Source organism: Gigantopelta aegis, unplaced genomic scaffold (assembly GCF_016097555.1).
Source record: "Gigantopelta aegis isolate Gae_Host unplaced genomic scaffold, Gae_host_genome ctg1577_pilon_pilon:::debris, whole genome shotgun sequence".
Taxonomy (NCBI): Eukaryota; Metazoa; Mollusca; class Gastropoda; order Neomphalida; family Peltospiridae; genus Gigantopelta; species Gigantopelta aegis.
The window spans coordinates 35,029-107,117 of record NW_024532768.1 but is presented as its reverse complement, the minus strand read 5'-3'; the positions used below and the strand labels follow the sequence as shown (position 1 = coordinate 107,117).

Below are 72,089 nucleotides of genomic sequence, written 5' to 3'. Positions count from 1 at the left end.
TAAACTTATGTCATGTGTTTGAATCCAGCTTGTTTTATAATAATAATTATTATTATGTATAAGCTGCATAACATATATGCTACCATTGAGATAGTTGATAATTTTATTAATAAATTAATACATGAACAATACAGATGTTTGGAATACTTGAGACAAAAATGAGTAGCTGTGCTAATGAAGTAGAACCATATTTGTCATGCTTTATTAATCAAAACTACATTAAATTATATGTAAGAGAATGCAATAATATAGTCTTGCTAACATCGATGGATGGATGACGGATGTGTATATATATATATATACAGATCTATGGATCAATAACATCAGTCAGAAATGGATTGACAGGTTTGTTTAATGAGGAAATATACAAAATACAAAACCAGTAAGGATTCCTTCAAGGATATCATTGATGACTTTGCAAAATGAAAGCTCATATAAAAAGTAATTCTGATTTTAACTTTGGTCTATATATTACTGTATAATATACATAGACTACATATATTACTGTATAATATACATAGACTACATATATTACTGTATAATATACATAGACTGTAGAATTTAGTTCTCAATATATCTGGATATGTAAACTAATCAATGGATAAATGGATAAGTAAATGGATGGTAGAAACAGACAGAAAAAGGGCTGGACTGATGGGTAGATGGATAGATAGTTAGTTGAACAAGGAGACTCAATTGATTATTAATATTTTTAACTGAGCTGCACTATTGTAATACATCCTACAATATAATTTTTTCAATGTGCCAGTAATCTACAAATAATACCAAGTATCTATCAGTACTGCTTACCTGAATTTGAGCATGGTATTGTAGTAGCTGTAATAAATTGGTAAAAGACTTGTAAATAAAATGACAGGCACTCTCATCTTAGCCGGAGCAAGAATAGATAATTTGATTACCTAATATAAAGCCCAGCCCTCGTCAGTTCAATGAATAACAAAATTTAATTATAATAATAATATAATAATAATAATAATAATTAATAATAATAACAACATCAATTATGTGGCAAATTTCGTGAAGTATTAGTGATATAGCCTAATTCATTGAAAGTAATACTGTGTACTCTCAAATTGTCACCTTTCTCTCCAATCGTATCAGGCAATGAAGTTATATATCCATTTTTATTAGTAGCTACAGTATTTGGAACATTCTCATGACTGTCCTTCTTGATTTTGAGGTAATAATATGTATCCATCTGTGTTATTTAAGAGATGCTGAGTGCCTATAGAATTGGTATAATCATCAGATGGTGTTAGGTTTAAACAGACTGGTTGAGTGCTTATAGACGTATTGTGAACGTTTTCTTGATTCTCTGAAGATATTACATATCCATCTGTATTAAAGCAGACAGGTTGAGTGTTTGTAGAAGTACCAAGTTGAGTGTTTGTAGATGTCTCATAGCTATCTTCTTTGATTCTCAGAAGACATTACATATCCATCAGTATTAAAGCAGACAGGTTGAGTGTTTGTAGAAGTACCAAGTTGAGTGTTTGTAGATGTCTCATAGCTATCTTCTTGATTCTCAGAAGACATTATATATCCATCAGTATTAAAGCAGACAGGTTGAGTGTTTGTAGATGTACCAGGTTGAGTGTTTATAGAAGTACCAGGTTGAGTGTTTGTAGAAGTCTCATGACTATCTTCTTGATTCTCAGAAGACATTACATATCCCTCTGTATTAAAGCAGACATGTTGAGTGCTTATAGAAGTCTCGTGGTTATCTTCTTGATTCTCACAAGAGATTACATATCCATTTGCATTAAAACAGACAGGTTGAGTGTCTGTAGAAGTACCAGGTTGAGTGTTTGTAGAAATCTCATGACTACTATCTTCTTGATTCTCAGAAGACATTACATATCTATTTTGCATTAAAGCAGACAGGTTGAGTGTTTGTAGAAGTCTCTTCATTGTTCTTTGTCAACATTATGTATCCACTTCCATTAAAAGACTGGTCTTGACTTATAGAATTTTATATCACCTTGAATAGGAACTCTATCAATGATAGTGTTGTTAACAGATGAGTCCAATGACAGGAGAGTTGCCTGGGTAACCTCAGCTGTAGTTTTGATAGGACTAGTTGGGGCAACAAAAGGAACACCAGCTACTTGATTGTCTTCTTCATCTACTCTTATATATTCATGTCTGCTAACTGATTCACCATCTCTCAAATTCACTGATATTTGTTCTTTGTCCTCGTCTTCAAATCCACTATCTCGAGTTTTACGTGGTCTTCTTCCCCTCTCTATTTCTTCTACTGCTCCAAAACACTGTCATCACTTGTACTATCAATTCTGTTAGTTCCATCATCTTCTAATTTATCATCAATTGAATAAAATAAGTCGGATTTCTTTGTTTTGCTGTCGTATGGTAGGATGGTGGTACATTTACACTTATGAAGTCCCTACGACCAAAATCACTTGACTATCTAAAATAATGTCTAACCTATTAAGTGAAAATAAGAAAAACTCTTATTGAGAGAGAGTGAGAGAGAGAGAGAGAAGAGAGAGAGAGAGAGAGAGAGAGAGAGAGAGAGAGAGAGAGAGAGAGAGAGAGAGAGAGAGAGAAGAGAGAGAGAGAGAGAGAGGAGAGAGAGAACATACCCCTCAGAAAGTCTGGTTCTTTATTCTTCTTTCCAATCAAAACACAGACAACAGCAATAAAGACAAACAATACCAGACCAGAAGTACAGATGGCAATTAATAACGAGGTTACAAGGAGGATTGTTATCACATCAATTGACTCATCAGTGCTTTTAGTAGTAGGGGCTGAGGTAGATCTGATTGTTATTGTGGTTATTGTGTTTGTCACAGATGTTTGCATAACTGAGAGCACTGTTTGGTTGACAAACATTCTGGAGAGGCATTGACAAGATTTCCAATACTAATGCAAGCAGAGTCAATGCGTATTTCAAATTCATTTAACATGATTTTGTAGTCTGTATTTCCTTGCCACCATGTATAAATAGAGTCTAATAAATTCTGTAGATCACTATTTGTCATTTTTCAATTGAAGTGACAGTTTACTATTAGAAGTGAGATCATAACATGTTAGCTGTGTTTCAGTGAAATGGTTAATATGTAAACCACAGTTACAATCATCAGTGATTTTTTTTGAACAGCAATGTTGTAAAACGAGATGTATTTACTGAATTCTATGAACAAAATAGCAGGTGTAAATGTGATGTATTAAATTTATAATAATTTAAAGTAATGACACTTACTTTCCATTCATGACATGAGACAGATTTTAATAACGTAAATGCAAACTGTATCTCATCATAATCTATGATATAAACAAACAGCATTAAATTTAATGTACAGAATGAATGAATGAATATTGGATTAATGGATGGATTGATGGATTATATTGTATGCATACACATGGATTTATAACATCTGTCCATAACTATTACATTTTATTGGAGTAACAGTAGGTTTAATCACTGTTGTATCATAAAATGATGCTGTTGTTTTTGCTATTATTGTTGTTGTTGTTGCTATTATTGTTGTTGTTGCTGTTGTTGTTGTAGTTGTTGACATTGTTTTCATTTGAGTCACTTGTGTCACCTGATCCAGAATTAATACCAGAGGGTAAAGGAGATGATAAGGAAGGTGTTGGACTGGGTTCTATATAAAGAGAGATATATCCTACATCAAGAGTGCTAAGAACTACATCTCTAAGGGTTGAGTTTCTATTTATTTTCATAATATAACACAAAGCTATAAGAAAGTGCTACTTTCTCTCAACCCTATTACCAAAAGTCTGGGTATTTTAAATTGATTGGTCAACTGAAATTCAATCAATTGTGTCCTTTATTAGAACCTTTCTTGTATCTAGCAGAGAAGGTCTATCTTGATAGAATAGATATACACAAAGCAGGTATGAGATAGTATTCAAATCATTTTTATCACAAAGAATTACCACATCAAGAACATATATAGTCTATTATAAGTGTAAGCAATATCATTACATACCTTCATAATAACAAGTGTTACTCAAAGCTTGTTTAGTTATTAATTCATCGCTATCATCATAACAGGCTAAAGTGTGACAGGATAAAGCCCCAATAGGTTTAGTGAAACCTTCCGTGCCATAAGTCACAGGTGAAAGCAACAACCTTACTTCTCCTGACTGTATAAAGAAATTACCAAATATTATATCAGATTTAAAGTATACACATTTCTGTATTATATGTCATAGCTATCTCCTTTATATAAAGATTGTGTGTTAATTCTATAATTTATTCCCTGAATAAAAATTTTTAAAGATATAGAAGTTTCTTGATTTTACGAATAGCACAGTTTTAAAATTTTTGACATGAAAGTATTAATAATGGTGGGTGTGTCTATTTATCACACCAAGATGGTAATAATAATAAATAATTCATAGTTATATAACAGGTTGGATGACAAGTAGCTCATTAAAATCAGTGCATCTTAAGTACTATAACATATGCTAAATTCACAGCATTATTTCTTGGTAAGAAAACATTAAGTACTATTTTTTGATCTTATTACCAAGAGCCATGTTATTTTCACATGGTGAAGTCATAAAAAGACTTATTACAATGATTGAAGGTATGACCTAGTCAGGAATGGTATAATTGCTTCACATACATGTCTCTACCCATTAAGTCAACTATTAATTGTGTATGCTAATTTTAGTGAATTTAGTGGGTACTATAATAATTGCTGAAATTTGTAGATGCTAAAATTTTTATTTCACAAGTATAATGGGTGTGATGAGAAAATTACTAATTACTAAAATTAATACATGTTCAATACGAATGTTTTAAATCCCTAAAATTAGTAGATGGAATTAATAATATGATTAAGGTAATTCTAATAACTCCAGTGTTTTACTATAAGTTTAGCATTTCCAAATAGTTATAGGACAATTTATCAATTGTAATCTTGTTATCATAAAATGCTTTTTAAAAAAGTCTTGAAAATTATGTTTTCATTTTCATTCATACACATATAAATTAATGCTATTAGTATCACACTTGTCAAAAGTATTATGAAAACCATACCTTAATTCCATTTGATGTATTACATTGGTAATAAATATGTACAGGAGTGTCAACATCATCTTCATTGAAACCTCCACCTGACTTTTGTGGTAGAACAATTAATGACAGCACCACCTTATTGCCTACAGCTAATATTAAGAAAAATATATACTAATAATTATACATACTGTAGTATTAAGCAATCTTATTGGTCAGATGTAGGGAAATATATTTCTCAATTGCTCCTTGGTGTCTGAGTATATTTAGCTTTCCCTAATTTTTTGCTATCCCTGTATAGAATATTCATGTTCATACAAAATATTCTTAGGAAATCTGGTACCCCTAAATTTATCTCTTAAAATTTTATCTTTTGCTTGGATTAATTTCATAAAGGCTAATAAATGTCTAAAATATGAGGCCCCTCAGTATAATAGGATGAGTTAGAGAAGGATGCTCCATATAACAAGGTCATGAAATTATTTATAATTACTACATTGTTAGTTAATCTTCATGTACAAATACATATTACTTTGATGTTCAGATGTTTGTGGCCCATTTTATTGCTATATACAGGTAGTGGTATGCAATTTGATTTCACTAAATAAGTCATCATCAGTCATTAGTATAACATTCTTAATGACTTGAAGCTGAAGCAGTTTTGCAACTGAAATAAGCAAAGAAAAGATAAACTGCTTTCTTTCACAAATATTCTATTAAGTTCTAGGCAAAGAGTATGTATGAGTTTTGTAGTTAATTGATTGACAATGTAACTAATGAGTACATATCATTCGATTGTACTATATTATTACCATAACATCACCTTAAAGGATGTTAACGAAGGCATTATTACAGGAACAAAGGGAACACACAAATGTATGTTGTAGGGAGTACAATTTTGGGAGGGGAGGTCATTTGTTGTTACAGGCTAAACCAGTGTCAATGGGAGCACATTTGTTGCTTTAACAAACATGACTAATAGATATGATGAGATGGTTTAGACTCAAGGCAACAACATGTACACCTGTGCATGTTATTCGTGTGTAGGAATGTCGTCAAATACATAATTTCATAGTAAATCAATTAGTACATATTAACATAGTTTATTAACATCAGTTCAAGTCAAAACAGGCATGATCGCTGATATTTGCAAGTGGGCTTCACTTGAGTTGCCGAGGAAGCTCATTAATGACTACCAGTACATTTAGCACAGTCTAATAACAATACAGTAGGCCACGGATCATAAATGTTAAAAATTAAATCATTACCTTGATCCAGACAATATATTGCCGTTGATGCTGTTAGAAAGGAAGCTCCAACAATGGCTGTTAGTAGGATATAATCATTTCTAGTCTCTTTAGCACAAGAAAACGACGCTTCAACCACTCAGAACTAGTCTACTTTGTGCAGTATACGAAGAATACTTTATATATTGAACACTCCCCCGATCGAAATCGTCATTTGACATTACGCAAATATTTGCACTTTGTATAACTTCTCTGAATTAAGATTATGAAATAAGAAATCTGTCTCTAATAAAAGTCTTGATTTCAAAAACTCCAAAAGTATGGAATCTTCAAAATGATCGCAAATTGCAAATAACCAAGCGATAAATACACTCACACAAAGTATGTAAGAGTGTCTAGTTAAGTTATGCAATTAGAGTTAGCCACAAACCATACTATCCTGTTTTAACCACCACATCAAAGACAAGAAGTCGTTCCTACTGACGTATTGATTTTATCATATCAAATGTATAGTATATATTAAGTAAACCACCATAGACTGTAAATAGTATAGTATTAATACTCTACAAGCTTAGCATGATATGTCACCCTCTAGGAATATAATTACAAAATATGTATGTACTATATAGTATGTACATGTTAATACATAAAAATAATAATAATAATAATAATAATAATAATAATGATAATGATAATGATAATCAAACTAATAATCCATCACTTTTTTTACAGCAGCAAAACATCGATATTTAGTTGGAAGATAAAAAGGTTCAAATATTAAAGGGAAGGGTGTGTCCAACCACAAACCCTTTGAATAGGAGCTTCTAAGTTAAGGAAACATTCCTCCTATAAAAGAAAAGGACATTAACATCAGAGCCATTATATATATAATCTAATGAACACTGACCAAAGAATCCCAATTTAAATTAAAAAAAACTTTAGTGTGTTGTGAATTTGTAGTATTATAAAACTATTGCAACTAAAAATAGTTACTTAACTAGCTAACAGTAAACTAGTAACAATATAACTAAGTTGTATTACTAGCTGTAAATAGTATACAATAACATTATAGCATTGTTGTACATAATAACTTAACAAAGGGTTATCTTCAATAGATTGTTGTGTTACTAATAATTCGGAACTCTAGATATGCTTTAATCATAAACAATTATTACTATATGTTGTTAACAGGGCTCTAGATGCATGTCACATCAAAAGGCTATATTATTTGAATAGATGACATCACACTCTAGTATTATTATTATGACCAGCTGATAGTGTACTACTTATCAATAAAGGAATTTACTTTTGAGGTTTACCATGCAATACAAGCATCAATACATTATGAGAGAGACAATCTGTCCACTCTCAAACGTGAATTGCTTGTGTATTATGAAATTACATTGTTAATAATAGATATGTATGTGGAATACGTATTACTAGCATGCAGATATGTTGCCTGAACTTTTAACCACCTATAGAGACTATACCTGAACTAATTTTCTAGCGTGCAGATATGTTCCTGAGGTGCTGCTAGCTATAGATATGTACTGGACTGTTGCTAGCGTGCAGATATGCACCTGACCTGCTGTTATATGTACCTGAATTGTTGCTATCTATAGACATATACCTGAATTGTTGAGGCTATTTCAGCACCAAAACCTGCAGTTAAGGAGCCTTCATGTGCAATAACAACTCGTCCAGTTTTACAAGACAGACTCTACCAAGAGAAGAATAGAACAAAAACACTAATTATTAATATATAAAGTAATAGGAAAACTACACATACATTTTAGGCTATGCTACCTTGGTAACTGTGTCTATATCCCAAGGTAATATTGTTCGTAAATCTATAAGTTCACAAGAAATATCAAGCTCTTGCTTGGCCATTTTTGTGACCTCACGTAGCCACATGATTTGGCGCCCATAACCTATTAGTGTAACATCTGAACCTATAGTAAAATTAGTGCATAAATAACATGAGCAAATAATCAGCCCTAATTAAGTAATTATGAACAAATATTAGTACAATGTATGACATGTAAAAGTGGATTCCTTACCTGTTTCTATGACTTCAGCAGTAGATAAAGGTATAGTAGTATAATCAATATCTGGCACAGCTTCCACTATTGGTCATAGATACAAAAAGAGGAAAGTAATAATAAAACTATTATTACTAATTGAGATATAGTAATACTTAATAAAGAGAAGGTAGATTTTGAAATCCTTTATTTTTTTACCAAGGGGCCACCTGTGATCTTTGACTGTACATTCCAACAGTGGTTGGTTTGTATGGTCAAAAGAGGGAATTAAATACAACCTTCATCAGTTCTGGTCTGGATATTTGACAGGTGTATGTTAGTAGCTATGATCACTTGTATTACAACATACCAAATGAAAGAGGGGGAATAACTAAACATCAAATAGGGAGAATATATAATGTCCATTAGTATCCACATTATCAAATCATTAGGGAAGATTGCATTCAAAGATGATGTGATGTTTCATATATCATAAGGTATTATCTCACAACTGTATGAAATTACAGTATACTTCATTACAAAGTCAATACTATAACCTGCAGCTCTATAGAGAACTTTTGGTTCAAAGAAGAAGACAGACAGGCTTATCATCTCTAATAGAGGACAATAAAAGACCTTTAGCTTGACAAGGGCCTCGAAGGAATAACCAACCTAGAGGGAAGAGATAAAAAGAGAGAAAAAAGGGGGGGGGGTTACTTAGTGGTATATAGTAGTACATTGCATTCATGAAATAGTGTTAGATGAAAAACAGAACACAATATTTATAATCATATTTGAATTGTTGTAATCATTAAGTGGGGACCTACAACAGAATACAATATGAATTAGAGTTATGATAAATGATAAAATTTACCATTAACAAGGATCATAAATAGACTGTATCTATGGTAAGTATCTCAAAAGACATAGTGGCCTAAGGCAGGTGCAAAGGAAATCATTTCATTAGTAGAAGGGAACTAACTCTAATTTGAGTTTCAACCTTATGAAACCACAGCTAAGGTTCCCACAGGTAACTTTGTAACACCACTGAATGCAATTAAACTACGTTACATATAATACTATGTGTGTGTGTAAGACAATTGTAACAATAACATCAACCTACACCATGCTTACAACATTCTGTGTTTTCTGTATTACAACAAACATTTAATTACAAATATAATCCTGTAGACTAATATATAATGTGTAACTATATATGTTCTCTTTAGTAGTTTCAACATACATCACATGACACTTGTACGTGTCCTTTTTGATGTCAACACATTCTGGTGTGTAATATAACTTGTAGTAATACATGTCAGACAGTCTATGAAGTCAATTAGTAAAAAAACAGTGTGTACATTTACCTTGATCCCTGGTATGTGAGAATAAAACCCCTCCACACTCTGAGAATGATAATGACCACCATGACCTACAGCTCCATAGGAGCACGCACTGTCATGCGACCACAAGAATAATGACTGGCACATCGATATCGGAACTTGGCAGCCCTCATTAACTACTTGATCAAATGCTGGATGGATATAGTCAGCAAATTGTATTTCAGCAATAGCTGTTGAGCCTTGAGTTGCTAATCCTATAGCAAATGCTACAATGCCTTGTTCACTGAGAGAGTTATTAAAGACCCTATCAATACCTGAAAGAGAGAGAGAGAGATGTTAACATTGATCAAGTTAATATACTATATAGAAGCTGTGGTTAGGCAATGTGGTACACTGAAGCATTCAGTTCATAACACAGCATTAGAGACAATAAATTTATTGTCTGATTTGTCTGTGCGGGCATAAATTATATCATAGGACTGCTTTGACACATAAAGATGAGGTGCCAAATGGGCATGCAATGTCAGTTTTAACAAATAATTCAGATCTCTTATTTATAATTTTGAGGATCTATAATTCAGATTTACTATATTTAATTAGGATCTTATCATACTGTATGGCATGTTTGTCCCATTTGGCATCCCATAAGTAAAGAGCTAGGTAGAATAGAGTTCCGAATAATAAATGACAATATGTTGCTTGAAAGATACTGTCAAATTGAAAAATATGCTAGAGAAAAAAATAATTAGAATATTAGAGCATATGATAGGGTTCATATAACATACTACAGAGCTTGGAAGTGAGTAACCTCTGACAAGAAATATGTATACAAATCATTTTAATAATGGGAGAATAAGCATATACTTAATAACCATGAATTCTTTATGTGGGACAGTCATATAACATTACTATTCTCATATGTCACTATAGCAGTGAGTATTTATCCCCCAAAAATACCAGTGAATGAAAACAAGATACAGATATTTAGTCGATTGTAGTACTACGTCATGAGACAGGATCAATTATTACAAAATGTAATAATCCAGGGGAAAGACTATGTCTCTGGTGATACACTTCCAGTAATCTAGACTTAAAATACTACATATACTTAATAACTCACTTTCCTCTTTTCATTATTACTGGTAAGTATTTTAGGAGTTTTTTGGTGCTAGGAATTGGTAACAAATTGCCTTATTACCAATTTTTAGTATGGTCTTGAGAGTTAACACTCTAGTTAACCATGTCAGTGGCACTAAAGCCTGATCAAAATATTTATTATCAGCACCTTAGCTTCAATCAACTCTCAATCTACAACACTACTAATAGTATAATACTCTAACATCAAAACAGTTGTTAATATATTGAGAATATTGACTTACTAGCTTACTTAATACAGCTAACTACTGTAAAATTTTATACCTTCTATTTCAAATATCAATAACCATTTGGTCATTTTACAATTGCTAGTAGTCAAACAGTAATGTCCTTTAATTACATCAAAATATTTACTGAATAAGAAGGTATTACATATAACAGACCTCTTTACTTCACCTATTTTTGAGACCATCTACCCATAGCAAATTTTTAGAGGGACTACACTATATATGATAACTTAAATTCATGAATGAGGTAATTGAATATTATAAGAAAATATTTTTTTTAAAACTAGCAAATACATAGTTAACAAGACCTTGTCACTTACCATATTTGTCTTTCAACCTACAGTACATCTGAACACACCACCAAATGCTACATCCTCGCCAAAAAACAGCTACACAATGAACACAAAAAATAATTTTACATTAATAGACACAATATAGTCATAGTAACAGCAAGAAACATGTCCTCTGTCTTAACATACCAAACACACTACAGACTCTAAACATCTAACATGTTTTATTACTTTAGATACTATAGTCAGTCTCAACAGGCAAGGTCTTTCACTATGGGAGCAATCAGAGAACAAAATATGTCTTTAAAATAATTTATTCATTTTCAAGTCTCAGTCTCACATTAGAGTACCATTTGTTTAAAAGCCTTACAAGCTTCATTGATGTAGTTAACAACCACTTCAAAAACCAAAGCCAAGCACTATTAGTATTGTCAAGCTTCTCTCAACAGAAGCTTACAAACATTTGAGTCACAGTCTGCAGTCCAAATTAAATGGTACATTGGTTATGAGGCTAAATTGTGGTAGAGGGAACAATTTGTGATACTATAGGTGCTCCAATCAAGTTGCTATATATGGTCACAGGGAGTTCATATTTGGACATCATTCATAGTATAACAAATCTTCATAATAGAGGTACGTAATAAAGGCTATGGCTTCTCCAGTTCATATTACATTGAAGTTCCACCACCCATGATAAAAAAGTCATATTTGGACATCATTCATAGTATAACGAAATCTTCATAATAGAGTTACATAATAGAGGATATGGCTTCTCCAGTTCATAGTACATGGAAGTTCCACCACTCATGATAAAAAGTTAACTCATATCTTGGAGGAATTTATGAGTTGGAATGAAAAGGATTTGGCTTGAGAAAATAGATTGAATGCATGCTCTCTATGACGTGAGATAACACATTCTATGAGAGATAGATCTATTGATGTATATAGTGAGCAAAGGAATCTATATTTTTTTGTTTTCTCACTAAGAACCAGCTTGACTCTATCAAAGGTGCATAAAACTAAACTTCCACTCAGAACCTGTAAATTTTCCTAACCCGGAAGGACTACCATGTACTAACATCATACAATTTCTCTACTTCATGTTGTCTTGTCCATGGGTCAACATGTATTTAAGATCACTGAAAAGGTATTCTATTCTAGACTTCCTTTTACCCAATCTTCAGACATTATTAGTTTACATGTAATTATTAAAACCAAATCCAATTAGAAATTTACCATTAAAAATCATTCCTTTTATCATCTCTGAATTGCCTGTCCTTGGCCCTTCCAGACCTATGCCCAAATTGTAAGAGGTTACTCTCTCAGATAGAGCCCTCAAAGGCTAAACATGGAGTTATATATAAATAAATGAACTGTAATAACCTTATCAATTATTGTTAAGATGGCCAAAGGGAATTAACATTGTGCCTATTGATGAGATCTCTGGTTAAATGATTGAAACAACCATGTTGATGAAGGATATAATTGTAAGGGATCTAATTGTCTATTATAGCTGATGACTCCATTGTAATTGTTTGATTGGTTGTTGCTAAGGACTCTGTTATTGAAATTTAATTGATTGTTGCTAAGGACTCTGTATTGATATTTAATTTGTTGTTGCTAAGGACCGTTTGATTTATATTTTATGGTGTAAGTTGTGTTGTTTATATTTATTGTCTTGCTTGGTTTTGTTTATGATCTTTACTATCAGTTCTTCTTTATCAACTACTACTTCTCTAACAATCATATCTATCAATATTATATATAAAATGTAGACCTTTATAGTATGACTCTACCTATCAATGTATTCCTAAAAATATCATGGTCTCTAAGGAAGTAGTTAAATATTTCTATGTATGTTGGGCATATTTTTTAAAACAAATGTAAATTTTCTTCACTCTGGTTCTCAGTAAAAGCTCTTTATAGACTGACTATTACAAACATAAGCAAACACTACGTGACTGGTCTAACCTAACATCAATATCTCTCAGTTTGCTAGATAAATTATTATATAGAAAATATGAAGATTTGATCTCCATACAGGGTTATTAAGGTAATACCATGAATAATTAAAAGTTAATTATTTTGACTACAGACATATAGATCTGTTCTACCATCAAAATAATCATTTAAGACTAGACTAATCTTACAGAATAATTAAAACATAAAATTGTAAAATGAGAATGAAAGTCAGGGATCATCATTTTATGTTACTATTGATGATTCTATATTTGGCTAAAGCTGTGAATGACCAATTGTTAAATGAGACAACATTATCCTCACATGACAGTAATTAACATAACTACATCAGTAAAATACATATTATCTTACTTGATGTAGAATCATCATCCATTGCAATATCTAGTGCACTTCGTATGGCCTCTACTAAATTCATCTCTACAGTGGGTCCTGTAATGAATAAATACTAAAATACTATAATGACAAAAATGACATTAATAATTTTCTCGAGTATGAAGATAATATTTTTCTTACAATTTCACTGCTTTAATCTTTTGAGTTACAATCTGTCATACATCTCTGATTGTACATAAATTAGTTAGAGTGAAATTACATGAGAAAATATAAACCTTGCCAATAAATGTTTAGTAGACACTATCATCAAAGATGGCAGCCATCACATAGACCATAAACAATATATAAAATTTCTTTCTGATGTGACCATTTCTTAATAGATATGTTGCTAGGTAATTCCCAAAAGGAAAGGAGACACATAATTCAATTAAAATGTCAAAAAGTCCAACACTAAACATGTACCTCAGTGATCAGTATCATAATACTGAAGGATTCTCAACTTGAAAACTAATACATGTGAAAACACAAATCACACATTTTGTAGACATTTTGTATTCTACCACATTTTAGTTCCAAGTATACTTGTTATAGAAAATCAAATTTTAAAACACTCTAGCTTATTTCATATATACAGTTGATGAAGACTATTAGACCTGCTAAATTATTAAATTATTTACAATTAATAGGTCAACAAGGACAACAGTCAACTATCTCCTTAATCTTACCGTTCACAGGTGGAGGATCTGGTACATAACTTGAGCGATCACTGGCATATCTAATCAACTGTGGCAATAGACCAAGTCCTCTCAACCATTTGTAGAAGTGAGCCTGCTCAATAGCGCCATCTTTAACAAAATGGGCGGAGATGTAGGCGGGATTACCTCACATACGTATCCATGGTAACAAGCAACTCTGCAAAAACTAAAGGACTATCATTATGTATGACAGAGCTCCTCGTGTTTTGACAGCTACTGCTCCGTCTAACAACGTACAGTCTAGTAGTATAGGACCTGAACATATGAGTCTGAGTCCTCAGCTATTAAAACAAGTAAGCTTACGCAAACTAGCTGAATATAAATTCCATCTTTCTCTCTCCAGCTGGTTATGCTCCCGTCATGTCAATGTCAAAGAGGGAATCATTCTCACGTTAGTGAGCAAGTTGTATAGCTCCTGGACCTGGTCAATATGTACCAGACTTAGACAACTGAGCAAAATCAAAGGAGGAGGTGCACTACAGAATAAGGTACTCCTATATCAGATTATTTGTATGTACTAAGAACAATTTGTTTATGTAATGTTAAGGAAACTTGAAATTATGAAATATTTTCAAGTTTCAAGTTAATTTCAAATTTCAATTATGAAATAAATAATTAGTCTGATCCTTCCTATAATTGGAGCAATAGTACACAAACTCAATCACTTTATTTTGCTTACATACGAGCCTTTTTATCACATTTGGTAAAGTTTGCATTCATTTCCTCAGTATTTTCATTCTCCTTAACAAAACTTTAAAATACAAAAAACATAAAATCCAAACCTTTTAGTATTTTATATCCATTTCTATACTAATATATGTCATTCCAAAATCTCATTTCTAGTCTCTGCGTTTTTCTTCTCCACCCTCATTCACTCCTGGTCCAGCGAGCTTACACACTTCCTTCATCACTTTCTACAAAGACACATGTTCGATCTCAGACCTATTCAGGACCTTCTGGAGGTAGTTGAGTATGTAAAAGGGAAAGGTATTCTGGTAAGGACAAGTTTAAATAAAACATGTATAATAATTATAGATATATATGTTCACACATGTTAGCATATTATATATAATTTAGCCTAAAGATTTGTGTTTAAAAATTAAAAGAGTATATTAATCACCATTAATTATTGTTTTTTACATGGTGTTAGATAAACTTAATTAATGGTAACAATACTTTTTAATGCAGAGTAACAAACGTGTTCATTATGTACGTAAGCAGACAGCTCCCTCCATACCTTTCCCGGGGGACAAAGTCATGGCTATGAGGAAGATGAGTTAGGACACTTAAACCTCAAGACTTTCCCCTACGAGATAAGACAATGGGTCAGCTATTTACAATGTTTTACATGTATGTTAGTGGTGTAACAGTTGTACAAAAATCTCACACCTGTATAATTTAGATAATTGCCGTTAATTAGAGATAATTACAACTACACTAGTACATCTGAGTATTGGGGGTTATGGGATCAATTACAATATAGTATTACTACTACTACTTAAAAGTTACTATTACTATATTAGATCAATTAGTACTATTTACTGTACATGTAAGACCTCTTACTGTTGTGGCTTTACTACAGACTGAAACTATGACAACAAAGAAATACAAAGGAGTTCATTTTTGTAACTTGAAGTCACTAAGGTCCAGTTCAAAGGTTAGTTTTGTGATGATATAAAATCTTGCTAATACACTATATGAAACACAATGTTTTTGTTTATTTCTTATTATAATAATTTTATGTTAACACTCTATTTTTATCAGCAAATATAATTATGTATAATTATTAACTTTAAACCATTTACATGTTATGTATTTGTATCTGTAGGTAGAGAAGGTCCAGGACCAGGCGACTATGATCCTAGACTACAACCACAAGGACCATCAGTTAGTGCTATTTTATTACTATTATTAAAACTTTAATGTTTAAAATTACAGATTGCAGCTCAAAGGTCAACAGCCAAGGTTGTGTAGAGATTAAAATTGGTATTATTAATTAATTATTTGTATATATAGTTACCACGTTATCATGAAATAGTACCACAACTAGAAGAAAAAAAAGGTACTCTACTATTACATGTCAATACTGTATTGATGTATAGTGATATTATTAGTGTCTCTTGCTTGTAGGGTGTACCAGGCCCAGGCAAATATGATGTAGGCTCTCTGTTTCAACATGATCCTTTACTTTTAGAGGATGCAACTGAACCTCCTCCATTTGGTTCATCACAGCAGGTATATTGTCTACTTTATGTCAACTTTGTTTTATACCTTCCATCTCTTAGCGATTTATAATGAATTTAATGCCCCCCCACACCTTCTACTAAATATAATGATCCAAGAACACAATGGAAAGTTTTAAAAAGGTTTCTCATCAACAAATTTGGATATTGTTAATATTTTGTTAATAGAGTAAGTGGATTGACTAGAAGTCCATTTGGACAGACTGCTGCTAGATTCAAAGCTGATAGAAATGCTAGAGAAATTCCAGGTATGTATTATTATATGACAATAACATTATTGGTACTGTATAATGTTGTCTTTTCTCACTACAGGTCCAGGTACATACAATAATAGTGAAGTTACAGCAATGACTAATGAGCTAATGAAGCAGGCAGTGTAAGTTGGTTCTGTTATTGAAAGCAAATGTGATAATATCCTGTGTTTTGTCCCGTGTTTTTTAAGTGTTGTTGGTAAGAAACAAAGTGTATTTGGTACAAGCTCAGTACGTACTGTCCCTATGATTAAAGTTGATGAAACTGAAACCCTGGTCAGGAATACAAACAACAATAGTATTACATAATACTAATATTAGGGTAATACTAATATTGGGTAATATTAGTATTTACTATTAGGTAATGTTACTATTAGGTAATATTACTATAAGGTAATATTAGTATTAGATAATATTTAGTATTAGGTAATATTAGTATCAGCTGATATCAGTATTTAATATTAGGTAATGTTTACTTTTAGATTAGTGTAATGTTACTATTAGGTAAATATTGAGTATTAGGTAATATTAGTATCAATGAGATCAGTATTTAATATTAGGTAATGTTACTATTAGGTAATGTTAAAAGTGCTTATTACTAGAGGTAATATTACTATTAGGTAATATTAGTATTAGATAATATTAGCATTAGAGATAATTAGCATTAGATAATGTAATAGTAGGTAATTTTATAAAAAAAATAGTGTTAATGTCATAGTACTAGTAATGGGACATCTGTGTACTTATATCAGTTATTTATTTGTAATTTCAATTTAATGAGAAAAGTTAAGTTTTTTAATTTGTTAATTTGAAAAAGACCTTATAAAATTTCTATGTTGTTTTGTGTTTTCAATTATAAAATACATAAAGAAGACCCAATGTCTCATCCTAACATAGAACAACAGTCTGTATAATAGTAATATTGTTAATATTACTTAATAAAGTTATGTAATAGTAATTATTAATAGATTACTTAATAAAGAGTTATGTAATAGAACTTTTAAGTAAATAGTTTTAAGTAGTCCATTGTATTGTAAATCATTATTGGTTTATGGATGAATGGATAAATGGATGAAGATGAATTTTAGACTTCTTACAGGTCCAGCTCATTATCAACATTCTGAAGGCCAATCTAAAATGATTCAAAAAAGTTCAATGTTTCAATCAACATCAAAGAGGCTACACTCTCCTCCTCCTATTGTCACCGTAAGTATATCATGAACCATTATGTATGTGTACTTAAATTATCATGAACTATAGAATTCTATAGAATGCATAATTAATGTTTTACAGTATGTTAAAGTCCTTCCTCTTTATGTATGTACAGAGTATTCCTCCACCTGGCTCATATGAAGTCTCTCAGGCATATTCCACATCACCAAGGAAAGATGGAATCAAAGAGGACACTCCTAACTCAGCATTTTTATCATCTAATGCTAGATTGTTCCTCCTCGTGATGTTGTTTTAAATGAAACTGATGTCCTTAATAACCTGGTAATACAATAAGAATCTATACATGAGAAACCATTTAAATAATATATATCAGCTATTGTATGTACAATCTAAAGGATCTTACAAAATCTTATATAGTCAATCATTCAATATATTATTTTATTAGGTCCAGGTGAATATGAACCTGACAAACAGGTGAGAGTGGGTACTGATGGACTGGATTAATTTGCTCTAGAGATATTCGATTTAAACCTACCTTAAAGTCATCATTGGGACCTGGAGATATCAGGTGCAACTTTTACTGATATGTCAACTGAGTAGTCTATACTTTCTCTTATATGTGGTTAACAGTGACTCTTAGAACAAACTATTGCATGTCATATCAAAAGGCTATATTATGTGAAGATTACATCACACTCTAGTATTATTATTAGACCAGCTGCAACTTTTACTGATATGTCACAGAATAGTCTTTACTCTCTCTCTCTTCTCTCATGCATACACACACAGCTAAGTAAAACTCAACGTGATACTTTAATCAAAGGGACTCATAATGTGACGTTAAATAATCCTCTTAAAACTGAAGAAGAAGAAGAACAATAGGCAACAACTGGTTAATGAAGACCTAAACATAAAAGTCAAAACAAGAAAACAAACTATTATATTAAACAGCTTTAGAAACATTAATATTATTTTAATATTATTTATTATTATAGCATAATTATAATAATATTATGATGAGTATATTTTTGAAAAGAGATTAAATTATAACATCAAATAGCCTCAAATTTCTAGTTTTAATAATAAATCCTTAATAGAAATCAACTTGTTAACTGCACTATTCAATCTCAATGATTATGAATTTAGTGTGATATTGGAAATTAACACTTTTTTAAATAGATCTACTTGTAGTCTCAATGGTTGAATCATCTCCTCCTATACATGGAGACACATGTTTCAACTCTTATAACATGTTAGTGACCAATGCATACAAGGTAAGATATCTGTTACACTATAATATTACTATTTAGTATAAGCTTTCATATCATATGATTTCATAACATACCAATATCCATTGGTAATAATTACACTGTGTTAGATACTTATCAATATTGAGGTAATAAATTAATAACTAGTCATACTTTTAACTAGTTCTCATGGATAGTGGAAAGTACATGCTTTCAAACTTTCAATGGTTCATAATTATTAATTTAAGATTATTGGAAATTATTACTTGTTATGCAAATATGAGATTGGTTATTCAGATATTAGAAAATCACAAAACAATGTACTATAATAGCCCATACAAACAGGGTTCCTATGATGTCATGATATTGTTAAATCTTTACTGAGTCATCATGAATCTGTCATAATGATACCATAATCAAACCAGCAGGGAAATATGTCAATCTTCTGACCAAACTCTCTTAAGCGTCACTTTTGTTTGGGTCTAGCTCACAAGATTAGGAAATATGACATGATATTTTATATCTATGACTGAAGTTATTGTTTATTCACCAAAAAGACATGCCCTGTTCTAACCATGCACAAATCTCAAGCATTATCAAACCAGAACTTAATTATACCAGACAAACCCATACAAGCAATGACCCAGTATATCATAGAAATTAATATAGAATATAATAATATGTCTCCACTAAATTATTGTCCTCACTCTCATAGTTTAACCTTTTGTTAAGGCATCTCTGCTTTTGTCTGATACAAGAATCTTTTATAAAATTGCTCGACTTTAATTTCAAGTGTATACTAAATAAATGAGCACTTAACTATAACATAATGTTGTTAGTTGAAATCACATAGGATTGTTATTATGATAGCAAAATCATTATTGTCACTATTAGTTTTCCACTAATAGCAATGATAATTGAGATAATAATATGAAGGTAATTATAATGGACTTCTGTCAACAAAAAGCCGTAGGGGGGGACTTTTAGCAAGTCATCAATAAAAAGTAAATGTAACTAATCAGTAGCTCTGTATTGTTTGTTTTAAAAAGCCAAATATGTTTATAAAGTCAGTTGGTGATTAGTTTCAGCTAACTTATTTTGGGATGACAAAGCTTCGTATGTTATTAATAGTAAATAGTAATATAATAATATTATTAATAGTAGGACTTATGAAGTAATAGGTAATAATAATAGTAATAGTAAAAATAATAATATTACACTAATAGTATTTTTTGACTATGAAGTAATAGTAATAATAATAGTAATAATAAGCTGATGCTCTATCTGATGATTAACACTTCTTATAGATCCAGCTTGTTATCAAACATCACTGTTTCAATCAATGTGGCTACACCCTCAATCTCCTCTTATTGTTACTGTATACAATGAGTAAGAGGAGGAGGAGAGTGTATGTATATATAAACTCAACATCATAGCTTAGCTTTAGAATTCCATAAATGTTTGATTAATGTTCTACAGTATGTTAAATCCTTTTCTGGGAATGGAGAAATGCAAATAGGGCCCTTTATAACCTTAAGATGTCATAAGACTCATTGGGTGTTATATATTCTAGTCCACCAGGAGATATATCATAATGATGTCATAATCACACCATCTGGAAATATGATTATTATATGTCTATGGAAGTATTGCTTAGTTCACCAAAAATCTCGAGACATGCCATAGGTTCTACTGAACCAAACAGATCTCAAGTATTACCAAACCACAATTTGTGGATACCAGACAACCCATACAAGTGAACTACCTATGTTAGTCATAGGAAATTTCTATTACTTCCATTATATAGGATATGTTATTGTCCTCAAGAGCGCAGCTTGTTATTTGAGAACTCAAACATTTAGCTAGTGTTCCAGTGTTATACGACTTTAAAAGTCACATCAAATCTACACATATATCAAACAAGCATAATGATGACTTGTATCTTAGTTGTAATTATTACGGTTGTTGTTATGCCGAGCTGGAGTAAAATTATATAAGACAGTGTAGATATACATACATTATATGTAAATAAATTGCCTTTAAAACTAATAGTTTCTAGAAGTAAATGGCTTCTAAATAAGTAACTGGATCAAGCTGTTTACTCTCAATGGTAGCACTATGCATTAAATTCAGTTTAAGAGGACCCACATAGACATTTTTTAGTACTCGAGTAGTTACTATAGTAACACAAACCAATGTTAAAGAACTGTGATCACTAAAGGTACCACTTTTGCCTTAAATAGAATAAGTACTCCTTACTGACATGCTACAGTCAGATGAGCCTTACAATAACATTAACAACAGATTCAAAGTCACTAGTAGCTCTCTGATGTACTGCTGACCGTTATATAAAATATGAGATAACTCTTTATTAATGTAAGTGTGTGGACTTAATTAGGCGGTTATGTCATTGAGGTTTATAGTGACATAGTTATGGATTGTATCTTATTATCTTTGTGTTTTGAATTGAAATAGAAGGCAAGTAGCTGGGCGTTGTCAATGGTCTGCAGTTTAGACAAGAATTCAAAGAACCACTTGTTACCTCCTTTTGACAAGTGTTTGAACCGCCCAAAATCCTTCCACTAGTTTCCACGCCCGCAAGGTAAGCCTAGAGGATATATAAACAATTGCGCGATTCTATATCTCCAGGCTACTCTGGATATGTGAACGTAAAAATAGCTGAGAAAAGCAATGAACAGGATGAAGAAGACACGCACCGTAACGATTACTGGTTCTGATTGGTGGCTGTTGGTATGCGCATCATGTACAACAACTACAGAAATTGCAGCGGAGCGAACTGACGAGTTTCCTGATCACTGTAAGTTATTTTTGCAATCACTAAGTAAATACTGTGTACATAGTATCAGCAGTTGATGGGAAGATATTTATACTAGAGTTAGACAATGTTTCCAAACTCTCTGGATTTATGAGTTTATCGTAATGCTAACATAACTAAATAATATCATGATAATTATATATTTTTTATTATTGAAACGTTGTATAAGAGAAAATTATTGCATGTTGTCTCATTTTTATCCTGACCTTTGCTTGAGAACATTATGCACAATGTGTCGTTTTTGATTGTCATAGTTGATTATATACCTGACATTTCCTTCAAATGCAATAAAATGTAATGTAAACAGCTATCATTACTTTTCCTGCTTGCATTAATTACCCATTAGAGTAGTCTAGTAGTGATGGTTCATTTCTTTATGCTATTTGACAGGTGCCAATAAACCAACAGAAAATGTTTTGAACTATCTTGTACAATGCATTAACGAGACTACAGTATCTGTGTCATGGGGTCTATAGACGAAAGAGCAGAATATCAAATTAATTCATCTGGAGTATACATGTTATTATGCAGAGATAATAATACTCAGGTAATGTCATTATGTTAAATTCCATATTATGTTCAAATGTTTGTTCAAAGAATTACCAATAGTACGCTTAGAATCTATGAATAGGCATAACAATTGTGATAATAAATTAGGTTATGATTATGAAGCTTTAACAAATAACATTACAAACATAGTAGAAGGTCGTTAAAGTAATATTATTAAGGTAGTACATAGTAAGGTTATTAATACATTATACATATTTGTAGATTTATACTACAGTCTTCAAGTACCAAACCGACGCATTGAATTCCATACATAGTGTTAAGTGATAATCTATTTTCACAAGCTTCTTGTGTCTTCAATGGTGCTTCTTACCCAAAGGAATACGCAAATGTTGGAGATTCATTGAAAAACATCACTTGATGAGGTTGAGTATTGTGCAGGTAAGTATTTATACTTATAAATTAATAACTAGTCGGTTTGGTTTTCAATAGATTCCACTAAATCTCCCAATTCATCAATATTCTCAACTCCAACCAATAATATGTATTCATCTATATTTGTGATGCCAACAGAAACTGCATCATTATCTATTAATACTATACAGACTGAGTCACATACAAGCACTCTATATGTCTTCGCCTTCCTATCCCTGTCCTCATCTAAACACATCTTCACTTCACCAGTCCAACTTTCTCAGTTTAATGATATTAAGCCAAGCAGTACTAAGTGAACCAACAAACAGTAAGCTAATATGCATATATATTTAAGGTAAATTGTAACATGTAACCAAAATGTAATTGTTAAGCATAGTTCCTTGCCTATTAAGGAGATAGTCTTGCAAACATTAGCTAATTAGTAGGGCCTCAAATGACATATCATAATCAGAACAGAACCAATTTAACTAATTGAATTTGATAGTGACATCACCTTATGTATTGTCATGAAATATCACACTAAGTGTCAATTTACCTTTTATTAGTAAAATCAGAACTCTGCTTTTGGGGAATTCATCATGTGGTCTTGTCATCAGTGTTTGTATCACTTGTAATTTTAGCTCTTGCTAGCTCTACTGCACTCTTTCTTTCCTGTATGGCTTACAAGAAACACACAAAATGGTAAGATCACTAAGAGATAATCAGACATGAGGCAAGCATTTACTGAAGTGCTTGAAGCACAATTTCAAGCATTCATAAAAGGTCTTAAGCAAAAAATAAATCCTTGAAGCACAAATTCAAGCACTTAAAAACTGCTTGAAGCACAAGCACAAGCACTGTCGACCAAAAAATTTCCTTCAACTAAACAATTCTTTTATCTAAGTCAAATTTTAAAATACTTATTGTTAGATCTTATAAAACATTAGTTTATAGAATGTAGCATCTTTCTGGCCTAAAAATCTTGCTTTGCCACACTAAACACCCGGCTCTACCACAGCAGAACATACAGGAAACTCCCAACATGGTTGTAGCTATATTTGCTAATGATGGATAAACAGACTGATAGCAAAAGAGTATTAATAGATCTGCTAAGTGTGCACAAAGAACGTGTAGCCTTTGTGCTTAAAAGTGCTTATAAAGTGCTTTAAAGCACTAATGCTATAAAGTGCTTAAGCACAAGCATAAATGCTTATATATAATAAATGCTTGAAAGCACCTCCAAGCATTCCAAAAAAATGTGCTTAAAGTGCTTTCAAGCACAAGCACTCAAGTGCTTGTCCCATGTCTGGATATAATTTATATTGTATGAAATTGGATTAGTCGTTAGTTTTGCTCATAAGTTTAGCTTACGATCAAATTTCTTTTGTTCTTTGATGTAGGCTTGTCCCTAAAAACAATTCTAAGGACTTATGGTATCCATATAAAGAGAAGGTATGTTATACCATTATTAATTTACTTAAGTTATTGTAAGTGCTTGGAAAAATGAAATATTGGTAAATATACAGAATGTAAGATGATTATTTCACCTGACATACTTGACATCCCAGGCGGTTCCTAAGATACATTATGGTCCATGCATTGGCTATAATAGTGAAACATTTTTTTTCAATTATTATTGAATTGAAGTTCATATGGTGAAGTTGACACATACTGAAACAAATTATTTTGCCTTTGCCATTTGTACACTGTGTGACTAATCAAAGTCACCTGTTTCAGCCAACTATTAAACTATCTTAGGACTATCTTTTAGAAAAATGTACCGTATGTACTGGGACATATAAAGTGCCTTAAAACCATACCTATAAAATAACACCGGCAATTGTTTTCTAGGAACTAAGAAGTTTCCAACATAATTTTTAACATGAACTTAGAAGAGCTAAGCATTCATGGATCTGTCATTACAATCATCCAACCTTTTACAGTATCACAAAGAAACCAGTACCAGCCCCTAAAGAGAGCCTATCTGACTTTTCTGAATGCAGCACCACTGAGGAATGTTCGGAACCACTTATAATAGAACATACAAAAGAAGAAGTACTAGGCCAGAACACTTTATTAAGCACAGTACCCACCACAATCCATTTAAGTCTTTGCCATCTTGACAATGCCGACCATTCATTATCAAAACAAATATCATCACATACAACAGAATGTATTGCATCAGCAGTAACATCCTCTCATAGCTACAAAGACATGCCTCAGTCTGCTACTCATTTAACAATGCTGACACCAACTTGTAATACTTCCAATCAACTACCTACCCAGAATATAACACAAACACCTTACACTACTAACTCAATACCCAAACAAAGTCTCTTCTCTACATCCTCCTCTACAGATGTCTCCATTTTGATGTCTAATGACAGAGAGTGTTCATGGTGATCTTAGTGATGATTATAACCAAACTTTGATATGTTAATGACAAGATAGTAATAACATCGAGTAAATATGAAGATACAAGCTGTGACAGTGGATTAAGTTTTGAACACTATTTACCAACTTATGATATCACATTCACCACAAAGTCCAATTTCATACCATGCTTGGATCAAGAAAACATTAAGTTGCAAGGCAACAGCATGTCATCAATAAAGGAATGTGATAGTTCCGTAGATTATGTATACGATAATACATATTGAACATGAGAGTGTCATCAATTAAGGCAGAATCTAATGAAATAATTTCAAGATGATTTTATAAAATTTCGATCACTTTTATTTCTACTTTCAAATCCTAATTGTATACCATAATTGGCTGGTCTATTTTTTTGTTAAATTAACATGATTTTAAAAACCAATCAATATAATAGCAGCTAGTGCATTAGCAGAATGATTAACTAAGATGTTACTGAGTGGCTGATATTTTGAATGTGAGAGAATTATAATGGATGATATTTGGTTGGTCAATGAACTGTTTGTTCAAACATTTTTTAAAAACTAGTACAAATAATTAATTAAAACGCAAAAACCTTTATATTCAATCAAAAATAGAAAAATTGATTTCACCTTTAACAAAGCTTGTTATCATTTTTAAAAGAGAATGCTTAAAAAACTGGTTTTTATTTTAATATTTCTTCAATCATAAAAAGAAAATTGATTTCACATTAAAAAAATTAGAAACATTCATTAAAAATCAAAAATGCTTGAAAACTTGAAATTAAATATTTTTCGATAATAATAATATTGTCATCTGAAATGCTATAATAATTATTTTGATTATGAAATTGACTTTTAATTATTAATTTTCATGATATTTTATGTAATACAAATCATTTTAGTATCATTCATAGTTGACCTGCCCTGTAGGGTGTCCATTGTAAATTAGTATTACATTTAAGCAACTATGTATAGTTTGTTGTCTTTTGTTGAACCGTATATGTATACTTCATTAGCTTGACTTTACAGCCTTATATTTTAGGTAACATGTGAGAATGGTCAATTTATTACACATACAAATTCTGTATATGCATTGCGTTTGTTTACTATGTATTAACTGAAGGTTCTACATAGTAGCTCATTAATTGAACCTCAATTATTAATAGAAAGTTGATATGTTATATCAATAAAAAGAAATAAAATTGTCAACAAACAGAGACTTGTGCCATTGACTGCAGTACTGAAAATGTCATCAAAAGATGCGGAGAGATGTTCAAATGATTTACAACATATCTCACACTTTATTGTATTATTAAAAAAAAGGATTGCTTCCAAATAGACTGTTGTGAAATTCAGTTTATGTCCTCCATTTTCTCTATACATCTGTACAATGTGTGTAGGAGAGGGTAGGTAAGATGCAGGAAAGGATCTAAACATCGTATTTCTCTTATTGTCCTTTGGTTTGGAATCCCTCTTAGAGTTCCATCCTTTCTTCTAAAATGAAAAAAGCAAATGAGGCTATATATAAGAATTGAATACTTACTTGGCGAGGGATGCTCATTCCATGAAGATAACAAAATAGTCTCATACCACAGTTTACAACATACATTGCAAACCCATGACATACAAAACATGTGAAGGCTATTAACCATATCAATATCACCATTTTGCGCATCTCAATAAGAATTTGTTAGATGGGATAATTAACTCTTCTATTTACTTCAACCATAGTCTTTCAATTGTATGATTCTAAAAATGAATTATTATTATAATACCAGTAGTGTACAATGACTGTACACTTTATTACCACTGTATCTGTCTATAGCCACAATATGAGTTATCCCAAGCATCACTTTTTCTCATTCTGGTCAATATAAACTTTTTCTCCTAAGTATGAGGCAAAATATGGAGTTGGATTAGTATATCAATAAGCTAGTGTTGCTCTGAATTGATGATTACTTGGGTCTATCGTTTTAATGATCTTCCAATTCAATTTTCACCTATTTTAATCCCCTTGGTTGCTAAATAACCCTTCATTGTTTTTCGTACATAAGATGAAACCAACCTGCGACAAATATGAAATTGTACAGCAACATCACACTATTCGGCTAGTTTAGTCTGATTTTAGTGTCTGTACATTAGTTTAACAACAATTTTAAAATTTTAGTTTCAAGTTACAAGCATTTTGATTTTAATAAGTGTTTCTAATTTTTTTTATGTGAAATTAATTTTTCTTTATGACTGAAGAAATATTAAAAATTAAAACTATTTTTAAAGCATTCTCTCTTTAAAAAAAAAATGATATCAAATTTTGTTAAAGGTGAAATCAATTTTTCTATTTTAAAAAAAGGAATTTTAGGGTTTAATCATTATTTATATTAGATTTAAAAATGTTTGAACAAAACAGTTCACTGACTGACCATGTTTACCTGTGACACTGGCAAAATCATCATACATCATTATTGTTAGTCATCTTGTTTAAAATTGCTATCTCCATTATTATTTTTATATTTTGGTCTTGTTTCATTTCTGATTGTCATATTATGTGTTACAAATAATGGCAAAGGATGCATGGCATTGTTAATCCACAGTAATGGAGGGTTTGTCCAGTATTGCAATTGACTATCCAAAGGGAATTTAGACTACCTTTGTCTATAAGGGACTAATGTACAGAAAAGGATGTCTATGGACTCATTTAACATTGCCCTAAGTTGTGTTTGTCATCCATCCCTTCCCTTTTTCTTTAAGGGAAAGATGGACCAGTGAATGAATGTCCAGTGGACACTTAACATTGTTATACTAAAGGAAGGTATGGACAGTAAAGGATGTCCTATGGACTCCTTTAACACTTGCCTTTAGTCCTGCTTGTCCATCCCATCACTTTTAACCCTAAGGGACTAATGGAAAGTAAAGTATGTCGTATGGACTCCTTTAACACTGCCCTTGGTCCTGCTTGTGTAGTGTGTGTACTATATTACTGTATCTCTAAGTCGACTCATTTGTGTGTACATAACCATAAGTGTTAATGTGTTAATTATGTGATAATATTATAAGTGTTAATGTGTTATTATGTGATCAATATATCTAGAACATTCCTGTGATTGTGTGTAAAATTTCTTAACTGTGACTTGAACTGAGACTGAACTTTAACTGGCGGATTTACCCACGTTATATTGGTGTCAGGAGTGGGATGGACTACTTTCGACTTACCCCTTCCAGAGATGACACTATTGCGAGGGAAACTAGTAGACTACTATGTCGACCTGGACGCAACCGTTAAAGCTGACCTGAATCTACTGAAGGCGGCGCTTATGAAAGAAGCTGGCCTGACTCAAGACCCACTAACAGCGGGGAAGCTCAGGTGAAAAAAGCTATAGATTTCGCCGATCATTTGAAGAAGTTATTCAACAGGCTTACCCAGACGAGGATTTGGCCTCTGGTATTTTGCTGCAACGTTTCCTAACAGGATTGGTGCCCCCGGTAAGCCAGCAAATATTGTTGCGCGGGCAGCCTACGACCTTCGAGCAAGCAGTTCAGAAGCGAAGGAGGTAGAATATGCGCTAAACTTCGAAACGAAAACCCACCGAACCAGCGATTGAAGGACATCAACGTGATCAATAAGCCGCACGCTATGGAAGACCCAAAGCTGGCCATTCAATTACAACAGGCCCTAGATCAGATGACAAAGCGTCTAGAGGCCCTCGAAACGAGATTGCAGCCCACTGGTGTGAACCAAACTGCCCGTGATCGTAACCCTTCGCGAAACTGCCGAAGCAACAACCGCACAAGGTATACTCCAATAGCGGATCACGATCGTTGCGCCTGTTGGAATGTGGCGAGTTTTGGACACTTTCAACGTGACTGCCCCCAGTTAAACTACGACAGGTCAGCCCAATCGGTGGGCAGCTGGCCAAGGGGTAAGTAATTTATATCCACCGACCTACCCAAACCACCGGCAGCGTTAATGCTATATTCTACACAGACGGTCTTGTAGGAAAAGTACCTACTAAAATCCTGTTAGATACTGGAGCTGCTGTCTCTGTCGCACGATATGAGTTCTTATCAGAGGTGTACCGTCAAAAATTGACCAATTCACCAGGAGCTGTGGGTGCCAATGGTATGCCACTCGATGTTGTCAGAAAAGCAAAGATTGCAGTGTCCCTGGGATCATTTAGTGCCGAGGAAGAGTTCACTGTCATTCGGAACCTAACAGTAGATTGTCTACTGGGTTCAGATTTTTTGAAGGAGCATGGTGCTGTTATGGACTGCCAAAGTAGTACTCTCTCAATTGGGAAATGTTTACGATGCCATGTTCCAATGTTTATGGGCCACAACAAGCACAAATTGATAGTGTGGTCGTTATAGCCTGTTGACATAGAAAATACCCGGACGCACAATACAATTGATACAGGGAGAAGCTAAAGGAAGAGTGTAGCAGTTTTTGTGAGCACTTGTTGAGCCCGATGAGTGGTGCACCTCCCATGAATCTGTGTATTACAAGGACACTGAGTCCAGTTATGTCGAGAAAGGAGGAGGTCATTCTACAAGTGATGAATGTCAGCCCCACACCAATAACCATCTATAAAGGTATGAAGCTTGGAGAGGCAAACCCCCAGACACAATGTGATGCTAGTGGATGATAACATAAACGATTGTGGTGGCTATACAAACAGACCGATCACAAGCCCCTTCCTGGTTTGATGCGGAAGTCACAAGGATGCTTGATCAAGGTGGTGAGACCCAGTAGTAGCCCCTGGTCATCGCCTGCAGTGATGGTAAAGAAAAAGGATGGCTCCTGGCGGTTCTGTGTGGACTACCGGAAACTCAATTCTGTCACCCATCAGGATGCCTACCCACTCCCAAGGATAGATGCACTCTTGATTCTCTTGCTGGTGCCACCTACTTCACCACACTGGACCTCACCTCCAGCTACTGGCAGGTGGAAGTTGAAGAGCAAGACAAGAAAAAAAAAGCTTTTTCGATTCCCAAAGGCCATTTTGAATTCAACGTAATGCCATTTGGCCTTACCAACACACCTACCACGTTTCAGCAGCCTAATGGAGTGTATTCTTGCTGGACTAATGGAGAAAAACAGTGCCTGATATATCTGGACGACATGTGGGTATTTAGCAAATCCTTTAAAGAGCATATTGAAAGGTTGACAAATGTCTTTCAAGTACTGCGGCAAGCGGGCTTAACATTAAAGCTCAACAAGTGTCATTTTGCTCAAAGGGAAGTCAAGTACCTTGGACACATAGTATCTGCTGAATGTGTTCACCAGACCCTGCAAAGACCGAGGCAGTGTCTACATATCCAATTCCAAAACAATGAGAGGAACTCTGGCAGTTTTTAAGACTAGCCAACTACTACCGCCAGTTTGTAGTTGATTATTCCAGGGTTGCAGAACCACTCCATAAGCTTCTGACAAAGGAAAATGGCTTCCACTAGGATTCCAAATGCCAAAATGCTTTCGATGAGCTTAAACACAGACTAGTGAGCCCACCTATCCTTGCATTCCCAGATTACAGCCAGCAATTCGTATTGTATACTGATGCGTCGGATTCCGCTATAGGAGAGTCCTGAGACAGAATCAGGACGGCAAAGAACGAGTGATAGCGTACTGGAGTAGACAACTGAAAAAGGCTGAACGAAACTACTCTACAATTGAGAAGGAAGCACTCGCTGCAGTGGCAGCTATCAAAGAGTACCTGTATGGCTTTGACTTTAAGCTGGTTACTGACATAACCCTCTGACATCTCTGAAAGGTCTGAAAGATACCAGAGGACGTCTCTCAAGGTGGAAATTTTCCTCCAACAATTCAATTTTCAGTTCGAGTACAAACAAGGGAGGAGTCATGGTAATGCTGATACCATGTCCAGGTGACCCTCTACAGAGAACGTAGTTGCCGCAATACATCAATTGGATATAGATCCAGACAATATGAGAAGGACCCACTTGCTGATGAACAGCTTGCACCAGTGATCAAAGCACTTGAGGAAGGGAAGCCACTACCTGCGAGTTCATCTCCTGGACTACATAGAACCTTCATCCAAAATAGAGTTTTGTGCCGTAATTTAAAACCTCCTCCTGCACCTCAATAGCAAAAACACAACTAGTGATCCCAGCGATATGAAAGCAGCTGTCTTACAACAGCAAAACTTAACAAGTCAAGTTGCTTCATCTCTCTGCAAATGTCTAGGAATTGAGCGTACACAAACAACAGCACAAGAAAATGGACAAGTGGACAATTAAAACTTCAATCATACCTTGGAGGCAATGCTAGCCAAGTTAGTGAAGGAGAACCAAAAAGATTGGGATCTGCATATCCCCAAGGTGTTATTTGCGTACAGAACTGCCCTCCATGAGTCTACATCCTTATCAAGTTAATTTTGGATGATCACCAAACCTTCCAGTAGATGTAATGCTATGCAGGGTCCCTTACCAGGAGAAAGGAAAGAGAAAGGAATTCCTGAGTTTGTGGAAGATGTGAACCATTCACCAAAAGGAGTGTACAATGATGTGAGATGGAAACTGAAACAAAGCACACCAAAAGAATAAATCAAAATATGATTGAGAAAGTCCACTGGCAGCAACCTCACTGTAGGGGACAGAGTTGGCTCTATGTCCCTGCTGTAAAGCAGGAAGAACTAGGAAACTGTCTTCATTGTGGCGTGGCTCTTACACTATAATTGACAGGGTTGGTGCTGTGACCTACCGGATACAGTTGATTGGATCTCCAAGACATTGGAGTGCATAGGAACAGACTAAAGCTCTGCTATGGTGAGCCACAGGTCAAAGCCAGCAAGAAGCACCTACACCTGCCCCACGAAAGAGAGGAAGTGAAGCAGCTTACCCTAACCCAACTTCTCCACCAGCCACCCCACCATCAAAGCCAACATATGCGGAAATCATTGCGAATCAAACAAGAAACTCGATCATCTGGAGATATACAACCTCATCAGATGAACTACCAATTGGGACAGGAAGACCACAATGTAATCACCAACCCCCAGTGCGTTACGAAGATTATATTACACATTGACTTTATTACTTTCCTACTGATTTTGTGAGGACACAAAAACTAGAAGAGGGAATAGTGTAGTGTGTTACTATATTACTGTATCTCTAAGTTGACTCATTTGTGTGTACATAAGTGTTAATTTGTTAATTATGTGATAAATATATCTAGAACATTCTGTGATTGTGTGTAAAATTTCCTACCTGTGTATATATTCAAAGAGTTCTTGTTGAAATATACAATTGTTTGAACTGAGACTTGAACTTTAACTGGCAGATATACCCACGTTACACTTGTCCATCCCATCTCTTTTGTCCCTAAGGGACTAATGGACAGTAAAGGATGTCCTTGGACTCTTTTAACACTGCCTTTAGTCCTGCTTGTCCATCCAATCACTTTTGTCCCTAAGGGGACTAATGGACAGTAAAGTATGTCCTATGGACTCCTTTAACACTGCCTTTAGTCCTGCTGCCATCCCATCACTTTTGTCCTTAAGGGACTAATGGAAAGTACTATGAACTCCATTAACACTGGCTTTAGTCCTGCTTGTCCATCCCTTCACTTTGTCCCTAAGGGGACTAATGGACAGTAAAGTATGTCCTGTGGACTCCTTTAACACTGCCTTAAGCTTTAGTCCTGCTTGTCCATCCCCCTCCCTTTGTCCCTAGGGACTAAAGGCTGGTTCACATAATGACGCAAAGCCTTGCGTTGCATCGCATTGCATACGTATGTCAATTTATGAACACTGTGCGTGCACGACGCACAAAACACAACGCGAGGATAGAATCAATTTCTATCTTGACGTTTAAAGCAATGCGTTCAGCCAATCAGATTTTCAGTAACTACGTGTTTCTATGGCAGACGAGAAACTTATTGAAGATGTTTCACTGTTTCCCTTGCTTGTGGCAAGTCTCTAGTAAATGCTACAAAGATGCAAGAGCAAGAGAAAACACATGGAAGGAAGTGGCTAGCCAGGTAACTGAACAAACAAAACAGAAGTAATATACACTTTTGTCATGCTATATTGAATTGTATTATCATGACTACTTTTAAAAATCAGGTTAAAGGATTATCCATCAATGAGTGTATGAAGAAATGGAAAGCACTTAGGGATAGATTTGTAGAGAACTTAAAAAAGTTAAGCTTACAAAAGGTGGGTGATTGTGGCCCAAAGTATGTATCATGTTGGGCAAATTTTGGCAACATGTCCTTTTTGAAAGATTCAGTTTGTCACAGACCGTGGAGAAAGTTAAATTTTATCTGTTACTACTTATAAACATTTATTACTGTGGTATTTAAGTTAAGCTGAAAAAATTTTAATGGATAGAATGAAACTCTAGTACAAGTAAAAACTAAATCCTATTTATACAAATCAATAACAATAAACAAAAGAGCTAAGTAACAAAACTATTAACACAATTAGCACCAATTTACAGTAGAGATACTAACTAACATAATTACAAACAAAAGCTAAGTGTTAAAGAGTTGAAAAGAGTTGAGAGGATATCACATTTCCTCTCCTGTTAAGTGCGACAGTCCTGGTTGATATCGTGAAGGAGGATGTCGACTTGACCTTAATGGGGTAGCGACGTTCTTGAACAGGTTCTTGTTGAACAACTGGTGTAGGTGTAGGTTCAAAATGATCAGTACTTGGTGTTGGAAAACAAATCAAACTCCATAGTATCATTGGTATAAGGTTGTGAAGGAGATTTGACAGTAATCACCGAACGAGATTTGATGTGATCAACATGACAGCGAATTATCATTCTATTTTCAATCTGAATTGAATAAGACAGTGGTCCAGTAGTGTTCACTATTTTTCCAGGTATCCATTTCTTGAGAATAAAGTCCTTGACCATCACAAGTTGACCTTTTGAAAAGTGTCGCTGCTTGACATGCTTATCATGATGAGTTTTCTGGTTGCTCTGTTTTGTGTTTATGACAGATTCAATGTTAGGTTTCAATAGATCAAAAACACGTACGAAGCTTCCGTTGCAGAAATAATTCTCCAGGAGAAACATTAGTGTTAGCATGCGGTGTTGATCGATACCCAGTAAGAACTGTGATAATCGAGTACTGAGATTTGGTTCATCTTGAGCACTAGTCTTCATGGCTCTCTTGAAAGTTTGAACAACCTTTCCGCCAACCCCGTTTGTAGAGGGGTGATATGGAGCACTACAAATATGCTTAACCGTTTACGCGCCACCGACGCATTTATGCGTCGGTGGCTAATTGTTCACCAGCGCCGACGACGCATTTATGCGTTTCGTGTATATAACATCTCGTACGTTGATCGATTTACCCAGAACTTCAGTATTTGACAGAACATGACCTTTTTTTCCAATTTTACTTTAATAAACCACTCCCTTATACCGTAAAACACCTTAGTTAGGAGCTGTGAAAACATTAGACAATGGATGATAAGTTGACCACAGAAGATGTTATTGTAAGGCTGTTTAGTGATGATGATGAGAGTGATTTTAGTGACATTTTTGATGAAGACTTAGGTATTATAATATTTAATTATAATTTATTTCATAAAGCAAAAAATTATATATATATATAGATGATGAAATTGATGTAGTAGCTGATAATATTGTTGTGGTTGATGAGACTGAAAAAGAACAATTAAATGGTAAGATAAAAATTACTTTGCAATATATTGTATTATCATTATAAAACTTACCTGTAATAGTAAGTGGTAGTGGAAGTGTACGTGGAGGTCATGATAGGCGTGGCAGGGGACGTGGAGGTTGTGGTAGAGGACGAGGTGGTTGTTACAGTGGTGTTAGGGGACGAGGTGGTTGTAGTAGTAACGGGAAAGGAGGTGATGGAGCTGAACCGTGGATACCAGTGGATGACCTCCAAGCTGACATTCCACCAACAGCTATCCCATTCGTGGAACAGCCAGGACCAAAAATTTCACTATCAGCAGACTCTTCCCACTGGATTTCTTTTCTCTTTTCTTTAATGACGTAATAATTCAGATGCTTGTTGATGGTACAAATGAGTATGCTGGTAATGTTATTGCTGAGAAGGAGAGAGGTGGAAATTAACTCCAAAATCCAGATGGGTGAAGTGGAGACCAGTCACCACAGAAGAGATGAAGGCGGTCCTGGCGGTTATTATAAACATGGGGGTAATGCACTGCCCGGAACGAGCTAGCTATTGGAAGACATCATGGGAGAGTTATATACCATTCTTTCATGATGTTCTTCCACGTAACCGATTTGAAGAAATCTTCTGGATGTTACATCTACGAGAAGACACAACATCAACAAGACTACGACGAATTGACAAAGTTAAGCCTCTTCTCGATCAACTGCTTACAACATTCCAGAGTGTTTTCTACCCTGGATGTGAGATTTTCAGTGGATGAAACAATGGTTGGTTTCAAGGGTAGGGTTGGTTTTTGCCCAATCTTGTCCACTGAAACCGATTAAATGGGGCCTCAAGTCCTTTGTTCTTGCTGATAGTGCTACAGGGTTTATTCTCAATATAATCCCGTACACTGGAGGTGAGACAAAGGACATATATCTGTCAAATTGTAACCCTGAACTCCCAAGCCTCACCCAGATAGTGTTGGCTCTTGTTGAAAATTATCTTCACAAGGGTCATCATATTTATGCTGACCGGCTCTATTCTAGTGTCCCTTTGGTTGATGAGCTAGAGAGGTGTAACACTGGTTACACTGGGACATTTGTTAGGACTCGGCAACAGCTTCCAAGTGTGGTAAGAGGCAAAAGTTTCAAATTGAACAAGGGAGAAACTAAGGCGTGGAGAGATGGAGAGAAATTGGTGTTGGCATGGAGGGACAAAGGGAAGCCGACAGTAATGATCTCCACTGTCTATCAGGGGTCAATGACGACAGTTCGAGGTCACCGTGGAGAAACCAGGGAGAAACCTCTGGTTGTTGACAAGTACAACCAGAGCATGGGTGGAGTTGATATAGCTGATCAGTATGGATGTTACTATTCATTTGAAGGAGGAGTATCAAGTGGTGGAGGAAGCTCATGTTCTGGTTGCTGGAGGTCAGCCTTGTGAATTCTTATATCCTCTATAAGGCAACTTCCTCAAATCATTTGTCACATTCTGACTATTGGCGTAAGCTGGTAGTTGGATTGTGTGAGGGGTTGCCTGTAGGAGATGTAAGACGACAGCTCATGCGGCCTACCAGGTTGGAGGAGAGGTTCGAGGGACGACATTATATTGAACGAGGACAGTCAAGACGTAGGTGTATTGTATGCAACCAATGCTAAAAGAGGACAAAGACATGACACTATCTTTTATTGTAAAACATGCACACACAATCCACCATTACACCCTGACATTTGTTTTGAACGTTACCACGAACTTGTTAATTATCATTTAGCTACATAAATAAACTATATAAATATTACTTACTTGTCACTGTTTGTACTGTGTTGTATTGCATTGTATTATTATTGTCTTGCAATTGTGGTTTGTAATTACGATACATCTTACTAGAAGCTTCACATGTCTTGCTACTGACAAAAGCAACATACTAAGGCGAAAGCTTTTTGTTCATCTAATAACTTTACACTGTAGCAAGTGATCACCTATTTCACTATCCTCAAAATGCCTAATTGCTCTATTTTACAACCACAAGATAAGTACATTCCAAAAACAGAAGGCCACGCCCACTCAAAGAACTAGTACTACAACGCAAAAAAACACACTGCAACGAAGAAATAAGAAACATTCCACTCATTTCTACTATCATCTAAGTCTATTTCAAATAAAGAAACATGGGGACTCTTGAAAGATGCTTTATACGTCATTTACAATGTGTGCGTATTTATAACATAATGCTTACCTTGTAGACGACGAATACACCATCTTTAGAAGAACAAACATCCAGGTATCCATATTGAAGCAAACTTGAAACAGCTAAACTTCTAGGAGACAGTTTAGAGATGATACAAGAGCTGAAACGCAACCACTCCAACCCTGAAAATACTCGTGCGTTGGCAGTAATTACTTGCATTATGCGCATGCGCGAAAGGGTTATTCCATTAACTTTCATAAACTCAGTAAATTCTTCAGACGTGAACTGTGGTCCATTGTCAGATACTAATTGTTCTAGGAGAGCGTACTTTTGCAAAGAGATTCCTGAGTGCTTCAATAGTTTTTGAAAGAGGTTTTGAAGGCATTTGAATTACTTCTGGGCATTTTTGAGGTGTGCATCCACCACTACCAGGACATCTTGTCCAGGAAAGGACCTGCAAAATCGATGTGAATTCTTTTCCATGGTGTGGTAGGCCAGATCCACGGGTGTAAAGGTGCAGCAGCAGGTTGTGATTTGTTTTCAAGGCAAGGAAGACATGACTTTGCTAAATTCTCAATATCCTTGTCAATTCCCAACCACCACATGTAACTTCTAGCTATAGCTTTCATTCTAGTGACTCCTGGGTGGTTCTGGTGAAGTGTCTGTAGAATTTGATCTTGTAATCTTTTTGGAATAATGACACGAATACTCCATAGTAGGCATCCACTTTCAATAGTAATTTCTTCTTGTTTTGATTGAAATGGTCGAATATTATCTGGTACTTGCTTTGGCCATCCCCTCCTCACATAATCAACAATCTTGCTAAGAATGGGATCACGCCTAATGGCAACCTAATTGTCTTTTGGCTTCTTTAAATGCTTTTGTGCATTCGTCAGTCCATTTCCACTTTTGATTTGCACGAAGCAGACTGTTGAGTGGGTATAAAATACTTGAGAGACTTTGAATAAATTTTCCGTAGTAATTGAGTAAGCCAAGAAATGACAGAAGTTCTTGGACATTAGTAGGTGGTGGAGCGTTGGTGATGGCTTCCACTTTGCTAGGTACTGCATGAATTCCTTCTTGATCGATTTGATGTCCAAGATACTCAACAGAGGGTATAAGGAAGTGACATTTGTCCTTCTTAAGTCTGAAATTGTGCTCTTCTAATCTGTTTAGCACAGCTGCTAAATGTCGAAGATGTTCTTCGTCATCTTTTCCTGTGATTAATATGTCATCAATATAACAAATGACTCCTGGCAGTCCATGTAGGATCTTATCCATTAGCCTCTGAAAAATAGCTGGTGCTGATGCAATTCCAAATGGTAATCTAGTGAATTGGTATAGACCTTGGTGTGTGTTTGTTGTGACATACTTCATAGAATCTTCCGCCAGTGCTAGCTGTAAGTAGCTTGTGAAAGATCTAACTTGGTAAAATGTTTTCCATTTGCTAATGTAGCAAACAAATCTTCAGGCTTGGGAAGTGGGTACTGGTCTACTGAGAGCTTGGTTTATTGTGACCTTGTAGTCACCACATAGGCGGAACCTTCCGTCTTTCTTAGGCACTACAACATAGGTGCAGCCCAGTCACTGTGGTTGACCTTCCTGATTATTCCTTGTTGTTCCAGTCGATCCAGTTCCTTTCCTACAGCACCTTTAATTGCAAATGGGACAGGATGAGGTTTTGAAAAATTTCGGTGTGGCTTCGGGTTTGATGTGAAGAGTTACCTTGTATGAATTGACAGTTCCTAGCTCATCTTTAAAGATGTTTGAATGCTGTTGCAACAGAGCTTGCATTCCTTAGGACCCAGGCTGTACTGTGGCAATTCTGTGCCAGTCCAGTCGATGTACTTCAGCCAGTTCCTTCCAAAGAGGTTTGGACCAGCGCCATTAACCACACCAGTTTTAGAGGTGAAGTCTGTCCTTTTGTAGCTAACGTGGACACTAATTTGTCCCTTAACTTGTATAAGTTTGTCCGTGTGTCTTCAGGACAACCTTGGACTTATGTAATTTCAGATGTGGAAATAATTTCGTTTGAGTTTGCTTCTGAGATGATAGATACGGCGGTGCCGGTGTCTACCTCCATAACAAGTGGTTTGTCTTCGACAGTCACGGTTACTTCCATTGGATGGGAGGATGATTACCGCAGCTTAAATAAATAGTGTTCATCACTATCGAGTTGGTAGCGTCGATGCTTTCCTCATTCACAACATTGGCTGTGAAAGGTTTCTTAATTCGTCCAGTGCTGCGTTGGTCCGTTTCTGATGTTTAGTTCGGCAAACTGGGGCAATATGGCCTTTCTTTCCACATGAATGACATTCAACGTCCTTGAATTTACAATCCATAGGTGAGTGATTTGACTTCCCACATCAGTAACACGGTTGTTGCGTCTTTAGGTTGAGGAGGGAGGTTTGCCACAAAGTTTTCTAACGGCGAACTTGGTGCCTTTAAGCGATTTGGAGTTACGTTCAGCGGCTTCCATACCTTGCGCAGTTCCATCGCTTTGGTGAGAGTGAGGTCAGGCTCGGAAAGTAAACGTTGCCGTATCGTTTCGTTACTCAGCCCACATATGAATCGGTCACGAAGAGCATCCTCTAGGTAGTCCCCGAATTTAGAGTTAGTCGCTAGCTTGCGTAGAGCAGCGTCAAAATCAGCAATAGATTCCCCCCACGGCTTGATTACGTTTGTGAAAGTGATACCGTTCAGCTATGATGGCTCTCTTTGGTTCAAAATGCTTCCGTAGAACATCTAAGATCTCGGCCAGGGAACTTGGTGCGGGGCGGAGATGGAGTACGAAGATCACTGAGAAGATTATACGTAGACGTACCAATACCAGGTCAGAAGAATGGGAACTTGCTTGTCCCCTGGAACAGAGTTTGCAGTAAAGTAAAGGTCAACACGGTTTCCAGGTATGAGGCGATTGATCCCTCATTTGAGTTAAATTCTTTAAGAGTTCCGAACTGTAATGTTGCCATGATATAGCAAAAATCCACCACCCTCGTCGCCAATTGTAGTATTTAAGTTAAGTTGAAATAATTTTAATGGATAGAATGAAACTCTAGTACAAGTAAAAACTAAATCCTATTTATACAAAATCAACAACAATAAACAAAAGAGCTAAGTGACAAACTATTAACACAATTAGCACCAATTTACAGTAGAGATACTAACTAACATAATTACAAACAAAACGTAAGTGTTAAAGAGTTGAGAGGATATCACAATTACATAGAAACAGATACCAACTTTTCCAAGGACTCTGAAAACATTTCAAACTCTGGTTGATACAGAGAATGGACAAAGGTAATCAAAATGTAACATTAGATTATATAATTTAATGTGGTTTTAAATACAGCAATGAACTTGAGATAAATGATAGTGAAACCATTGTATTGCCATGCTCTGAAGAAATTCCTCAAGAGCTACAAATGAAGAGTCTACTTTGCCTTCCCCATCAATTAGTATTACCAACCATCCAATAACTCCATCAACTAGTATCTCTCTCCAACCAGCTAAAAAAAGGAAGGTAAGTAAAAGTGATGAGGTGGATGAAGCCTCCTAAGAAGTCTCAAAGACATTCAACAAAGAAATGCACAACAGTGGCAACAAGCTGAAACAGGAACTTTTTGGAAAACAAGTTGCAGCTGTTCTATGTCGGCTTACTCCCAGACAAAAAGCAATTGCTAAGCTACATATCCAGCAAATTTTGACAGATATAGAATTCCCAGATCAAGCTACAAGTACATCTATGAATCTTTCAACTTTTTCTGATTACAGTATTAATTAAATGACACAAGGTAACTTCGATTATTACTTTTTAATCATTGTCTTGGAACAAATTCATTCTATGTGTGTCCTATCATGTACTTTCTGTGTAATTATTTTACTTATTATCAGATTCTTTGTTGAATACTTGTTAATTGGCAGTTCTCTGTTCTACACATTATTTTAAGGTTTGTTGTTTTGTTAAAATATATTTTTTGTATCACATCCTATATTATTGTAAGGGCTCAAGCCCAACAGTTCATTGATTTAATATAGTACATGCATTGAATTTTTTTTGTGGTTTAGTGAATCATTTCGTTTGAATAGTTTCTTTGCTGTTGTACTCTAAAATGTATGCTGTTTTAAATGTTGATTAATGTGTTGAGTGGTGTTTATTAATGATCTAAACATGATCTTTCAGTGTATTGTTACCTTTTTCCTTTGGTTTTATAATGTCATTTTTTCCCTTTGAGTGCATATGTATATGTTAATAATTAAGTTTAGAAAGTAATTTCTAAGTTATCGAAGATAGAGAGAGCAGTCTCTCTTAACTTGCTCAAGCTGCATACAGTATAGAGCGCTTGCATCGACGTCACAAATATGACGTCACGTTACTTCTGTATGGCAAAGATTCAGCTGCCCACGTTATCTATTCAGCTAGACAGTTACACCTTGCCTGAGTTGGTAAAAAAGGAATGACACAAGCTTCCCCGTACTCAGACTACTTCTATAGATTAGATGGCAAAATGAAAGCAAGATATTGCGAAAAAATAGCTTGCATAAGAAATGAGGATCCTTATCTAATGAAGAAGAATGAGTTCACCAAAGACATGGCTCAGTTGCCAACACTAGGGTAAGTGGCTCTTCCTTGTGAGATCTTCATTACCATCAATTTTATGTTTTAATTGTCATTATAGCTACCCAGATATTGTGTTTCTACCTTCTTCATACAACTAGTTTTGTATCGTTTGAGGAGGTGAAGAATTATAAAAGTTTACAGAGCTACAAGTACTTCACCAGTGGTTGGGTGCTGGAAGTTGAATGGAAGACATACTCTGAGGAAGAAATCATCTTGATTTTGGGTAAAGTGAGGCACAGCTATGCCTCAAACAAGCCTCCACTGCATCCATGGGTATTAATTAAGAGAAATGGGGCAGTCATAGTGGCTCATTGTACGTGCATGGCTGAGACATGTTCTCACATAGGGGCTGTTCTTTATTGGGTAGAAGCTGCTGTCCATGTTAACATGAGTGCCACATGTACTTCAAAAGAAAATACTTGGCTTATGCCAACACCAACGGAGAACATCCCATTTTTAAAACTGAGCCAAATTAATTTCAGTACCCCTAAAAACTGCCAAAAAGAGAAGATCAGCAGTCACAACAAAGTAGTGCAGCCGCCAACTACATTCAAACACCAACCACCTAGAGAAGGAAATTTCTTCAAAGAAATAGCAAAAGAAATCACAAAATTGCCATTGGTTTTATCTCTGATAAAGCCATATAATGAGCAATTTGTTACAATGATGAGTGACCATCTACCACAACTTTTTGCCAAGCATTTATGATCCGAGTAATTTAACCAAAGTTATACAGAGTTAATGGAAATGGGTGCTGATTTCACCATGGAGGAGGTAACTAAAGATAAAGTTGAAAGACTAGCTCAGATGACCATTAATCAATCAAGATCAAAACATTGGTTTCGTTATAGAGCTGGAAGAATCACTGCTTCTCGATTTAGGCAGGTAATTCACACAGACCCCCATCAACCATCTCTGTCATTGCTGAGTAGTATTTGCTACCCAGACGTGCACGCTTTTTCAATGAAGCAACTAAATGGGTTTGTGAGCATGAAATGGAAGCTCTTTCAGTCATATAAAGTGAAAAATGCCCAAACCCATCATGGTCTAATCCTATCTCATGTGGCTTCTATGTTAGTGTTGAACATCCCTTTTTGGTGCTTCTCTGATGCTTTTTTGTTGTTTGATTGCGAATGCTGTGGCCAAGGACTTGTAGAAATAAAGTGTCCTCTGTGCTGTCAGGAAGCACATTTTGAAAGCACAGCTGATCGTTTTGCGCAGTTTCTGCTTAAAGAAGCACCCTGATGGTACTTTCAGTCTGACACTAACCATGCTTATTATTATCAATGCCAGTTACAAACTTTATGTCACCAAGAGGTACTATTGTGACTTCATTGTTTGGTCAAACTGTTTGTAGAACGAATTAATCAAAATGATTCCTTATCGAGTCAGCAATCCCTGTTACCACTAAATTTTTGGAGAATGTGTGTTCACCAGAATTGCCGGGAAAGTGGTATACACACGAAAGCAAACTACTATTCCTTCTCAAGGACAGGAACAGCAACAAGAGGAAGATCATGGGAGATGGTGCTACTGCAAAGAAAAAAAAGGGGGAAATGGTTGGCTATGACAGTAAAATCATGCTATATCAAATGGTTTCACTTGCAGTGTGTAGGGATGACGGTCTCTACTATTCCACATGGGAAATGGTTCTGTCCTACATGTCATGCCATGAATATAATGGCAGGAAGTCCACTTCAAATATTTTACCCCTTTATGTTATTACTTACAATGGACTTACCCTGTTATATATGTTTGCTCCTCTTTTTTTTATATTCCTTTCAGTTTCATTTCTCTATGTTACATCACAATATATTTTAGAATTATATCTTGTTGACAAGATATCATTTTTATAATTTATTTGCTTAGAGCTATATAATTGATCAAGAAAGAATGATATGAAATGTTGAGATGATCCAAAATATACATGCATTGTATATAAATTAAACAAAAGGGACGACACCTTCAACAACATTGTTAAGGAACAGCATACTCTAACGACAGAGTCCAAAATAATACAACCACTGTGTGTTTTATGAGACACTAATTCTTTTGTTAGCATTCCTGTAGCTGAAAGAATTGATAACGTTGACGAACAGAACCAATTATTCTCTCAACGTGTATTCTAACATTGGCTACCTTTCTTGTTGCTTCCACATCAGCTGGTGATAATTTGATCGGGTCCTCTAGTGAATGCTGGTATATCTAGTGTAGCTCAAAACAATGCAAGTGAGTCAGCAACATCAAATCCTCTGTCTGCTAGAACAACATCTCCAGGAAGTAGGAAATTTAGATAACCAGAATTTTCAACAATGTACTTATCAGAAGCCCTACCACCTCCATCCATTTTGAATAAAGCTGATGACTCCTTGTGGTGTAATGCTTATCAAGTACTTTGCAGTGTTGTGCTCGTTTTATACTGTGACCATGGCACGACTTAGCAAAAAGATCAGATGGTTTCTCAATAAACAGTCAAAGCACTCTATAAGGGAGGTGACCTTTAACCCATAATTCGGATGGAAACAGAATGGCATTGTTCTTTGCAAAATGCTTCTCTGTCTGGCCAGGTAATCAAAAACGATAACCTAATATCCATTGCCTCTATCCATTAACAATATTCTTAATACAGTTTGATTCACTGATACCAAATCGGAAAGTTAGGTCACATGTTGGCATGCAATCTCAGTTTCATCAGCACCAAAGTAAAATACTCAAACTTAGACAGTTTACAAATCCCTTTGTCAGGAATGCCAGCACTCACTAGATTAAATATTGCGCATTAATACAGTAAAAACTACTGATTCCAGTGTAGAAACAAAGGATTTTCTCACTTCCACTAAAGTCATCTACTGATGGATATCCTTTCACCACTTTCTTCTGATTAGTGGTTTCATCTATTCTACACTGATAATCCTCCTCTAAACGCTATATCATTCATAGTCAAATCAGTCTGTATACCAATACTCACAGTATTACTAGGTTGTATGCATTCGGCATGACTTCAGTTAAATCTTTCTTTTCATCGTGTTCTAATTCAGCCTTGTGTTGCTCCCTTCGTTTCTTTGCCTCGTACCTCAATAAATCATGAATAGCCTTCCTCTTGAGTGGAGATGATGTAAATAAAAAAACACTTGAATGTATGCAGGTGACTGTGGGTCATCACTCTTTAATGCCTGTGGAATAAAATTATCAAAAATAATGCCATGTTTTATACACGTGTGGACCAGCTTCACCCAAACCTAAGCCTAGTCAACAACATAGGCAAGTGTTTTTCTTGTTCATTTCAGTACCCTAAAAAAGAATTCTTTGTTTGTAATTTTATTTCATGACTATTGTGGGTATGTTTAACTAAAAATTAGCTAACCTCCAATAAAATGTTGGACTGCATATGACGTTGGGCTCCTTAAGTGGAATTCTGTAGAACTTAATGCCTTTATCTCTGTTTTTCTTTTATTGTCCTTGCTGTGCAAATTGAGGCACGCAGGCAATTGACCGTCTTTTTCTTAGTAGCACCTACTCCTGCAATCAAACTACAACTTCTTGCCATACGCAAGGGTTACGTAATGCGCATGACGTCACATGCAAGCGCTCTATTAAAAATCACTTACTTTACTATCTTCTTTACTATCAATATATCCTTGTCATTAATACTCATAATTAATTTGTTCGCCTAATATGATTATATTGCCAATTGAGTTCAAAAAAAAACCAGCTGAAGAACTAAAGTAGTCCCGAAATGCCCCTCTCTCACATCAGCTGGGCAGATCTTGAGTACCTGTAAATACGTACTTTGTTTAAACCAACTAATAGGAACATGTTAGTTTTGTGCATACCTGTTTCCACCAACTTGTCCAAGTGGTTCAAGTCCACCCGTTGTATCATCACATTCAGCTCTCCATGTACCAACAATGACATTTCACATCCATCCATCTTCCCCATCAACACATCCGGAGGGCAATACAGGAACTAGAGGACTCTGTCTGTCACTTAAGTAGTTATGGAGTCACCCCAATAGCTGCTTTGGTATACAAGACAACTTTATTTGGATCAATCTATTATTGGTCTTCGAAATATTCGCCCATCTAGCAGCCAGAATGCCAAAATTGTTCTCGATTATTCTGCGTGCCTAACTCAGTCTATAGTTGTAAATACATTCAGGCTCATCAAGATTTTTTTCCAGTATATATGAGGGTCAATCATAGCTTTCGTTTAGGGAAAAACTTCACTCTCCCACCAAATAACATAGGTAACATGGGTCTTGAAGTTCCCAGGTGTGGACAACCTTAGTATATGAAGGCTTCATCAGCAAGAGGCTTGTTCCAAATGAGAATTCTTAACAAACAAAACTCCATCACTATGACAACCAATACAACCTCCAACATCCAATATAATAAAATGATAATGTGCACATCACACACGGCTAATGATATCTTAATTGAATGGGTGCCTTTTTAGTTGAAAAAAGATGAGCCAGCATTGGACAGGAGTATCATGACACTGTTGGCATCTATTGCTCCAATACTGTTTGGAAGTTTCCTATATGCTGGAATGGTCACTATACCCATCCATTCTTCTTCACTTGATGGAGCTTTAACATATTGTGGCTGAAGTACATCCAAATTATTTCAGAAATCTCTTTAAGAATATTACAACAGATGGACCTCCAATTCGGAAGATTGAAAGAACAAAGACACCTATAGAGAATGAAAATATTTTATGAATTATTCAAATTGTGAATAGGTCACAGCATGCTACACAAATACATTACAATAATTATAATTCTCAGAAATATAATTGCCCCGCACAAAATAAAGGAGCTCACTTGTGAGTTTCCTGTAGCTAAAAACATGCAAGGTAACCTGCCAATCTCCTCGCAGGTAATTTCAACTCTTACTGAATTGCAAGTGTTTGTGTTGGCGCAGCAGTGCTAGCAAGTTGGCACAACCTTTACAAATAAATGATCCATTTAATTTCTTGTAACAAAATGTTATTTTATTTATGTTTATTACTTACTTGTGTCAACAAAAGATCAATCTTTCTTTAGACATTCTTAAATATCTGAAATGTGATTCAGTATCTGACAGAACACATTTCGTGAATCAAATGTGAAACTCTCCTTGTGGAGCGTTTGGTAAATATAGGACGCACCCGGTGTTCTTCTTGTTCTGTTGCTTCTTCGCCTCTTAAAAGCAAAGAACAGACACTATCCCATCATGGGGGCAAGTTTTTTAATGCATTACCCATTTAAGGGCATTGATCGACGCACAAAAGGCGTTGCTTGTTATGTCCAGCCTTAATGACAGAAAAGTTTGTCCTATGGATCCCTTAACAGGCCTTTTCTCTTTGCCATCCCTTCCCCTTTTCCCTTAAGGACTAATGGAAAAGTTGTCCTATGGCCCTCTTTAACCGCCTTTTGTCCTTGTCCTCTCTTCTTTGTCCCTAAAAAGGAAAAAACTAATGGGAAATTAAGATTCCTATGGACTCCAACAGTGCCTTTATGTCTTGGTCCTCCCTCCCTTTTGTCCCCAAGAGCAAATTTTCCGTGAAATCCAAATGTTGTTTTTTTAGTCCTCTTGTAATAATGAAAACCCGGACTCCTTGGATGTATAAAATTAGCTTAGCTTACAGTCTAATTTTAAATAGTTTGTTTTTATTATTTTTCTGACTAATTTGTTATATAAGGTGTACGTTGGGGAAAAAATCATTGTCATTGATATTACATATCTAGCCTGAAGCAATTTCTTTTACTAAGTATGTATGAAGGTCAACAATCACAAAAAGAAAAAAGTGTGCTCACTCATCTTTGTGATATATACCTGTATCTTGGAGCCCCACGAGAACACTGCGGTTCACAATTTTGTATCAAACTCGATGCATAGAGACTCAAAGAAAAAGTGTAAAGGGATTTATTACTTTGTTATATGGTTGTTACCAATTAGGCCAAAGTCTTACCTTCTGTAATTGTGGAAAATTATGAGGGTCAACAATTGTTTTACACCAGTTATTAGTGTGACGCCCTCAAAATGGCATCATTCTTACAACACAAGTTTTAATGATGGTAGCCCCTTCTCGTTCTTTGATTTTTGGTGGCTTTTGGTTCAGTACGACCGACTCTTTTTTTGCTCTGATCAAACCTCTTTAGATGCCAACACCATCCATAACCAAATGAAGTTCTAATTGAATGTAAAAGTAACAAATGACTTGATCAACAACAACACCAACCCAAAAAACTAAGAATAGTATGAAATATATACACCATATGAAAAAAGTTCTAGAAACCTTTCAGACTAATTTAAATTTTTTTTTTCTTTTTTTTGTTGGTGTGTAAGTATCTTATGTGCTAGTGAATAGGTTCATGATATCTAATTATGTTGTAGAATATTCTGTAGACTAATTACCTAAATGTTATACATTACATTGCCCCTCCTTTGAAAAGAAGTCCGTCCCGTATTATGAACTTAATATATGGGTCTAACCGATCAGGGTTGCCGAACGCCCATTCGAACTGGATATTGATGACAGTTGTATGATGATGTATTAGTATGCTTGGATCTTGCTCATTGGCTGGAGAACTCATCATCGGAAAAATTAAATAATTCAGCTTTATCTCCAGGGATATGTAGAAGTGAGAGATGATGTAGGTTTATTTGGGAAAGAAGTAATTGGTGGAAACCAAGTACCAGGAGTGCAAAGTTTCAAACGGTTGAAGTGAACAATTAGGGGTTTGGGACGTGAGTTTCATAAAGACGTGGTTACTACTCTTATAATTTAAGTCAGATAGTTTGGATTCAACTTTATATGGGGCCCCTGTCCAAGGGTGTAGTTTAGTTTTCGATGACCTCCTTGAGGAATGACTGGTGAGTACAACCATACACAGTGGTCACCTTTATAGCGAATGGTTCTCCATGAACATGCTATCATATAAAGTCTTTTGTCGTGCTGAACATTACCTAAAGTATTTCTCACTATCTGGTATGCATAAGAGAGTGATGAAGAGGTGATGATTGCAGTTGCTGTACATACAAATCAGGGGGGGGATGAGAGAGTATCTGAAAATTGAAGTCCCAAACTGTAGATTCAATAGGTAATTGAGCTTCACGCCAGGTTTTTAGCCTTGCCCAAGTCTCCACCACCACTCCTGAATGTAACTGCTGTAAAATGTCTGCTTGAAACTGCATTTAGGAACAACATAGCTGTTTTTTTTATGTCTGTTTGGTGTATCAGTATTCAGAAATAGTCGAAGTAAAATACCATTATCAACACGTAACTGGTCCCACAGCTGAAAAAGTTTTCCTTGTTTTAATGGGTATTTGCTGAGAATGTCATAGCTTGGTTCTTGTTTGGTTTCTTAACAATGAGGACTGGGTTTATTAGTTTCATCTTTAAGCTGAAGACTTCTAATTTTAGATGCAGTCATGCCCCAAGGACACAGTGTCTGAGGAAGTGGTAGCATTTGATATGTAGTGGAGCATTTAAGCGTGAAAGAGAATCGGCATTGTTGTGTTTTCGTCCAGGACAATGTTGTACAGTAAATGAAAATTCTTCTGGTTTTCTCTAGCCATCTTTAGCTAGCTGCGGCTTCCCGTTGTTTAAAATTTCTCAACCATCTTAATGAGTCTATGATCAGTACGTAAGGTGAAAGTACGACCAAGGAGGTATTGTCGAAAATGGAAAAAATGAAAGTTACCATTGCTAAAAGTTCTATGCGGGTCACACTATAGTTAGTTCAGCTTTAGATAAGGTTCTCCTAGCGTAGGCAACAACTCGTTCCTGGCATCAGTCATCATCAACTTGTGACAGGACTGCTCCAATACCGAAGTCACTGGCGTCGTATCCCATATAAATGGTTTGAAGAATCAGGGAAAACAAGTATAGGAGGGTGAAACTTAACAGATGCCAGTAGTTATCAAAAGCCTGCTGGCAATCTTCAGTCCACTTGAAGGATGCTGATTTTTTTGGTCAATTTGTGAAGTGGTCAGCAAATTGTAGCAAAAATCTTTGACAAATCGGCCGTATATAGCTTGCTAAGCCTAAAAAAACTGTGGAGTTGATGGCATGATGTTTGGTACCGGCCAATTGGCTACTTTGTCAGTTCTGGCTGGATCAGTAGAAACTCCTTCTTCAGACACAATCTGTCCTTAAAAAACGGGTACTTTTTTTTGCAAAAATCACACTTGGTGGTTTAAACTTTAATCCAAAAAAAAAAAAAAAAAAAAAAAAAAAAAAAAAAAAAAAAAAAAAAAAAAAAAAAAAAAAAGAAAAAAAAAAAAAAAAAAAAAAAAAAAATTAATTCTAAGACGTTGGAAACATACTGTAGGTTGTCTAAATGGGACTTGAAATCATGACTGAAAATAAGAACATCATCCAATAAACGGGCAATTTGTCCATTGGAGGCCAGTCAGAACCATATCCATGAGCCTTTGGTAAGTTTGCAGTCCATTACAGAGCCCAAATGGGCCTAACATAAAATTCAAAAAGGCCATCCCGGGTAACAAAAGCAGTCTTTTCCGATCTCTGCTGTGACTTTCCACTTGCCAGTATCCTGCAGTAAGTCTAGTGTACTAAACCATTTTGCTCCAGAATAATGTATCTAAGGTATCATCGATTCTTGGAATTGATAAGCATCCTTTCCTAGTGATATTATTGACTTACAGTAATCAATACAAAACCGAACGGGAGCCATCCTTTTTTAACTAATACAACTGGAGAAGAATCATGGACTAGTAGACTTTTGGGATGATGTTGTTGTAACATTTGGTTAATGAATTTACTTGTCTCTGATTGAAGATGTTTGGAATTCTTCGAGGTGGATTGTCTATGGGCGTGCATTTCCTGTGTTAATTATGCTTTATAACTCCAGTGCGACCTAAATCGCAATCGTTTTTAGGAAAAACATCAGCATCATTAAAATTAAAGAACCTGATAAAGTTTTCTCTTTGAATCCTCTGTCAAACTCTGATTTCGAGCTGTTTTCCCAAAAGTCTTTTTTTATTATTTGAAATAGTTTGAATCCTGTGCTGTCCCAACAATAGATACAAGGAGTTGATCACCATCAGTTAACTGACTTAATGAAGCTAATTTGGTGTCTTTGTAAATTGTAGCTGGTGTACTTAGTTGGGTTGATGAGTCTAACTATGATATGATTGCCGAGGAATAACTATTGCTCTTGCAATGATGACATTTGAGTTCTTTTTCGACGAAATAACTGATTTCTAGTAGGCCATTGTTCCAGGTGTGATTGACAAAATGAGGGCAAACTGCTAGGGTTTTTCCAGTTCTGAATAAGCTGGACAATAACAGTCTCCTTTAAAACTGCAGTTACTGGGTGTAGACCTTGTAATGGTTTGTGTATGCAAAACCCAATGGTATTTCTAAGTTTCTTTCTGAGAATTGTAATTTGTGTTGTCCACAATCGACAAATACATTGGTGTTTTTGGAGGAAGTCTAATCTATATAGCCTTTCTGTAAGGCCCTTTTTACAACTACAACAACTGAAGCAATAAAGTTGTGCCCCCCAAAATTAGCTGAACTGTAAACAGATCCTTTGACTTGAAGTGGAGATCCGTCAAACACCCAAAAGGCGTTGGTGATTCCATGGTATTACTCTGCCGAGGATTGTCCGGACAGTTTACAACGTGGCCCATGTAATGGTTTCATGAGAGTTACTGCAGCTCCTATATCAACTAGGAAAGAGCATGTGTAACCATGAATTTTTTGTACAGGAATATGATATGTAAAAGCAGGATTTACAGGTGATTATGTGTAAAAGTCCTTGAGTTTGGATCATGACATCCACCTCAGACCGTGGACCCTTCACTGGACTGAGGGTTTCTTTTGTTTCCCTGGAATGGTTTTCGTTGTGGACGCCACTTTGGGCACCAGGAGCAGGACAGCCCCTTGCCAATGTCCTGGTTGCTGACAGTTAAAACAAATAATTGATCTAGATGGTGGGTGGGCTTGGCTGTTGTCTGTCGAGGATGAGGAGTGTTCATTTTTTCTTCCACTTTGTAATCTTATCAGAGAACTGCTCAATTAAACAACATTAATTTCTCATCACTGGAGTTGTAGAGTGACAGAACTAGCCGGGAGGTCTCGGCGTCATTTTTTACCACGAGAGGGTTAACCATGTAAGACTCTAACTGCATTATCGTAGCTACTGCTTCATCAAGTGTCCTTCAGTGCTTTCTGTTTAACAGCAAAACAAAATTTGAATATTTGTAATACTAGATTTGAACTGAGTAAGAGCAATTTGCTCCGTGGCTTTCGTAATCCAAAATCAGGGTAAGCCTTTGAAAGTAGGAAAGTCAGCGGAGATTCTTCAGCATAATCAGCCCAACTTTTGAGAGATAGTACGCCTCCTTGTTGTAAACTCAGCTAGATGTAGCTCACGATTACTATCAGGGCTCAAATCGGGCTTTCAGCGCTAAGAACAGCATTATCAAAACTGGACTTGTCTTCCTCAGATAGTCTTTGAAACACTGTTGAGCCTGACCTGTTAATCGAACTTTCAGAAAGAAAGCTTCATAGCAACCTCCCAACCATTGACCTCTGCGCAGTTGTTAAAATGAATAATCCCTTGATCCCAGCTTTTGTTTGAGTCACCAGAGAAAGTATCAGGTAAAATAATAGGCTTTGGTGTTGCCATCTATAATATAGAAATCCTACCCACTTCGCCAATGTAACACAATGACTTGATCACAACAACAACAACCCAAAAACTAATATAAGTATGAAATATTATACACATATGAAAATATTCTAGAATATTCTGCAGACTAATTTATAACAGTGTTTAAGTATCTACATTGTTCCATATCAGAATAGGTGCTTGATATCTAATTATTTCTATGAGATGTTCTGTAGACTAATTACAATAAATGTTAATATATTACATAATGATACAAGCAAAAATTGATTGAATAAAGATAACTCAATTGGCAATTAGTCACATACAATAGATTTGTGCAACATCCTGATGCCTAAGCAAAAAAATTGTAAAGGCATCCATAAACCTGCACTTTTTGGTTCAAAATTCAGAATAAAAGTTCTCCTATGAGCAACAATTACTAGCGCAGGGCCTCATGCCAGCCAAAACACCTATACAATGTTTTGGTTAAACATGTAAATTAATGATGTGTTAATATTAAATTTGTGCAAAATGTGGGCATAACTAACCAGCAGGTCCTCAAGTTCAAAAGATGTTTGTCCTTCTCAGACTGTTACAAGATAATGCTTCATTATTGTCTTTCTTTTTTCTGCATCAAATGCTCTACAATAATATGCATGTAGATTGTTGAATTTATATTCAGATTTGTAATGGAGGGAGTACTGTTAATTTAGTATAAACTCTCCTAATTATATTACTCTTTTGCATTGAGTACTGACAGTATAGTGATGAAAGTATGATGAGAACCTATCCAATACTGTTTGTGTATGATTGGATGCTCTATTCTGGGCTTCTTTGGCGGGACATCTTGATTGTTATTGCTGCTATTGACAAGAGAATACTTTTCTGTGACCCATATTCCAGATATGTATGTGTCACCATTCAGGTCAAATACCCTCCTCAAACTCTTTTATGATCTCTGGAGATAATGACTCAGGTAAAATCCCAGGTGACTTGAATATCTGGTTTACCTAACCCACCATACCTGTGTATTAATATATACATTTCTATAACTGCTTTGGCAAGCATCATGAAATGCCTAAAACACAAGTCTATTTACTATAATTATCATGCTTATAAATAAAAAGAATAACATTGACAGTCATTTTATAAACCTTGTAAAATGTGCTGCTCCTAATGGTTCTTTTTTTCCAGAATCATTTTCCACACAGAGAATCACCCTCATCTGCACAATAAGTTAGCACATGCATTGCTCAACTATCATGTTTTATGGCAGTATTGAGATTTATATTGTGGGAATGATGTGCAGCCTGATTTGATATGTCCTGGTCAGTTTGGAAACCAAATGTATCCAGAATCCTTTGCCATGCCACACATCACGACGATTTTTTCATATTATTACCATCAAGCACCAGAACATTTTTGGCAACCTGGATACTTGCATGTGTGTTCTATAGACATGATTTTGATTTATTAACAGTAGTTTTATAATAAGAGGGAGTTACCTGAGTACTTTCTTCAAAAGCTTCATAGAATATTGGAGTGAACCATTGTAGAGTTTAAACCCAAGTCCTTATCAATACATAGGGACAGTCCATTAATTTCTGGATAACGAGACATGTTGTCCAAAATAGAAAATCTGAGGTGTGCTAACTCAAATCGGTCTGAAATCGAGCTTAACACATTTAGAAGTTTGTTCAAATTTAAATATTTTTTTTTAAAAATAAAACATTCACAAGAAGCATTGATGGTCTAAATATAAATATTTGTACTGCTAAGAATGATGTTGACGTAAGTTTTGACCCACATAATGAACTAAAAAAATCAGAGCATAACATGAGTAATGGATCTCAGCGTAAGCTGGAAATCAGATATATAAGGTCAGATGTCTAGTCAAACATGAGATCTCAGTTTGTTAAGACTCATGTTGATGTCAGTTGTTGTAGTAGATCAGGTGTTAGATCGGCTGTTGTGTTAAAGAATAGTGAGTTAAGAATAGTGTTAATGTCTTCAATTGGTTTAATGTCACAGGCACAAAAACAAAAACAAAGAGAGCAGAAACAGTCTAAGAACAGTCTCATTAAAAAATTTGAATACCTCTTGCTCTTTAAAACATCAAAGGATAAGAAGACCTGTTGTTCTGGATGAGAGAGAACTGGTCATCAATCTCAGCAACCACAACCTAACTATGCCCAAAATTATATGTCCTTGTCGGCTCTGGGACTAACACTTTGCCACTAACCTTAACGGAAGTTCCTTATTCTGATAAGTCCTTATCTGGGAGGAGTCATTACAAACACTGAGCTAGTATCTAAATCACTTCCACAACCTGAAGGACAACAACTTCGTGAATGGGTTAAAAGAATGTCTTAATAGACGTGGCAAACCCAAACCCCCCCCCCCCCCCCACCCCTACCCCCCCATGCTATGTAGCCGAGAAGAACGTGAAGCGTGTCCCCAGAAGCCTCAAGGAGAGCAAGGAAATAGTCATACTTCCTGGACTGACAAAGGCAATGCCATCTGTTATCATGAATAAGATGACTACACATCACAAATAAGAAATCTACTGTATCAAAATGACTACAAATCACAAAGGCAACCCTACCAACCAGATTCACCAATTCCATAAAGAAAGCTCTGGAAGATATCCTCCAAACTAATAATATTTCCCCAGAACTAGCCCAAAATCTTATTCCCAAGAATCCCACCACCCACGCAGATCTATGGCTTACCTAAAATACACAAAATGGAAGTTCCTCTTAGACCCATTGTGTTTACTATTGGATCTGCTACATATAACCTAGCAAAAGAGCTTAATAGGATTCTTTCCCCTCTTGTTTGAAAAAACGGACAGTTATGTCAAAAATTCTTCCCGTTTTGTTCAAGCTCCATCTCTCATCTTAATCTGGAAGAAAATGACTTACTTGTCAGTTTTGATGTTCAAGAGTTTGTTCACCAGGGTACCAATCAATGATGCCCTCACCATCATCAAAGATAGATTAATATCAGATGAGGATCTAGGAAAAAGAACCACCATGACCCCACTTCAGATCTGTCATCTAGTAGAACTAGCCTCAGATCAATCTTCTTCAGGTTTGGAGACAAACTCTATGAACAGACGGACGGTACAGCTATTGGTTTCACCACTTTTACCCACAGTAGCCAATATTTTTATGGAAGATTTTGAAATGACTGCTATCTCAACCTTCCATCTACAACCAAAACTGTGGAGAAGATACGTCGATGACACCTTCGTCATCTGGCCTCCAAAGCAACTCTTCCTTACAGGATTTTCTGTCCCACATCAGTAGCCTACACGATAGGATTGAGTTCACAATGGAGAGGAAGTTAACAACTCCATTGCCTTCTTAGATGTACTCATCTCAAAGAATAACAACAGGCTGACTACAACAGTTTACAGGAAACCCCCCATACTGATAGATACCTGAATTACAGATCTAATCACCATCCACTTGTCAAATCAGGTATCATCAATTGTCTCAAGGAGAGAGCTATCAACATATGCTCAGAGGATACACTCCCCCATGAGATAGATAGACTACATGGCGTCTTCAGAGCTAACAGTTTCCCATCTAGAAGGATTTACTATGGCCTTAATCAATCTAAACCTAAGCAGATTACAACAGTTGCTCCAATATCATCTGAAGAATCCCTGACAAAAACGAAAAGAAGAAGAGAACCCTTGTCCTTCCTTATGTCAAAGGCCTAAGCAAAGGCATTCAGTCAAGCTTGTCGTTCCCCCTCAACATCAAAACTGCATTTACTCTAGAAATACACTTAGGAGATCCCTATCACATGTCAAGATCCCTACTCCACCAGAGGATAAAGTGGGAGTCATCTATGAGATCCCTTGCGAATGTGGTGCTGTATACATTGGAGAAACTGGCAGAACAATGAAAATAAGAAAAGCTGAACACAAGAGGCTGTTAAAAATGGTGATACCACCAATGCTTTGGCTCTCCACTTCATCAAAACAGGACACAAGATTTTATGGGATGAGTGCAGAATACTTGAACAAGAAGATCAGCTGGAGGAAGAGGAAGACCAAAGAGGTCATCTTCATGAAAACCACTAGCAACACTATCAACCTAGATCCAGGCTTTATCATCAATCCTACATGGACATCTCTGCTCTACAACATACCAGTTCGAAATCAATAATCATTAGCCATGCCCACAAACAATTAACTTGTTCACGTCTGTTTTGAGCTCTAATGGTCCAAGATGTTTTTACTCACCTTCTACACGGAACAAATTAGCATCTCTTTTTAGCCTTCCTGGGGACAACCTTCACCTTTTAGCCCAATTACTAACTGTAAACAATCAGTGCATTGCTATAAATAGCATGACTTTTTTGCCTAGTTTCATACAGCTGATGAAGGCCTTTGGCCGAAACGTTCTGTACTTTTTTTTCAGAATATATTTTATCACGTTCATAAAGCTCAAATAATCTTTTCTTAAAAACATGAACAACATGGTAAAGAAACTCCCAACTTCATAATCATGGTCAATGTTGTGTGGAATAGATCATTTATCAACATGAGTAAATCATATCTCAGTGTTAGATCAGATATCGGTTTGTGTTAAATCAGATGTTATTGTTAAGAATCATGTTTTGATGTATGCGTGCAGTAGATCAGATATGAATGAACATGACAAAATCAGATCTCAGTGTTAGATCAGATATAGTGTCATATGAGATATTAGTGTCAAGAATCATGTTAATGTCAGTGTGTAGTAGACCATGTATCAACGTGAGTAAATCAAATTTCTGTGTTAGATTCAGACATCAGTTTGTCTTAAATCAGATGCTTGTGTTAAGAATCATGTTGACGTAAGTTGCAGTAGATCAGATATCAACATGAGTAAAACAGATCTCAGCGTTAGATCAGACATAGTCAGTGTCAGATGAGATATCAGTGTTAAGAATCATGTTAATGTCCAGTGTGTAGAGATCATATATATGAGCACGAGTAAATCAGATCTCAGTGTTAGATCAGATATCAGTTTCTGTTAAATCAGATGTTAGTGATAAAAATCATGATATCTGTTTGCAGTAGATCAGATATCAACATGAGTAAATCTGATCTCATTGTTAGATCAGATATCATAGTTGAACTGATGCATCGGTCTTAAGAATGATATTGATGTCAGTGTGTATGTAGATTAGACGTCAACATATGTTAGATCATCGGTATCAGTATTAAGATCGTGTTGATATCAGTGTGTAGTAGATCAGATATCAACAAAAGTAAATCAGATCTCAGTGTTAGATCAAGTATCATTGTTAAGAAACGTGTTAATGTCAGTGCGTGGATCAAGTATCAACATGAGTAATCAGATCTCAGTTTATGTTAAATCAGATGTTAGTCTAAAGAAGCATGTTGACGTCTCTTTGCAGTAGATCAGACACTACTGAACTGATGTATCTGAATTTCATTGAAGAATAATTGAAAGCTTTAGTTGAAAAGTATTGGAAAAATATTGAAAAAAACATTCCAAACTATCTGAAAAGTATTTGATTTTGTGCGGCCACAAATATCTAAAATAAATATAAATTTGTCTGAAAATCATTGCAATTTCAGCTGACACAATGGACTAGGTATATTTAATTGTATATAATAATTATATTAAAATGAAATGAAAATTTTTCTGGTACATATAAATTAACACAATCAAATAAATAAAACAGGTACTTTTAGTCAGTGATTAAATGTCCATTGTTTTTTTTTGTTTTGGTATCCTTTTACCAGTCTCCACAGAGGGCACAAAGATGTCTTTTGAAGGTGGTACACCAATAATATATCCTCCACTAGGTACATTTTTCTTTTAGTCTTTCTGTTTTCCACAGAAATACATCACCCTTCTGTAAAAGTTAATTTATACCTGATATGTAATCATGTTATAATAGATTAACAAACCTCTAGATGATGGAAATGCGTTTTGTTTCCGACTTCCTTCGGTTAATTCAGGATCAACAATTGTTGCATCATATTCATCCAATAAATTGTCTTCGAATACTACTTCTGCATACATATGTGCATCTAAATAATGTTAACAACATGATACTGAACTCTTGGTTCAAAAAAACAAATCATCACAAAAATTTTAAAAAGTTGCAGTGGCTAAATTTTGTCCATGGATAGGTTGTATTAAAATTGGATTCCTGTACAATTAAAAGAATCAGTAGAGTAGCAATTAATAAAATATCTCATTGCAGGCTAAATACCCTGTCTTCAACTTGGACCCACAATCCACCCCCAGAAACCCAAACACTCTGTAGCTTTTTGACACTATTAAGTTAATCGAGTTTAATAACAAATACCTTTGACCTTCTCTTTGTTTTGAGATTTTCCTAGATTGTTATATATATAGTTATTATGTTTTCTATTCAATACAACCTCATTATCAGCCTTAAAAACTCTCAGGATCTCCTTTAGACTTGCTTCTTCTCCTGTACATGTTATGAAAGAAAAATGAGTACCACATAGAAACAACTACTTTCTATTCCAGAACAACTTTGAGTTTCTACTCACATCCTGTAGTTATATTAATAATGAAACCACATATCTATACCAAATGTGTGAATGTTATACCTCAAATCGTCTGAGTCACTAGAAGAACCCTGTATATATGAGCATAGGTTGTAATGATAACATTGCAAAAGTATTGGTTACCTTTGATATCCTTTTTTCAATATCTTTGTCCTTTTGATGCATTTATGTAAATATTGTTATAAGGAATACAAAGCATTTAACATTAGTTAACCTTGGTTACACCTTTTCTCTTTAGATGGCCCTATTATAAATCTAAAATATTAGAGAGATGAAACTATATAGTAGTAACAACTTTGCTTTGAGCTTTTTAGCAGGTCTTTTACCCTATCAACAGATTCAATTGCAATGAAAGGTGTTAATGCTAATGGGCGGCATTAATACTTGGAAGTTACCTTTGATTTATGAATAGCTGCTGATTTTTACATTGAGTCTTTACCCTATTAAGCTTTTTTATATATCAGCATATTTGAAAGTTGTATGCAAAAGTATTCTAACCCTTCTTTTTATTTCTGTAAAACAGTGAGAAACTAAACAGGGAATATATATCCTGACCTTTCCTTTAATATCACTACTTGAGTTACTTGAGAAGTTTGAAGGGGAAGGAGATGGTATCTTTGTTTTTTTTTGTCATTTTTGGTTTTCTAAATTGTTTTGCGTATTTATTACATCTGACAATAACTGACCTTGTAGCTCTTTCCTTTCTATACATGGTCAATTAAAGCATATTATTTTTGATTAATAAACTTTCCATACCTTCATTTCTTTGCTTGCACTTTTTCCTTTCTAAAGAAAACTAATCAAAATCTACAATATTTTAATGTACTCTTTGGTGATAATACTTGGCTTCAATTAAAGATTTAGACAATAGTTTGTCTATTTGTTGTTCATGTCCTTCCAGAGATGGACATTGGCTGCATATCTATCATTAGATTAACTAATTTGAGAAAGACTAGTAACACTGACTCTATCATGTATATGTTTAGGTTGTGAAGGCTGTAAATCTTTAATCGTCCCTCGTCCCCAAATTTGTACTTCTACAGAAGCCTTTTTTAATATGTGCTGAAAGAAAAGGTTTTATTTACTAAAATAGAACAACTTTGTAATAAACAACAATGTTGATGTGTATTACATGCATGTAAGTATATAGTTTCATGCTTACCCTAAATTTTTTCTGGGCAAAAGATTTTTTCCTGCTACATTCGAGATAATCTTCAGGAGATATTTCATTACTTGCTAAAGGTATGTTGATAAATTAAGTGTTATCAAGACAATACCTGATGAACTGGCTGTATTTGTTGGCTGTGTGTGAACCATGGATGCAGAAGAGTGTGCTTCATGACCATGACTGGTCATTGAAGCACTGCCAGCAACTAATATTGGCTCACTTCCAATATTTATTCCACTACCTCATTCTGCTGTACATGTTGACATCGATTCACCAGTTTGAACTCTCCGTTGTTACCAAAGACATTAGTTGACCCAAGTCGATGTCATTTTTTCCAAAGATTTCTAACAGCTTAACAAGTTCCGACATGTCTTCTTTTTTTATCGCTACTAAACGATCATTACCTTGTTTCGCAACAAACATGTGGACATTAGGTGATAATAGGTGGTAATCAGAATGAGATATAATTTTTTGAATCTTCCCTCTGCCTCGATTGCAAGTTCTTTATTGCGCATGTGCTGTGCATCATAAGACTAACCCAGACTTATTGTTATTAATTCATTATTAATAAGATGGCAGAACAATTTGAATTCTCAGATAGCATCGTAAAAGAAGATGAGTTTATGTTTCAAGAAAGTCTAACTAGTTGTAGTAAAAATAGCAAGAACAAGGAAAGGAAAATCTGACAGAAAAAGCAATGATGTGAGGATTAACTAGCTAGGTTTTCTGTTCTAACTGTGATGTAACTATAATTATAGTTACATGCACTATATTGATCACAGTTAATATTGTATTTTATTTTTGCAGCATTCATCTCCTATCCACTTTACTAATCCATTTCTTCCTTCTCCTGAAGTCTCTCCTAAATCAATTAATAATGAGATAAACATTAAATCTTTCCATTTCTTAAATCCCGTTTCTCTGGAAGAGGTCAATTCATCTGATTCCTTAGGAACATCACTATCTCAGACTTCTGATGACTCCAACAACTCCTCATCCTCTGACAAGTCAACATCACAGTCTACGTCATCTACACACAAGCTTCACTGGTTTTTCAATTCCTGATAGTTTTGAATTTATGGATGTCGAGGATCAGCAGCTCTATCCCGGTTCCAAGATTTCCCGTTTGTCTGCTATAGCTATGTTAATGTCATGGTTTGCCACTTATCCAGGACTAAGCAAAGAAGCATTCTGTCATCTACTGTATCTTCTTCATGAATTCATTCTTCCTCAAAAATAATGATCTTCCTCTTATTCTTCTTCTGCTTATTCTTTAATCAATCAACTCATTCAGCCACAGGAGTTTCATGCTTGTGTGAATGACTGTGTATTGTTCCGAAATGAGTATAGTGATCTCCAATCGTGTCCCAAATGTGGTAGTAACCGATACTGTGATAACCCACAGATGCCTAAAAAAAAATTCCGATATTTACCTGTTTTTTCTAGAATAAAGAATATGTTTGCTTTACCGAAAGTCTCAGAGTTGTTACAGTCTCATCTTGTATTCTCTGATCATCCTAATGTTGTTGGTGACATACACAACTCTGAAGTATGGAGATCTTCCTATGCAATTGATGGATTCTTTGCAGGTGATGCAAGGGGCATATCATTTTCATTCTGCACTGATGGACTTAATCCTTTTTCAAGAGAAAGGTCTCAGTACAGTATGTGGCCAGTAATGCTTAATGTTTTGAACTTTCCTCAATATATACAGTCCAAAAGCTGAATCAATACTTCTAGGTATTAAAAGGAGCCGAAAAACCTAGATCCATACCTCAATCTTTTAGTTGAAGAACTCCAGAAGATGTGTGGCCAAACCATTTTTGATTCTTTAAAGAATGAACACTTTTCCCTGAAGACCAACATATTATTAAACATTCTGGATTATCCAGGACAAAATAAAGTCTTTCATTGCAATGGTCAGTAGTATTACCCTTTCTGATACTGACTTGACATTAATTTTTTGTTTGTTAGGTGCAGGAGTATATGCAGGCTGTGTTTACTGTAAATTAAAAGGGGAGTATAGTAAAACTCTGAGAAAAATGGTGTACTTAGGACATAGAAGGTTTCTGACACCATTCCATTCTCTACATGATGACACCACATCCTTTCCCCCACGAAAGGGATAAACGTTATCCTCCCACTGAAAAGGGCATGGAATACATTGACCACTACAATGAAAGGTATGAAAAGGCTTCCGATGTGAAACGAAACAATTATCCCGAAAGTCTGGATGCAAGGGTAACTGTGTTTGAGAGAGTACTACCTTATCACAACAGAATTACAAAACACACCAGCTGAACCAATGCACTTAATAAAGAACATAGCAGAACATCTAGTGCGCTTGCTTTGTGGTGTTGAAGATTCTAAACGTGTTCGTGAAGAGGAGAGACCTACGAAACCAATTTGAGTCATCCTGGGTAACAAACATGTGAACAATTACCACCTGCTCCCTTTTCTCTTTCACGGGATCAAATTATACTTGCCAATGACAGAGCAAGGTCTATATGTGTCCCCTCCACGTTTGATTGGCGACCTCGAGATGTATTTACAAGTTCTGGAATGAAAAAGCCATGAATGGAAAGAAATCATATGCAGTGGAATATTGAAATTTTGCACTCGAGACCTATTAGGACCACGACAACAATCGACCCTCTACTTATTTTGTGATGTGATAACTCGTCTTTGCTCACATGATGTGGAAACTAAGTCAATAGAGAAGCTAGAAGCTGACACACATCATACCCTTGCTCTTCTTGAAAGAGACTTTTCCTGTATCTCTCAATGTAATTGTTTTTCACCATTTACATCACTTGCCTTTCTATATACAGAAATTTGGACAGTTTGCAGTTATTGGATGTACCTTTTTTGAACGCTTTAATTCATGGATAGCAAGGAGGTCAAGAATCGTCGTTACCCAGAAGCAACAGTAATAGAAACCTACTGTATCTATGAGTGGTTTATTCGTCTCAATATCAGGGAAAGCTACCTAATAGTTTCTCATCCATCTTTGATTGGTCTGAGAAAGAGGATGATGATAAGTTAGGGAGGAGTTGTACAGCAAGTTTGAATGATGAACAAGTAGGTCATATTCAGCATTTTTATAGACTAACAAATGCTGATTATGATAGCTTGTGCCATTGATACAGTGAGGAAAGATCCAAGGTAATGAAAAGACATAAACTCAGATGTTTTCCACCTATAGATAAATAAATCCTTCAAGTGATACCCTCTCTCTGAAAGGAGATATTGAATGTTGTTTAGAACCATCAAGACAAATCAATCTAGTTAATTATGAATTTTCAAAAGAGAGGGTGATCACATTTACATCTGAAAGATGTTCAATGTTTCAATTTCATTTTTCAATTTTCTAGTGGGCCACATTTTGGCAGTGTTATTTATTTTTCTCCCATTCCTTTTGTGGTATCTCCAAAATTTTGTTTACATCAAATGGTACGGTAATCTATGCTTTGATACAATATCCTCCTTCTATTCTGTTTACACCAATACATCGTTAAACATTAATCCAATTGTTCCTGTTTCAACACTTGTTGGTCCTATTTGTGGTAGCTATTGACTTAATTGATGCTAATCGACTGTGGATTCTTAATTACAATCATTTTGAATAAGTGATTTAATGTAGTATGTATATGAGTGCATTCATTCATTGGTTAAATGATAAAAATAAAAGTAGTTTAATCATTGTCTTGAAATAGCTGCTTCTTTGAAGCAGTGCTGGAGTGAGTAACATCAAGTTTCCTTTTCAAGACCTTTTTCCAGCCTGGTAGGGTATAAGATATACCCCTTGTTACCACATGTCTGTGATTGATAAAGAGGGCCACAATAGTCCTCAGAGGGCCAAATAGTCACATCAATCAATATTCCTCATATTCCTCTTTTTTGGAGGACTATTTGCATCTTCAGTCTGTACCTCCTTAGACTCTTTCTTGATATCAGTGGTCTGAGTTTCTTAATCAACCTACATATATATAAAAGGTAACAGTTACTTTTAAAGTTACACCCTTACCCTTTCAACTATAGCTTTTATCAAATGATAATCAAATGCCCCCTTAATTACTGCAGACACAGAAACTCAGAAAAGTTAAGGTGACAAAAACTTCAAGCACATGCATATATAGAATAAGATAAAGATTTATTGAGTCAGATCGATTTTCAATGAACTTCAGAATATCTGAAAATATATTGAGATATGTTTCATTTTTTTCAGATTTTTTAGACATTGGCAAACACTGTATTGTTTCATGAAGATTAGAGAGTGCAATTAATTCCAATGTATTTCACATATATGATAAGAATTATGATAGTATTAAGATATTTTTTCAGATATTACATTGCAGTAGTGCGTCATATTTACATGTATTTTGTAAGCACAATGTAGTTGCAGACCATTAAAAGTGTACTGTGGTGTCTCGACCAAGAAAAAACGAAAAATGTTGAAACTTTTATTTTTGCTGAGCTAATAAGGTGAATGTTGATCGTACTTTGTAAGCACAAATGTAGTGGAGACCATTACAAGAGTAGGTGTGGTGTCTCCGACCAGAAAAAACGAAAAATGTTGAAATGTTATTTTTGCAGAGCTAATAAGGTGAATGGTTGATTGTACTAGTCATATTTACATGTATTTTTGTAAAGCACAAATGAAGTGGAGACCATTACAAGACTAAGTGTGGTGTCTCCGCCCAGAAAAAAAAAACGATTTTTAAAATGTTGAAACTTTTATTTTTGTCTGATCTTATAAGGTGAATGCTTTGATTGTACTAGTCCTATTTACATGTATTTTCTAATTACAAAGTAGTGGAGACCATTACAAGAGTAGGTGTGGTGTCTCCACCCAGAAAACCGAAAAAATGTTGAAACCCTTTTTTTTGCTGAGCTAATAAAAGTGAATGGTTGATTGTACTAGTCATATTTACATATATTTTGGCAAGCACAAATGAAATGGGAGTCCATAACAAGAGTAGGTGGTGGTGTCTCCACTCAGAAAAAGTGAAAAATGTTGACACTTTTATTCTTCCTGAGCTAATAAGGTGAATGGTTGAACGTACTAGACATATTTAAATGTATTCTGTAAGCACAAATGTAGTGAGACTGTTAAAAGAGTAGGGCGTAATGTTTTCTGCCAGAAAAACTGAAAAACGAAAAATGTTGAACATTTTATTTTTGCTGATCTAATAAGGTGTATGGTTGATCGTACTAGTCATATTTACATGTATTTTGTAAGCATAACGTAGTGGAGGTCATTACAAGGTAGGTGTGGTGTCTCCACCCAGGAAAAACAAAAATGTTAAAACTTTACTTTTGCCTGAGCTAATAAGTGAATGGTTGATGGTACTAGTCCATATTTACATGTATTTTGTAAGCGACAAATTAGTGAATACCATTACTAGAGTAGGTGTGATATTCTCCACCTAGCAAAACAGAAAAATGTTGAAACTTTATTTTTGCTGAGCTAATAAGTGTATGGTTTGATCGTACTAGTCATATTTACATGTATTTTCTAAGCACAAATGTAGTGCTTAGAAAATACATGGAGGTTAGTTGACATAATATAAAACATTATCCAGATACAATTCATTCAATCACAATCTACCAATAAGCCTCAATAATTTTAACTGTTTGTTCAGGACATTGCTAAATGATAATAATAAATTATAATAATGGTCACTCTAATATAGCATAATGGTCACTCTAATATAGTTGAGTTACTTTTTAGAATCTAATGCAGATCCAATATTTGTGATCAGGACAGGGTGTATTGTAATATAGAGATTGTATCTATCTTTAAATGACCTTTCTTAGAAGCTATATGAAGAGCGTTTCTTTGACCCTTGTAGAAGCACATATTAAATTATTGTTAACTACATACAGAATGTACATGATAAAAATAACATTAAAGTAAGGCTTATGTCAAGCTACAATATTGCTATATTATAGTACAGATAACAATCTCTATATACCATACACACTGACCCGATCACAAATATTAGGATCTGCCTTAGACTCTAAAAGTAACTGGACTATATTAGAGTGATCTTTCTCAGAAGCTATAAAGAGCTATTCTTTGACTCTATACAAAATAATAATAAAATAGTAAACTATTGAGATAACAACAATATCTATACAAAGTACATAGCTAATCATTGTTGACTGCAAACTCTTAGGAACATCATGATAACTAGTGGGATCTCTGTAATCACTGGACTGGATTACTAGATTGACCTTTAACTTATTATAATAAAAAAAAATACCACCTGTGTATAACTAAATATTTATGTTGTACTGTTTGATCTGTTTTGTGTACATATATATATATAACAAATCAATTATTGTTATTATTGAAAAGACTTCTAACAATCTTAAGTACTAAATTAAAAATACAATTAAATATATATAGTACTGGTATTAATTTGAGATGATTTAAAAATACAATTATTTATAAACTTTGTATATATGAGGAATCTCATTCTTAGTTATTTTATTCTATAGCTCATGAAGGACACATTAAATCTCGATGTCTGTACACTCTGAGACAGAACATTATACCTGTTATTTGTTTCTATATGGAAAATACAAATAGAAGATCCAAAACATTATAACTAGAATATAAATGTAAAAATCTCCTAAGATTATTTGATGATACTGCTGCTGTAGGGACTAGACTATTGATAACTGTAATGATTAAAGAGTTGGTAGATCTATGGAACTACTCAAAGACATTTTCTCAAGTAACAAAACAAAGAAGCTTTGATCATGTCATTGCCCAATTCAAAGTGGTCGAGGTAAAAGTATAATATTCATTGATTGCTATGTATGTTTGGCAGTTACTGTATGTGTGTTTATTTTATTGGTTGTTTTCAAAAGTCACATACAACAATATAATAAAACCTGATATGCTGTGTATGCCAAGAAGAAAAATAAAACAATAGTGATTCAACATCAGGTGGTTAAAAAACAGGAAAACAAATAAATTTTTTCCTATTTGTACAAAATGTAGGAATGGCATGCTTGAAAAAGAATAGAACAAGTAAGCAAGTAAAAGTAACATTAAGAATATCAGAGGATAATATGACACAGAAAACCATTGAATATCAATATCAGAGCCAAGCAAAGATTTAAAGTTAGCTCACAATACTTCATATAGATGTGATAAATAAAGACTAAGGAACAGTTATAAGGTATTTATGAGATCTATTACATAATGATAGTGTTGATGTTAATGATAATGCAACATATATTAATAGTAGTTATAAACTAACAAGATAATCTAAACTTACAATCTTATTACAAGTGTTGATGTCTGCTCCAGTTTTCAAGAGCTCTCATGATCTCATTGAAATCTTCAGTTCTGACACATTTAAGAAGTCTAACATCATCATCATCCATCATCATCATCATAATCACTAACTATGTAATAATAATGACAAGTAACAGTTACTACATCTATTTTAATCTAACTACACTTATTAGTGCAAATAATAACAAGTAATAAAATCATTCACAAAATGAAAATGAACTAAGTGATGACAAAGATAAGGACAGAAAGAAGATAAGAATCATATATTGAGAACACATACAAAATTAGCTGAAAGAAATATAATGTATGAATAAAGAGTTGTCAAATAGCAATAAAAATATTATAAGTAAGAGCAAAATAATTATAGTAAAATCAATTTTAGTGTTTGCTAGGTATGTAGATATTCTCAATATTTTTGTTGTTATCACTACTCTGTTCTGTTTCTGTGAATAGCAAGCTATATGAACTAGCTAGAAGATATTGGAAGTATAACTAATCACTGGTGTCATCACACTACTCATAGTTAAGGTAAATTAAATTCATTGGTAGTTCACATGCATTAGTGGTTTTACATACAAGTTCATTTGTCACTTTATTTTTGGCATACAACAATAGAATAAAACAATGCAAATAGACTTTCAATTAAACATACCACAAAGTCCTAAGCAATTATTGGACTGTCTGATACATGAAGAATGCTCGGCAGTAAAATGTGTTTAATTGTACTTGTTTTAATAAATTGATATTGAAAATGTCCAAAATATCTAAATTTACAGTAACTATGTTTCAAACCATGTGTCAGGTTATTGACTAGGACAAATGTAGTAAGCTAGCAGGATATTCAAAATAGCAAACTACACCTACAGTATTACCTGGTTAAGGGTGTTTTTTCACTACTAATATTGACTGATGCTCCTTTATGTACTTTAAATGTACAAAAAATAGACACTAGTTACAATAAACTTATTCACTATGACATAATTACTGTGGGTGGTATGTGTTATGTATACTACTTATACCCACTGCCAATTTCCGGCGGCAAGGTGAACGTGAAAACGACTATAGGTATAGAATATATTTATTATTGTTAATGAAAAGAAGGTAATTTTGTTTAAAAGCTATAGTATTCAATATAAATAACAATTAAATTCATTGGTTGTGTAAATAGAAGAGTCAGAAATAATGTTTTATGAAAAATGAGTTTATGTGTGAATGAAAAAAATTATAAGTAAATATATTTTATGTCTTTTTGACCAATGGCTAACTTTGTTTATTCATAGCTATCTGTATTAAGTTTCATGATAAAATATTATATATCAGGTGACACAAAATTCATTAGTCTATATCAACGCTATCAATTAGAGAATTTATAATTACCCTTGTTAAGAGGTTAATACAATGCATATAGACCTCTCTGCCTATGCTAACTATTTACAGATATACTCCATACAAATCAGTGTCCCTTACCATTCCATTGTCTTCTTTGTCTGAAGGATCACTTTCAGCCTCTGCACTGGGAAAACCGTTAGTCTCGTCCCCAGAATCTCTAACATCAGCACAAAAAGCCCATCCGTCAATCGACTGAACAGTTTGTTTGGCCATTTCTCTGAATATTTACCACACCCCTCATAAAAGGTGAGAGGAGTGGCTGCCAGTGGCAGTAAAACGAATCCGGTTGGTTCAATTTTTAGGGACCCACAGGATCAAAATTTTGTGTCTAATTAGGATAATTAACATTGGATTTTTAAATTTAATACACCCACAAGCTTATTTCCTAGTGTATCTGCGAAGTACAAGTTGAATTGACACATTTCATAACAATAATTAGAACAAGATGTCATGCAACAGTTAATTATACTGCTATAGCAATCTATTAAAGAATGAAGACACCACAGATTCCCAATCAATTAAAGCAGTCTCTTTCAGTTTGATGATCTGAATACACAGTGAGGAAAGATTGACAATAGACTAGTATAGTACACAACCTTTTAGTATAGTAGTCAGTCTACGGTACTTGTACCAATTACAATGTACAATGAATATAAATTTTGATTGAATTTTACTCTGTATAGTCAACATACGTATACCTATTCTTGACTATTTCTTTCTTTATTAATTTCTTTTTCTTTCTCTTCTTTGTCATTTTTCTTTGGACAGACTCATTGTTATCATAATAATCATCAAGTGTTATAGTCTTAGAGTCACTAGTAATAACTACTGTCACTGCTGCTTTGTGGGAGACTCTTGTTTCCCCTTCTCTATTATGACTGAGACTTATCATTATCTATTAAGTACAGTGAAGTGGACCTTCTACACTATATAGAGACTATGTCTGACTGTGTTAACTATAGGTCCACAGCTCCAAGTTTCTATGTATTATCTGTTCGTTACATATAAATGGTTTATTCATGAAGATAAATTCCTTCAGAATAGGACAGACTTCCCTAGTTATTGGTAGACTCTTGTACAGTGACAAACTAGTCTCAAGATATGGTTGTACTGCTCTTGTTACCTCCTTAGACTGGTTATATGACTTGTACAAGAAGTACTAATCATGTTAGATACATATAATGTACACACCTTTTATTTGACAAGCTCTAGGTAGACAATCATCATTATAAATTGATCCAGACATTGAGCTAACTCACTACTGAAATATAATGATTCAACATTATCAATGTGTCTACACAAACCTGATAAAAAGTTAAATTAGTATTTGTATCATAAATGTAATTAAGACAAGAACACTAGGGACACTGTAAAACTCTCTTGTTAAGAATTGATCAGTAGGGTCATGTGAGGAAGTGGCCTTGGTACTGTGCTGTGAGCTATGCAGAAATACACAGAGTTAATTTATATTTTGCTCTTAAGAGTTTCATCCCAACAATAGATTAAAATAGTGAACAATATCGATATGGACATACTAATATATATACTTGTGATACACACAATACAATAGAAGCTCAAATTCTAGACAAGGTGTTTGGACATAATAAAGTGACATAGCAGCAGAAGACACTGCTTTTATCATCAAGCTGTGACATCAGTTTGAACTTCTATGGTATTAAGCCACAAATACAATTTGCTCAACTTTTGAGTTTTATTGCTGATACAGCATGTGATGTCTTGGGTCTGTACTGTATCAAAGTTAATTGACAGAATAATATTGAATATAATACACTAGAGGTTTTAAGCCATTGATCAAACTTTGACAATTGCTAAGGTATCTTATGCTATCTTTACTGCACATGTTTAGATTGAGAAAGCACAAAAGCTGTATGTTGATCATAATCTCTTAAAATGAAGTTGTCATGTATAACATTCTTTGAGATTATTGTATATCATTTCCAAGCAGTTGTTATGTGCTTTATATTTCTATTCCAGGATTGCATTTCGGATAATTCTTCATTCTGAAATGAGCACTAGAATCATACATGTCCAAGTTTGTCATCAGGATACCTATAGGAATATCCCATGATGTCCATTATCTCACAGTCCCATATCTTTGAGGAATGGCATGAGATGGGACTGCAAGGGAATTCTGAGCACAAATCTGGATAACAGTGACAAGAATAGTATATTATGACAGACTACAATTAACTAAGTGTATTTAATATATAGCTGACCTTATCACTAATAATGTGATCTGCATTAGCTTCCAAATAAAGCAACCGGGTCACTATCTCAGATTGAGGTTTATCTACAGCATATTAATAATGATATTTTTCCTCATACTAGAAATCACAAACACAAACAATTATTGTTTAGCTATATGAAATACATTTTTTTCTAAAAATGAATATGAAATATAGCTTAGCAAATTCCCCCAAAAATTTTGAACATGCTACAGCTATTTGCTGCAAGAAAAGAACTTTTGCCTTGAAACTACTTATGCAAATAGATTACAAAGTAAGCTATTAATTCCTTTTCTTTGCAAACAAAAGACAAAAAAATTGGAAGAGTGTCTGAGTCCACTCATGCACTAAAATTTGTCACACCCACCTTAATGGTAACATCATGCTGCCATCTGTGGATGTGTTTATGGGTATAACAAAAGAGTGAATTACAATGAGTTGATCAGACATTATAATAGCCATGAAGACTGTATTCATTTACTTGCTATGGGAATGTCTTCTTTTATATACACATTTGGAATGTTTGAGGAAGAAGCTCAATGGTTTGGCCATTTTTTATATAATGCCGTTTGTTATATTAATTGTTAGCATGAGTGATTCTTTGTCAATAAATAATGGTTTCAGAGGATCTTGTTTAAGAGCTATAAATCTTAATACAATTCATATGTCAAATTTTAAGAAGAGTCATAATTTGCTTCCTCTTCATAAATTTAAATGTAAGCTACAACCTTTTTTTCCCAACCATTGATTTAAGGTTAAACACCATTATCTCATGTTTAATGTCTAAGGAGTGTTTTTAACTTTAAAAGAAAAAAAACACCTTCAAGTATATCATGAAATATGATCTGGTAGCATTGCTCCAGTACAGACATGAAAGTACTTGATATCATTC

At 34.7% G+C, this 72,089-nt stretch overlaps 3 protein-coding genes across 3 annotated transcripts; 1 reads left to right on the top strand and 2 right to left on the bottom strand.

Annotated features, from left to right (window-relative positions):
• Positions 1-6,985: 6,985 nt before the first annotated feature.
• On the bottom strand, positions 6,986-13,716 carry LOC121391068 (2-oxoisovalerate dehydrogenase subunit beta, mitochondrial-like). The gene is given in 13 exon segments (XM_041522825.1): positions 6,986-7,077; positions 7,080-7,125; positions 7,910-7,999; positions 8,086-8,231; positions 8,340-8,405; positions 8,858-8,891; positions 8,893-8,966; positions 9,664-9,744; positions 9,747-9,810; positions 9,812-9,957; positions 11,346-11,360; positions 11,363-11,410; positions 13,644-13,716. Coding segments are annotated over 13 exon segments (969 nt in total). The 5' UTR covers positions 13,711-13,716.
• A 21,477-nt stretch (positions 13,717-35,193) lies between these two features.
• On the top strand, positions 35,194-36,512 carry LOC121391067 (piggyBac transposable element-derived protein 4-like). Its single transcript, XM_041522824.1, has 2 exons — positions 35,194-35,366; positions 35,945-36,512. Exons 1-2 carry the CDS (start codon positions 35,194-35,196, stop codon positions 36,510-36,512), a joined length of 741 nt encoding a protein of 246 aa, XP_041378758.1.
• Positions 36,513-38,097: 1,585 nt separating this feature from the next.
• Positions 38,098-38,538, bottom strand: LOC121391065 (uncharacterized mitochondrial protein AtMg00860-like). Its single transcript, XM_041522823.1, has one exon. The coding sequence runs from the start codon at positions 38,536-38,538 to the stop codon at positions 38,098-38,100; it is 441 nt and encodes a 146-aa protein (XP_041378757.1).
• Between the last annotated feature and the right edge of the window lie 33,551 nt (positions 38,539-72,089).

Excerpts from the sequence above, each read along its gene's own strand:
- LOC121391067 (XM_041522824.1), top strand. The coding sequence starts at position 35,194 with ATGATAGGCGTGGCAGGGGACGTGGAGGTTGTGGTAGAGGACGAGGTG. Across the intron at positions 35,367-35,944 it reads CACCAACAGCTATCCCATTC|TGCTACAGGGTTTATTCTCA; the intron begins GTGGAACAGCCA and ends TCTTGCTGATAG.
- LOC121391065 (XM_041522823.1), bottom strand. The coding sequence starts at position 38,538 with ATGGATAAGATCCTACATGGACTGCCAGGAGTCATTTGTTATATTGAT.